Raw genomic sequence first — 70,620 nt, forward strand, 5'->3', positions numbered from 1 at the left:
GACTTTTAAAGGGCAAAGAGGGAAGGAGCAATTCGGTCCTTAATAATGGACGGTGATGGAAGATTTGAAAAAATCAGATCTTATTACCTCCTCTGCTGCCAGTTACAGCAATGTCTCCTCTGTACTTCCTCCAGACTCAACTCTCATCTAGAACGTTTCTATTTATCCTTGACATCACTTCCTGTCTGTACTTGACATCTCTTCCTGTCTTCAATAGAGACTTCCTGTCTGGGTAGAAGTGAGATCGCCACCTTGTGGAGCTCAGAGGAACTGCAGCCCCTTAAACCGTCTGGTAGTGTGACACCGGCCTTGTGCTGGGTGTGTATGGACTGTAGATCCTCATAGAGGGGTCACCTCCACTCCCACCAAGAGGGACAGAAATATATGACTGATTGGGGTAGGATATAAGGATATAGAGTCCATACACACCCAGCACAAGGCCGGGGTCACACTATCAGACGGTTTTCGGGCTGCAGTTCCTCTGAGCTCCACAAGGTGCTGATCTCACTTCTACCCAGACAGGAAGTCTCTATGGTAGACAGGAAGTGATGTCAGGTATAAACAAGAAGTTGCAGGTGAGAGGTGAGTCGGGAGGAAGTAGAGAGGAGACATTGCTGGAACTGGCAGCAGAGGAGGTAATAAGATCTTATTTTATATTTACACCCAGTAACCCCCCTGTCATGTCCATCCTCTTCCTCCATTGTCACGTCCATCCTCTTCCTCCATCGTCTTGCCCATCCTCTTCCTCCACCGTCAAGCTCGTCCTCTTCCTCCACCGTCAAGCTCGTGCTCTTCCTCCACCGTCAAGCTCGTGCTCTTCCTCCATCGTCACTTCCGTCCTCTTCCTCCATCGTCACGCCCGTCCTCTTCCTCCATCGTCACGCCCGTCCTCTTCCTCCATCGTCACGCCCGTTGTCAGGAATGGACTGGCCAGCAATGGTGGGACTCACCTGCCTTTTGATCTGCAGTACCAGGGCTGGCCAGCGGATGCTCCCAGCAATCAGAGACTCAACTTTGCAGCCAGCTAACACCTGGAACTGATTATGCTGGGGTATTTAAGGGATGGCCAGACCCAGAGACTCTGCCTTGGTGTTGTGTTTGTCCTGGGCCCTGTATCCTGTTTCTGTCCTGCATCCTGTTTCTGAACCGCTGCTGACTTCTCCTGCTCTGATCCCGGCTCGCTCCTGACCATCCCTCTGCCTGACCCTCTGTACCATGCTGCTTGCTACCTGTTCTGATCCCTGGCTTGTGACCCTGACCATCCCTCTGCCTGACCCTCTGTACTACGCTGCTTGCTACCTGCTGAACCTGTGACCCCGACCAATCTCCGCTTGCTCCCCCTGTACCTACCTGCCCTATTGATATTGACCCGGCCTGCCTGACGACGCTTGCTTGTATGTACTGTTATCTGTGGGTGGTTGGTTTGGTTTGGTTTGCACTGTATTATGTTTTAGTATTGCACTGCGTTTATGTTTGTATTGTTAGTGTTAATAAATTATATTGTTTATAACATATCTGAGGTCTGCGTTTCCCTGCGTCAGTCACACACCTCTGGTCTCACCTGGGAGCCCTGACATTACACCAAGGCCAATCCTGACCAGAAGTGGCTGCACAGGGAAGCCATCTTGGCTTGTTGCTGGGAAGGATGGATCTGGATGAGGTTGTGTATTTATATCTGCTAGTGTTTGATGACAGGGAGTATGCTTATCAAACTCTGAAGGAGTATCCCCGGGATGAACTGCTAGAATGTATACGGCTCGCTCATGTTCTAGTAGATCAGGGCACAGAGTTCTCTGAGGTGCAGCCTTTGATTGAGGTTTGTGCTGAGTTGGTTTCATCTGGTTCCCCCGAATGCAGGGATGAATTTTTGCCACCATTTAGTGCAGACCAGGTAGAGTCCCTGGTGTGGTTATTAGAGGATGATGTGGGTTACTTTCTGGAGCGTTATTCCACATGTTCACCACAGGTACTAAGAGATTGTATAAACGCAGTGCAGTCTTTGGTCAGACAGGCTTTGTGTAAGCTCAGCTTTGTTCAACCCATACTGCAGACATGGACAGATTTGTTGCACCCAGCCTCAGTCAGCTTACAAAAACCCAGTCCTGCTGCTAACTCTACTCCTGTATTCCCACCAGCTCCTCCAGTTACAGCCCAGTATACTTGGCTATCTACCGCATGTCAGTACCCTGTTCCCACTCGCTGCACCTATCCTGCCTTTAACCCTGTAAAAAAGCCCTCTGTAGCAACTGCTCCCTCTCCTGTTCCATCCTCCAGCTCTTCTCTGTCTCCAGCTGCTCCATTCGTTTGCAGACCTGCATTTACTTGCAGTGCTCCAGTAGTTAAAACCAGAAAAAAGCGAAAATTCTTTCCAACCAATACCATCCTGCCAGTATCCAAACCGGTGAACCCGCCTTCCGTGGTTCAGCCTGAAGCCTCTACTCGGCCTGAAGCCTCTACTCGGCCTGAAGCCTCTACTCGGCCTGATGCCTCTACTCGGCCTGATGCCTCTCTTCAGCCTGATGCCTCTCTTCAGCCTGATGCCTCTGCTCAGCCTGAAGCCTCTACTCAGCCTGAAGCCTCTACTCAGCCTGATGCCTGCATTCAGCCTGATGCCGCTACTCCGCATGATGAACTGATCCAGCCCGACGATCCTATTAGGCCAGTTGACTCGATGCCCGCTGTTGATCCAGATGATCCGGTACCTGATCCAGTGCCCGCTGTCGTGCCAATTGACTCAGAGCCCGCTGTCATACCTGGTGACCCGGTGCCCACTGCCTTGCCAGATGACGCGGTGCCCGCTGGCAAGCCAAATGACCTGATGCCTGGTGACCCAGTGCCCGCTGTCATACCTGGTGACCCGATGCCCGCTGTCGAGCCAGACAATCCGATACCTGATGACCCGGTGCCCACTGTCGTGCCTGTTGACTCGGAGCCCACTGTCTTGCCAGACGACTCGGTGCCCGCAGTCCCGCCAGTTGACTCGGTGCCCGCAGTCCCGCCAGTTGACTAGGTGCCCGCAGTCTTGCCAGACGACTCGGTGCCCGCAGTCCCGCCAGTTGACTCGGTGCCCGCAGTCCCGCCAGTTGACTCGGTGCCCGCAGTCTTGCCAGACGACTCGGTGCCCGCAGTCTTGCCAGACGACTCGGTGCCCGCTGTTCCGCCAGTTGACTCGATGCCCGCAGTCTTGCCAGACGACTCGGTGCCCACTGTCGTGCCTGGTGACTCGGTGCCCGCCGCTTCGCCTGGGGACTCGAGACCTGTTGCTCCGCCTGAGGGCCCGAGACCTGTCGCTCCATCTGGGGGTCCGGCGCCCGCCGCTCCGCCTGAGGGCCCGAGACCTGTCGCTCCATCTGGGGGTCCGGCGCCCGCCGCTCCGCCTGAGGGCCCGAGACCTGTCGCTCCATCTGGGGGTCCGGCGCCCGCCGCTCCGCCTGAGGGCCCGAGACCTGTAGCCCCGCCTGGGGGTCCGGCGCCCGCCGCCCTGCCTGGGGGCCCGAGGCCTGTCGCCCCGCCCGGGGGCCCGGTGCCTGTAGCCCCGCCCGAGGGCCCGAGACCTGTAGCCCCGCCCGAGGGCCCGAGACCTGTAGCCCCGCCTGGGGGTCCGGCGCCCGCCGCTCCGCCCGGGGGCCCGAGGCCCGTCGCCCCGCCCGGGGGCCCGAGGCTTGTCGCCCCGCCCGGGGGCCCGAGGCTTGTCGCCCCGCCCGGGGGCCCGAGGCCCGTCGCCCCGCCCGGGGGCCCGAGGCCCGTCGCCCCGCCCGGGGGCCCAAGGCCTGTCGCCCCGCCCGGGGGCCCGAGGCCCGTCGCCCCGCCCGGGGGCCCGGTGCCTGCCGCTCCGCCCGAGGGCCAGAGACCTGTAGCCCCGCCTGGGGGTCCGGCGCCCGCCGGTCCGCCCGGGGGCCCGAGGCCCGTCGCCCCACCCGGGGGCCCGAGGCCCGTTGCCCCGCCTCCTCTTCTTCCATCGTCACGCTCGTGCTCTTCCTCCATCGTCTCTCCTGTCCTCTTCCACCATCGTCTCGCCCGTCCTCTTCCTCCATCATCACGTCCGTCCTCTTCCTCCATCTTCATGTCTGTCCTCTTCCTCCATCGTCTCTCCCGTCCTCTTCCTCCATCGTCTCTCCCGTCCTCTTCCTCCATCGTCTCTCCCGTCCTCTTCCTCCATCGTCTCTCCCGTCCTCTTCCTCCATCGTCTCTCCCGTCCTCTTCCTCCATCGTCTCTCCCGTCCTCTTCCTCCATCGTCTCTCCCGTCCTCTTCCTCCATCGTCTCTCCCGTCCTCTTCCTCCATCGTCTCTCCCGTCCTCTTCCTCCATCGTCTCTCCGTCCTCTTCCTCCATCGTCTCTCCGTCCTCTTCCTCCATCGTCTCGCCCGTCCTCTTCCTCCATCGTCTCGCCCGTCCTCTTCCTCCATCGTCTCTCCCGTCCTCTTCCTCCATCGTCTCTCCCGTCCTCTTCCTCCATCGTCTCTCCCGTCCTCTTCCTCCATCGTCTCGCCTGTCCTCGCCTCCCAGCAATCAGAGACTCAACTTTGCAGCCAGCTAACACCTGGAACTGATTATGCTGGGGTATTTAAGGGATGGCCAGACCCAGAGACTCTGCCTTGGTGTTGTGTTTGTCCTGGGCCCTGTATCCTGTTTCTGTCCTGCATCCTGTTTCTGAACCGCTGCTGACTTCTCCTGCTCTGATCCCGGCTCGCTCCTGACCATCCCTCTGCCTGACCCTCTGTACCACGCTGCTTGCTACCTGTTCTGATCCCTGGCTTGTGACCCTGACCATCCCTCTGCCTGACCCTCTGTACTACGCTGCTTGCTACCTGCTGAACCTGGCCTGTGACCCCGACCAATCTCCGCTTGCTCCCCCTGTACCTACCTGCCCTATTGATATTGACCCGGCCTGCCTGACGACGCTTGCTTGTATGTACTGTTATCTGTGGGTGGTTGGTTTGGTTTGGTTTGCACTGTATTATGTTTTAGTATTGCACTGCGTTTATGTTTGTATTGTTAGTGTTAATAAATTATATTGTTTATAACATATCTGAGGTCTGCGTTTCCCTGCGTCAGTCACACACCTCTGGTCTCACCTGGGAGCCCTGACATTACACCAAGGCCAATCCTGACCAGAAGTGGCTGCACAGGGAAGCCATCTTGGCTTGTTGCTGGGAAGGATAGATCTGGATGAGGTTGTGTATTTATATCTGCTAGTGTTTGATGACAGGGAGTATGCTTATCAAACTCTGAAGGAGTATCCCCGGGATGAACTGCTAGAATGTATACGGCTCGCTCATGTTCTAGTAGATCAGGGCACAGAGTTCTCTGAGGTGCAGCCTTTGATTGAGGTTTGTGCTGAGTTGGTTTCATCTGGTTCCCCCGAATGCAGGGATGAATTTTTGCCACCATTTAGTGCAGACCAGGTAGAGTCCCTGGTGTGGTTATTAGAGGATGATGTGGGTTACTTTCTGGAGCGTTATTCCACATGTTCACCACAGACACTAAGAGATTGTATAAACGCAGTGCAGTCATTGACCAGACAGGCTTTGTGTAAGCTCAGCTTTGTTCAACCCATACTGCAGACATGGACAGATTTGTTGCACCCAGCCTCAGTCAGCTTACAAAAACCCAGTCCTGCTGCTAACTCTACTCCTGTATTCCCACCAGCTCCTCCAGTTACAGCCCAGTATACTTGGCTATCTACCGCATGTCAGTACCCTGTTCCCACTCGCTGCACCTATCCTGCCTTTAACCCTGTAAAAAAGCCCTCTGTAGCAACTGCTCCCTCTCCTGTTCCATCCTCCAGCTCTTCTCTGTCTCCAGCTGCTCCATTCGTTTGCAGACCTGCGTTTACTTGCAGTGCTCCAGTAGTTAAAACCAGAAAAAAGCGAAAATTCTTTCCAACCAATACCATCCTGCCAGTATCCAAACCGGTGAACCCGCCTTCCGTGGTTCAGCCTGAAGCCTCTACTCGGCCTGATGCCTCTACTCGGCCTGAAGCCTCTACTCGGCCTGATGCCTCTACTCGGCCTGATGCCTCTACTCGGCCTGAAGCCTCTACTCGGCCTGATGCCTCTACTCGGCCTGAAGCCTCTACTCGGCCTGATGCCTCTACTCGGCCTGATGCCTCTACTCGGCCTGAAGCCTCTACTCGGCCTGATGCCTGCATTCAGCCTGATGCCGCTACTCCGCATGATGAACTGATCCAGCCCGACGATCCTATTAGGCCAGTTGACTCGATGCCCGCTGTTGATCCAGATGATCCGGTACCTGATCCAGTGCCCGCTGTCGTGCCAATTGACTCAGAGCCCGCTGTCATACCTGGTGACCCGGTGCCCACTGCCTTGCCAGATGACGCGGTGCCCGCTGGCAAGCCAAATGACCTGATGCCTGGTGACCCAGTGCCCGCTGTCATACCTGGTGACCCGATGCCCGCTGTCGAGCCAGACAATCCGATACCTGATGACCCGGTGCCCACTGTCGTGCCTGTTGACTCGGAGCCCACTGTCTTGCCAGACGACTCGGTGCCCGCAGTCCCGCCAGTTGACTCGGTGCCCGCAGTCCCGCCAGTTGACTCGGTGCCCGCAGTCCCGCCAGTTGACTCGGTGCCCGCAGTCTTGCCAGACGACTCGGTGCCCGCAGTCTTGCCAGACGACTCGGTGCCCGCTGTTCCGCCAGTTGACTCGATGCCCGCAGTCTTGCCAGACGACTCGGTGCCCACTGTCGTGCCTGGTGACTCGGTGCCCGCCGCTTTGCCTGGGGGCTCGAGACCTGTTGCTCCGCCCGGGGGCCCGAGGCCCGTCGCCCCACCCGGGGGCCCGAGGCCCGTTGCCCCGCCTGGGGGCCCGGTGCCCGCCGCTCCGCCCGGGGGCCCGGTGCCTGCCGCTCCGCCCGGGGGCCCGGTGCCTGCCGCTCCGCCCAGTGGCCCGCTGTCTGCTGCTCCTCCTGGTAGCCCGATGTGCCTCTGCCCGGAGTCCTGCCCGATGTGCCTCTGCCCGGAGTCCTGCCCGATGTGCCTCTGCCCGGAGTCCTGCCCGATGTGCCTCTGCCCGGAGTCCTGCCCGATGTGCCTCTGCCCGGAGTCCTGCCCGATGTGCCTCTGCCCGATGTGCCTCTGCCCGGTGTGCCTCTGCCCGGAGTCCAGCCCGATGTGCCTCTGCCCGGAGTCCAGCCCGGTGTGCCTCTGCCCGGAGTCCAGCCCGGTGTGCCTCTGCCCGGTGTACCGCTGCCCGGAGTCCTGCCCGGTGTGCCAGTCTTTGATATCCCGCCAATTACCAGACCCGGGCGGTGGAACATTTTTCCCAGCTAGGACTGTTTGGAGCGTCCTGAGGCCGCTCCTTGAGGGGGGGGTACTGTCAGGAATGGACTGGCCAGCAATGGTGGGACTCACCTGCCTTTTGATCTGCAGTACCAGGGCTGGCCAGCGGATGCTCCCAGCAATCAGAGACTCAACTTTGCAGCCAGCTAACACCTGGAACTGATTATGCTGGGGTATTTAAGGGATGGCCAGACCCAGAGACTCTGCCTTGGTGTTGTGTTTGTCCTGGGCCCTGTATCCTGTTTCTGTCCTGCATCCTGTTTCTGAACCGCTGCTGACTTCTCCTGCTCTGATCCCGGCTCGCTCCTGACCATCCCTCTGCCTGACCCTCTGTACCATGCTGCTTGCTACCTGTTCTGATCCCTGGCTTGTGACCCTGACCATCCCTCTGCCTGACCCTCTGTACTACTCTGCTTGCTACCTGCTGAACCTGGCCTGTGACCCCGACCAATCTCCACTTGCTCCCCCTGTACCTACCTGCCCTATTGATATTGACCCGGCCTGCCTGACGACGCTTGCTTGTATGTACTGTTATCTGTGGGTGGTTGGTTTGGTTTGTTTGCACTGTATTATGTTTTAGTATTGCACTGCGTTTATGTTTGTATTGTTAGTGTTAATAAATTATATTGTTTATAACATATCTGAGGTCTGCGTTTCCATGCGTCAGCCACACACCTCTGGTCTCACCTGGGAGCCCTGACACCCGTCCTCTTCTTCCATCGTCACGCTCGTGCTCTTCCTCCATCGTCTCTCCTGTCCTCTTCCACCATCGTCTCGCCCGTCCTCTTCCTCCATCATCACGTCCGTCCTCTTCCTCCATCTTCATGTCTGTCCTCTTCCTCCATCGTCTCTCCCGTCCTCTTCCTCCATCGTCTCTCCCGTCCTCTTCCTCCATCGTCTCTCCCGTCCTCTTCCTCCATCGTCTCGCCCGTCCTCTTCCTCCATCGTCTCTCCCGTCCTCTTCCTCCATCGTCTCTCCCGTCCTCTTCCTCCATCGTCTCGCCCGTCCTCTTCCTCCATCGTCTCTCCCGTCCTCTTCCACCATCATCTAGCCCGTCCTCTTCCTCCATCGTCTCGCCCGTCCTCTTCCTCCATCGTCTCGCCCGTCCTCTTCCTCCATCGTCTCGCCCGTCCTCTGCCTCCATAGTCACTTCTGGGCTCTTCCTGCATCGTCTCACCCGTCCTCTTCCTGCATCGTCTCACCCGTCCTCTTCCTGCATCGTCTCGCCCGTCCTCTTCCTCCATCGTCACGCCCATCCTCTTCCTCCATAGTCACTGTGACATCTTTGATCTGCAGCAGATGATAATACACACATATATAGTGTGCAAAAGTTATTTTTTTCCATTTTATTTTAATCAAAGCTCATAAAATAAAGATATATGTATTCAAATCCACATCTAAATAACCCCACCCCCATCCCCCATCCTCCACACTCAATAAAAGTCGTATAATACATTAGGATAGAAAAATGAGCAGAGAAGGTCATTGGTGGATTAGGTGACACCTGATTAGGTTTCCAAAGTGAAGAAAACGCTTTGGCCATGTGATTAACCTTTACCCACCACCTGGGACAGCGAGAGGACTGTGATTGGCTGCAGCCAAGACTTTTTATCGCTGCTGTTGGTTAGTATTGTTTTACTGTTTTCAGAACAAACAACCCTTCATGAAGTGGCTCCTTTGGGGGTCAATCCGGAGCAGTGCATATTATGGCATCACGCTGACCTCACAGCAAACCATTTATGAAGGTAGAAGGGTCCTATTTATTGTTCCTTGTCTGAAGAAACGAGTCCACAAACAAAACACTCCCAACATAGAAAATGGAATTGTGATACTGGAGGCCAAAGAGTGAGAGGCTTCCGAACCCCAAGGATCCCCAACACTCCAGATATGTTCCAACTGGGAGCCATGGTTCTTACATTTAAATTGACTATATTACCTTCCAGCTATCCTCATCCAATTATTGTTCAACCAATCCAGATCATTCTCTGTTATCAATGTTATCTGTCTACAGGGAAACCTTCATAGATGGCGGCACCAATGAGGATGGAGGAGGACCGGAGTCACATGACTGAGAGGATACTAAACCTCACCCTGGAGATCATCTACCTACTGACCGGAGAGGTGAGGAGGATTCTGGGAGGTCACATGACATCACTCTTATCTCTATTAATAAAACACAGACCTGATCGGAAAGGTGAGGAGGATTCTGGGAGGTCACATGACATCACCCAGACCTGACCGGAGAGGTGAGGAGGATTCTGGGAGGTCACATGACATCACTCTCATCTCTATTAATAAAACACAGACTTGACCGGAGAGGTGAGGAGGATTCTGGGAGGTCACATGACATCACTCTCATCTCTATTAATAAAACACAGACCTGACCGGAGAGGTGAGGAGGATTCTGGGAGGTCACATGACATCACTCATCTCTATTAATAAAACACAGATCTGACCGGAGAGGTGAGGAGGATTCTGGGAGGTCACATGACATCACACAGACCTGACCGGAGAGGTGAGGAGGATTCTGGGACTCTAACATGATATTCCTATTGGTTCCCCAATACAGAGATTTCGTCTTCTGAAGTCAGGTGATCATATGACCATCACAGTGCCTCCATGTGACTCCCTAAACTTTGAGAGATACAACATGGAGAAGATTCTAGAAGTCACCAAGAAGATGATGGAGCTGCTGACAGGAGAGGTGAGCGGTGCCGGGAATTCTGGGACATTCTTCAGTAACAGACAAGGGATGTGTCTGGATGGTGACTGTATCATTGTGTGTGTCAGGTTCCTATAAGGTGTCAGGGTGTCACTGTCTATTTCTCCATGGAGGAGTGGGAGTATTTAGAAGGACACAAGGACCTCTACAAGGACGTCATGATGGACAATCAGCCGCCCCTCACATCACCGGGTAAGAGGAGACTTTATTGGAAAGGAGAGAGCAGTACGGAGGGTCCACCTAGATCCCCCATCATCTGATAAACACATAGAAACAATGGATTCAGTCAGTGTGTGTGTTTCCTACAGATGGATCCAGTCATGGGAACCCACCAGAGAGATGTCCCCGTCCTCTGTATTCCCGGGATTCCACACAGGAAGGTCACACCATCCCTCACCATCATCAGGTAGATGGATCCAGTCATGGGAACCCACCAGAGAGATGTCCCCATCCTCTGTATTCCCGGGATTCTACACAGGAAGGTCACACCATCCCTCACCATCATCAGGTAGATGGATCCAGTCATGGGAACCCACCAGAGAGATGTCCCCATCCTCTGTATCCCCGGGATTCCATACAGGAAGGTCACACCATCCCTCACCATCATCAGGTAGATGAGGAACAATTACTGGTAGTTATGATTTATATAGAAGCATGTTTGTTTCAATATTTTTTCTTATATATTTAGAGTGACAAGCTCAGGGATTATAATATTGTTGTAAAAAAAGAGTATAAAGAGGAGGAGGATGAGTATGGTGTGATGAAGAAGATTTCTGAAGGACACAAGGATCTCTACAAGTACATCATGATGGAGTCATCTAGAAAGAGAAACCCCCCAGAGAAATGTCCCCGTCCTCTGTATTCCCCGGATTCCACACAGGAAGGTCACACCATCCCTCACCATCATCAGGTAGGTGGAGTTGAGGGTCGGGAACATAAAGTGATGGAACACTCTGACATGTGGAGACGATGTGTGGACTCTACAAGATGAGATGTTCTATGTGATCTCACATCATAATTCCTTCTATGTTACAGATGTTATTTTCTGCCATTCTGTTGGTTTAGGGTGAAGATCTGATGAACATGAAAGTTGAGGGTGAAGTAGAAGAGACGTATGTGAGGGATGATCAGCAATATACGGAGGAGGCTGGAATGAGGAGGACATTCATAGAGGAGGACACTCCTACAGAGACCAGCACAGGTGACCAGAATATATTCTTCTCTTATCTCTGCTCTGTTACCGCCCCCCCCCCAGCCCCCATTGGTTCCTGCTCCTCTGACAAGGCAGTGTAAATGTAGAAGTGTTCTGGGAGGACCAAAGGCCCTTTGACTGAAGAGGGGAAGAGTACCAGCTGGTTGGGACATCCACAGAGAACATCTCCTCCCTCCTGTCTCCCTGATCCAGATGGAATCTTGATGGAAGTGAACTAACCCTCTCCTATCTATTGATGATGTTTTTCTATTTTTCCAGGACCCGCCATGGAGAAACCCTCAAAGGATCATCTCACTTTACCTTCAGGTTGTAAAATAGAAGATGAGGACATCCCAGGAGATTGTGCCGGAGAAAAGACAATGAGCTCCACTATGGATGGTGGACTTCCCAGTGTGGAGAGACCATGGAATCCCTCTGACTCTGAGCAACCTCGTACTGTGGGGGATGGGGCCGGGGTTCAGGGGGAGGAGACGTTTTCCTTTCCTGAAGGTGGGGAAAGATTTAGCTCACAGCTAGGTCTTCTTGTGCATCACAGTTCTCACATTGAGGAAAAGCCACATTCCTGCACTGAGTGCCAGAAATGTCTTTCAAGACATCAGAAATTACACACAGGCCTAAAGCCCTATCCCTGCCCTGTGTGTGAGAAATGTTATACAAATAAATCCGAACTCGTGATACATCAAAGATCTCACAGAGGGGAAAGGCCGTACTCTTGCCCTGAGTGCGGGAAATGTTGTCCAAGAAAATCTGATCTTGCTAGACATCAAAGATCTCACACAGGGGAAAGGCCATATCCCTGTCCTGAGTGCGGGAAATGTTTTCCATCAAAATCCGATCTTGCTAGGCATCAAAGGTCTCACACAGGAGAGAAGCCGTATTCTTGCCCTGAGTGTGGGAAATGTTTTTCACAAAAACCTGTACTTACCAGGCATCTTAGTTTGCACACAGGGGAGAAACCATATTCCTGCCCGGAGTGCGGGAAAATTTTTTCATGGAAGTCTTGTCTTACCAGACATCAAAGAACCCACACAACCCACGAGGTGTACTAATGTCCTGAGTGTGGGAAATGTCTTCTATAGGGATGATATTTTGCCATACATCAGAGAACTCACACTGTGAAGAAGCACACCTTGATATACACCTCAGAAAACACGTGGCTGAGCACTCCTCTGATCTTTATCATGGAAGAAACACTTTATAAGGAGATCAGAGATCACTAAAGACTTCAAAGTTGTGTCTGGCTTCCTCTGCTAGGAGAGAGAAGGAGGGTGGGTCACTGGTGGTTGGGTCCCTCTAGCAGTGTAGTCTGATCTCCCCTGACCTTCAGCAGGAGCTTCCACGGAGGACATCATGGTGAGAGAGAAGGGGGGGGTGTCACTACTGGTTGGTTCCCTCTAGCAGTGTAGTCTGATCTCCTCTGACCTTCAGCAGACGCTTCCATGGAGGACATCATGGTGAGAGAGAAGGAGGGGGGGGTCACTGCTGGTTGGGTCTCTCTAGCAGTGTAGTCTGATCTCCCCTGACCTTCAGCAGATGCTTCCATGGAGGACATCATGGTGAGAGAGAAGGAGGGGGGTCACTGCTGGTTGGGTCCCTCTAGCAGTGCAGTCTGATCTCCCATGAGCTTCAGCAGAAGCTTCCCTGGAGGACATCAAGGTGAGGGAGGAGCTAGATATTGCTTGTGGATGAAGAGAAGGGGAGATCAGACTACACCACAGGATTTACAATTTCAGTGCAGCAGTTATCAGCCTGACAATTTCAGATGTACCATTTTATATTTACCTGATAAAAATGAAAATATATTAACACATTAAAGCAGATGAAGAAGAAAAATCTGTCTTCGGAAATTATTTTTTTCTTCTCTTTTATTCCTTTCTCTAACACTACAAGTACGGCCCATCCTGTAGGTTTTAGTCTCCATCTTGTGTCTTAGTAGTTTGGTGTTCCCAGCTTGTCCTTGTTGGAACAGCCGACTCTCCCTCTTCTCATAGATCTCAGGACGTCTGTAGTATAGTCCAATGATAAGTCCATCAGTCCATAGACCCATCTATCATTCCTCCCGTAATTCCTCCTCCGCACCATCACCACCTCCAACCACAAGATCATCTTTCTTCCTCTCTTTCACCTCACATTGAACATAGTGTGACTGTGCGAGGCCCTGCCACTAAGTATAGTGTGAAAAAGGGACACAGGGTTTGTCCAAATGCTGAGTGTGATTTTCCAGAAAGTTGACTTTGAATGGAGAAAGGTGGTTTTTCAGATTTATTTGGGTTTCTGTATTTCCGGATTAGGTTCTGGAGTTTTGAGACCTCCAAGAGCTTTTTGAGGGACGAAGTCTCCAACCCAGTGTCCAGGTCTTACTGGAGACCAGGAGGCTGCGAGTACAGGTGCGCACAGTCCTTGTAATGAAGGACCTGGCCATAGTGCAGGGCAGGAGACAGGTGTACTCTGCCCAGGAGACAGTACTCAGTGCTGGAGTCAGGAGATTCCTAGTATGGAGGGCTGAGAGGAATGAGAAAGTTGAGTTTGATTGACTGATAGAGCCAAGACAACTAGGCGAGTCCAGAGAACTGAGGGTATCTAGAGGTCTTGGAGGACTGAGAAAGCCCAGCTGTCAGGGCCAGAATCTGAACCCACAGCCCTTTCTGCATCTGGCAGTGGCTGTTCTTGCTGATCCTCTTGATCACAACCTGCAACCACTTGTTACTGACCTTTTGGTATTTTTTCAACTACGCTTCCCATTGATCCCAACCTGCGACTACTTGTTATTGACCTGCGGCTTTTTCTTCAACTAAGCTTCCACTTGATCCCAACCTGCAACCACTTGTTACTGACTTTTGGCTTTTTCTTCGACTACGCTTCCGCTTCATTCCAACCTGCAACTACTTGTTAATGACCTTCGGCTTTTTCTTCGACTACGATTCCACTTGATCCCAACCTGCAACCATTTGTTAATGACCTTTGGCTTTTTCTTCGACTACGATTCCGCTTGATCCCAACCTGCAACCACTTGTTAATGATCTTTGGCTTTTTCTTCGACTACGCTTCCGCTTGATCCCAACCTGCAACCACTTGTTAATGACCTTTGGCTTTTTCTTCGACTACGCTTCCGCTTGATCCCAACCTGCAACCACTTGTTAATGACCTTTGGCTTTTTCTTCGACTACGCTTCCGCTTGATCCCAACCTGCAACCACTTCTTACTGACCTTTGGCTTTTTCTTCGACTACGATTCCGCTTGATCCCAACCTGCGACCACTTGTTAATGACCTTTGGCTTTTTCTTTGACTACATTTCCACTTGATCCCAACCCGCAACCACTTGTTAATGACTTTTGGTTTTTTCTTTGACTACGATTCCGCTTGATCCCAGCCTGCAACCACTTCTTTTTGACCTTTGGCTTTTTCTTTGACCACACTTCTGCTTGATCCCAACCTGCAACCTCCTAACCAAGCTTCTGCTTGGTCCCTACCTGCTATATTTTCTATTGGACCCCTGCTTGCTCACCTGGTGGAGCAATCCTGAGGATCGTGGTCTGCTACTAACATGCGGCAAAACCCACCTCCACCATTAGGAGCTCTGATGAAAACCGATTAGTGCTTAGACCCAGTGTCATCCACCGCAATGACCTGCTTATGTACTCACCTAGCTGGCTGGTGGGGGCCTCTCTACTGCTACAGCTACTGGTTTCTGAGCCTGACCTCTGACTGTGACACCAAGATGTCACTATGAGAGGCCAAGAAGTGGACCCGTACAGCAGGGAATTGCAAATAAAAAGGCAGAAAGAGGGGCACAAAAACACCAAGGTACTTTGAAACGATCTGAGGGACCAGTTAAAAGCCAAAAGGCCAAGGTCTAAGGCTTAAGCAATGGTTCTGAGAAAGTCAGGGGGCTTGATGTATTATTTTTGGGCCAGTTTCCTGTTTTGATGGTGAAAAAACCTTCCGTGGGCAACTGCTTTTCTGTAGAATTTTGATTTTGTTCAATAAAAGTGGACCAACAAGCCCTAAAACACAGTTTGCACTGGCATAGACTAACTAAAACGCTTCTGGAGTTAACAACCCCCCCAAATATCACAATAGAGAAACCCCCCTCCATCTTTTCTATGTCCCGTGTCCCTCTAAACAAGAGGATCAGCATGAATACAAACAGCACAGTCTTGGGAGGAGCCAAGCCGTGTTTCTGGAACACCAACTCCATTCCCATCACTGAAACCATCAAACATCTCCCATTCTGCTCGGCAGGTTGCTGGATTTTGTGTATTGAGTTACGTTATTATTTTGCCACAATGTTGCAAATGGTTTTCGATGGTTGACTACTCCAGCATGGCCACCCCCTCTTATTGGTTACATCATGATCATTTTAAATTCCGTCTTCACCTATATTTATTAATTAATTTATTTTCATCATCCATGGTGGAATTATATGACAACATAACAGTCCTTCACCATCTATGTCCCTTGCAGGAACTGTTTTTGGACTGGTAATCCAACCTTTTTCAAGAATTACTTGGCAACATATTAATCCTTCACCAATTATGACCCTTGCAGGAACTGTTTTTGGACAGGTAGTCCAACATCATGAGGATTACATGGCAAAATGGCAATCCTTCACCATCCATGACCCTTACAGGAACTGTTTTTGGATGGGTAATCCAACATTATGAGGATTACATGGCAACATAGCAGTCCTTCACCATCCATGACCATTGCAGGAACTGTTTTCGGATGGGTAATCCAACATTATAAGGATTACATGGCAACATAGCAATCCTTCACCATCCATGACCCTTGCAGGAACTGTTTTTGGACAAGCATTCCAACATTATGAAGATTACATGGCAACATAGCAATCCTTCACCATTCATGACCCTTGTAGGAACTGTTTTTCAACGGATAATCCAACATTATGAGGATTACATGGCAACATAGCAATCCTTTACTATCCATGACCCTTGTGGGAACTGTTTTTGGATGGGTAATCCAACATTATGAGGATTACATGGCAACATAGCAATCCTTCACCATCCATGACTCTTGCAGGAGCTGTTGTTGGACGGGTAATCCAACAATGTAGATTCCTCTGTCTAGACCCTGGCAGTCCCTTCTTGCTGAGGTCATGGCTGGAGACATTTCTTCTGGAGCATAAGAAGACCCCGACGCTGGACAGCCAATAGGAAATGATCATGTCAAGCTGTCAGTGAAGTGGACAGTTGAAGAAGTACCTTACATTATGCATAAAGAAGAAGAGAGAAGACTCGGAACCAGAATGTCATGTGACCATGGATTTAGGTGCGTAAACGGTGCAAACTAATGGGTGTGTTGTGGGTGGGTGGGTGGCAGTCCGGAGTTTCACACTAAAACTTTCATATTATTCCTTTTAGAAATATTTATGGGTATCAATCACACATCATTCAGTTAGCCGTAAAGGGACACCATCACCCTACCCATGCTGGGCAAAGCAACATTGTTTTTGTAAAGGACATTTTATTTATTGCAGGTACTTATATATCTCCACAAATTACAGTCTATTTATTTTAGGTACTTATATAGCACAGTCAATTTATGGGGCACTTCACACATATATTGTACATTCACATCAGTCCCCGCCCCCAAGGAGCGTACAATCTAAGGTCCCTAACCCTCAAGGAGCGTACAATCTAAGGTCCCTAACCCTCAAGGAGTGTACAATCTAAGGTCCCTAACCCTCAAGGAGCGTACAATCTAAGGTCCCTAACCCTCAACCCTCAAGGAGCGTACAATCTAAGGTCCCTAACCCTCAAGGAGTGTACAATCTAAGGTCCCTAACCCTCAAGGATTGTACAATCTAAGGTCCCTAACCCTCAACTCTCAAGGAGCGTACAATCTAAAGTCCCTAACTCACATTCATACATACGAGGGGCGACTGAAAAGTTCTCGGCCTACCTATGAAGCATTTGTCTTAGCCCAATTTAATTTTTGCTCCTCATCTTTTGCGAGGTTCCATACCAAATTTCTCACAAATAGCTATTTCTTTGTTTCAGTTATTGAAGACTGAAGCGCAGAAGGTCATCATTGTCTGAAAGATGGGAGAAAGTGAGCAAACGAGCAAACCAAATAAACCCGTCTAGCAGTATGCTAGGTTTATTTAGCACACATTTGCAAATACATGCGTAAGCCACAGAGTCCCTCCCCCTTGGTGGGAGTGGAGGTGACCCCTCTATGAGGACATGCAGTCCATACAAACCCTGCATAAGGCCGGGGTCACACTACCAGACGGTTCTCGGGACTGCAGTTCCTCTGAGCTCCACAAGGTGGGGATCTTACTTCTACCCAGACAGGAAGTCTCTATGGAAGACAGGAAGTGATGTCAAGGACACACAGGAAGTGATGTCAGGTATAAATAGGAAATTCCGTGTGAGAGGTGAGTCGGGAGGAAGTAGAGAGGAGACATTGCTGGAAGTGGCAGCAGAGGAGGTAATAAGATCTGATTTTATATTTACACTCAGTAATCCCTCGTCACGTCCATCCTCGTGTCCGTCCTCTTTCTCCACCGTCGCGTCTTTCCTTTTCCTCCACCGTTGCGTCTTTCCTCTTCCTCCATCGTCACGTCCATCCTCTTCCTCCATCGTCACGTCTGTCCTCTTCCTCCATCACGTCCTCTTCGTCATCGTATCCGTTCTCTTCACCGTCACGCCCGTCCTCTTCCTCCACCGCCTCGTTGGTCCTCTTCCTCCACCGCCACGTCGGTCCTCTTCCTCCATCATCACATCCTCTTTCTCCATCGTCACGTCCTCTTCCTCCATCGTCACATCCGTCCTCTTCCTCCATCGTATCTCTTCCTTTATCTCATCCTCTTCCTCCATCATCGTATCCGTTCTCTTCACCATCACGCCCGTCCTCTTCCTCCATCGCCACGTCGGTCCTCTTCCTCCATAGTCACTTCTGTGCTCTTCCTCCATCGTCACGCTCGTCCTCTTCCTCCATCGTCACTTCTGTGCCCTTCCTCCATCGTCACGCTCGTCCTCTTCCTCCATCGTCACTTCTGTGCCCTTCCTCCATCGTCACGCTCGTCCTCTTCCTCCATCGTCTCTCCTGTCCTCTTCCTCCATCGTCTCTCCTGTCCTCTTCCACCATCATCTCGCCCGTCCTCTTCCTCTATCGTCATGTCCGTCTTCCTCCATCATCGTATCCGTTCTCTTCACCATCACGCCCGTCCTCTTCCTCCATCGCCACGTCGGTCCTCTTCCTCCATTGCCACGTCTGTCCTCTTCCTCCATCGTCACGTCTTCCTCCATCGTCGCGTCTTCCTCCATCGTCGCGTCTTCCTCCATCGTCACGTCTTCCTCCATCGTCACGTCTTCCTCCATCGCGTCCTCTTCCTCCATCGTCACATCCATCCTCTTCCTCCATCGCGTCCTCTTCCTCCATCACCGTGTCCGTTCTCTTCACCGTCACACCCGCCCTCTTCCTCCACCGCCACGCCCGTCCTCTTCCTCCACCGCCACGCCCATCCTCTTCCTCCAACGCCACGCCCATCCTCTTCCTCCATCGCCGCGCCCGTCCTCTTCCTCCATCGCCACACCTGTCCTCTTCCTCCCTTGTCACTGTAACATCTAATAAAAGTGGTATAATCAGTTAGTATAGACTGATGAGGTGAGAAGGTGATTGGTGGGAAATGTGAGACGCCTCCACAATGAGGAGAATGTTCCGGACCCGGAAGTAGGGGAATGTTCTGCCCCTGAAGGCATTCATCTACATCTCCAGATGTTAATTTACATAACCGTTTGAATACCATGCCTGGGAGGTCCTAATCCTGCCTGTGATGGGGCGTCTATGTGATGTATGGAAAGTGCTGATATTTCCAAAGGAGAAAAGTGTTTTTAATTGCTGGCAAATGACATTTCCTTGGTTATAAAAAGTGTACGGCGGGGAATGTGGTTCCTTGGAACGGGCCCAAAATTAGAGGGAGACTGTGTGGGACTACAAGTCCTAAGAGAACTGTGCGGGAAAGGGGCAGAGACTGCAGAACCACAAGGCTGCGGGTGGAGAACAATGTCCCACGGTAGGAGAGAGACAATTTCCCTGTTTTGTAGCCTGTGTGGAGTCCAGCTGGAGTTGTAGTGTCCAGACATGGGATTGCGAGGCTCAGCATGCTGCAAGAGAGGGTATCTGTAGCTTCGTCCATGGTCACTGTTGTTGCATTCAGGACTGCTGCCATCACCCTCCAAGACTGTAGGAGTGTGTTCCAGACACTCGGGGGAAGGGGGAATCTTTATGATGGACTCCGGAGCACTGAGAGGCATTCGTCCACCATCTTGGTTACATTCTCGACCCTCGACAACTCCTACGACCCCACTTTATCTCCAGGTTGTAAATCCCCTATCCCCTCACAACTCCTACGACCTCCACTGACCTCACAGCTCCTCCTCCCAATCTCCCTCCATCCAGAGACAGAATCCTATGACATCACACTGACCTCACAGCTGCTCCTCCCAATGTCCCTCCATCCGGAGTCAGAGAATCCTATGACATCACACTGACCTCACAGCTCCTCCTCCCAGAGTTCCTTAAATCAGAGACAGAGAAGCCTATGACATCACACTGACCTCACAGCAATGCTTGAGGAAAAACCCATTCAAGAAGGCAGAAAACCCTATTAATTGTTCCTTGTCTGCAGATCGAATACTAAACAACATCCGAAACCAAACCTCACCCAACATAGAAAATGGAATATGTCCTCCAGGAGGTCAAAGAGTAAAAGGTTCCTAAAACCTAAGAATGAGAGCAAAAAACAAACACTCCGCATTAAATATGGTCCCAGTGGAGGTCATAGTTTGCAAATACAGACCTTCATATTACCTCCTGATATCCCCATCCTATTGTACAACCAATCCAGATCATTCTCTCATCAATGTTATCTGTCTACAGGGAAACCTTCATAGATGGCCACACCAATGAAGATGGAGGAGGACCCGAGTCACATGACTGAGAGGATACTAAACCTCACCCTGGAGATCATCTACCTGCTGACCGGAGAGGTGAGGAGGATTCTGGGAGGTCACATGACATCCCTCTTATTTCTATTAATAAAACACGGACCTGACCGGAGAGGTGAGGAGGATTCTGGGAGGTCACATGACATCACTCTCAGCTCTATTAATAACACACAGACCTGACCGGAGAGGTGAGGAGGATTCTGGGAGGTCTAATGACATCACTCTCATCTCTATTAATAACACACAGACCTGACCGGAGAGGTGAGGAGGATTCTGGGAGTCTAACATGATATTCCTATTGGTTCCTCAATACAGAGATTTCCTCTTCTGAAGTCAGGTGATTATATGACCATCACAGTGCCTCCATGTGACTCCCTAAACCCTGAGAGACACAACATGGAGAAGATTCTAGAAGTCACCAAGAAGATGATGGAGCTACTGACAGGAGAGGTGAGCGGTGCCGGGAATTCTGGGACATTCTCCAGTAACAGACAAGGGATGTGTCTGGATGGTGACTGTATCATTGTGTGTGTCAGGTTCCTATAAGGTGTCAGGGTGTCACTGTCTATTTCTCCATGGAGGAGTGGGAGTATTTAGAAGGACACAAGGACCTCTACAAGGACGTCATGATGGACAATCAGCCGCCCCTCACATCACCGGGTAAGAGGAGACTTTATTGGAAAGGAGAGAGCAGTACGGAGGCTCCACCTAGATCCCCCATCATCTGATAAACACATAGAAACAATGGATTCAGTCAGTGTGTGTCTTTCCTACAGATGGATCCAGTCATGGGAACCCACCAGAGAGATGTCCCCATCCACTGTATTCCCAAGATTCCACACAGGAAGGTCACACCATCCCTCACCATCATCAGGTAGATGGATCCAGTCATGGGAACCCACCAAAGAGATGTCCCCTTCCTCTGTATTCCTGGGATTCCTCACAGGAAGGTCACACCATCCCTCACCACCATCAGGTAGATGAGGAACAATCACTGATAGTTATGATTTATATACAGCTTCTTTGTTACAATGAATATCTTATTATATATTTAGAGTGGAAACCTTGGGGATTATAATATTGTTATTAAAGAAGAGTATGAAGAGGAGGATGAGGAGTATGGAGTGATGGAGGAGTTTTCTGATGGACACAAAGATCTCTACAGGGACATTATGATGGAGCCACCTAATACCAGGAACCTACCAGAGAGATGTCCCCATCCTCTGTATTCCCGGGATTCCACACAGGAAGGTCACACCATCCCTCACCATCATCAGGTAGGTGGAGTTGAGGGTCGGGAACATAAAGTGATGGAACACTCTGACATGTGGAGACGATGTGTGGACTCTACAAGATGAGATGTTCTATGTGATCTCACATCATAAATCCTTCTATGTTACAGATGTTATTTTCTGCCATTCTGTTGGTTTAGGGTGAAGATCTGATGAACATGAAAGTTGAGGGTGAAGTAGAAGAGACGTATGTGAGGGATGATCAGCAATATACGGAGGAGGCTGGAATGAGGAGGACATTCATAGAGGAGGACACTCCTACAGAGATCAGCACAGGTGACCAGAATATATTCTTCTCTTATCTCTGCTCTGTTACCGCCCCCCCCCCCCAGCCCCCCATCGGTTCCTGCTCCTCTGACAATGCGGTGTAAATGTAGAAGTGATCTGGGAGGACCAAAGGCTCTTTGAAGAGGGGAAGAGTCCCAGCTGGTTGGGACATCCACAGAGAACATCTGCTCCCTCCTGTCTCCCTGATCCAGATGGAATCTTGATGGAAGTGAACTAACCCTCTCCTATCTATTGATGATGTTTTTCTATTTTTCCAGGACCCGCCATGGAGAAACCCTCAAAGGATCGTCTCACTTTATCTCCAGGTTGTAAAATAGAAGATGAGGACATCCCAGGAGATTGTGCCGGAGAAAAGACAATGAGCTCCACTATGGATGGTGGACTTCCCAGTGTGGAGAGACCATGGAATCCTTCTGACTCTGAGCAACCTCGTACTGTGGGGGATGGTGGCGGGGTTCAGGCGGAGAAGAAGTTTTCCTGCTCTGAAAGTTTTAGCTCTGAATTTGGTCTTTCTGTATATCAGAGATCTCGCATGAAGGAAAAACCGTATTCCTGCCCTGAGTGCGGGAAATGTTTTCCATGGAAATCAGAACTGGTCAGACATCAGAAATCTCACACAGGGGAGAAGCCATACTCCTGCCCTGAGTGCGGGAAATGTTTTCCATGGAAATCAGAAGTTGCCAGACATCAAAAATCTCACACAGGGGAGAAGCCGTATTCCTGCCCTGAGTGCGAGAAGAGCTTTATTCGCAAATCAGATCTCACTGTACATATGCGATCTCACACGGGGGAGAAACCATTTTCCTGTTCTGAGTGCGGGAAATGTTTCTCACAGAATTCCCATCTTTTAAGACATCAGAGAGTGCACATGGGTGAGAAGCCATATTCCTGCCCTGAGTGTGGAAAATATTTTTCACGAAAGTCCCATGTTACTGCACATCAGATATGTCATACAGGCGAAAAACCATTTTCCTGTTCTGAGTGCGGGAAATGTTTTCCATGGAAATTAGAACTTGTTAAACATCAAAGATCTCACACCGGAGAGAAGCCTGTTTCCTGCCCCGAGTGCGGGAAATGTTTTCCATCAAAATCTGATCTTGTTAGACATCAGAGATCTCACACAGGGCAGAAGCCTTTTTCCTGCTCTGAATGTGGGAAATGTTTTTCAGATAAGACCAGTCTTTTGAGACATCAGAGATCACACACAGGAGAGAAGCTATATTCCTGTCCTGTTTGTGGGAAAAGTTTTTCACAGAAGGCTCATCTTTTAAGACATCAGAAATTGCACACAGGCCAAAAGCCATATCCCTGCCCCGAGTGCGGAAAATGTTTTTCACAAAAGTACCATCTTAATGTACATCAGGTATGTCACACAGGGGTAAAACCATTTTCCTGCCCAGAGTGCGGGAAATGTTATCCAGCGAAATCAGATCTTGTTAGACATCGAAGATCTCACACAGGAGAGAAGCCATTTTCCTGCTCCGAGTGCGGGAAATGCTTTCTGTCGAAATCAGATCTTGCTAGACATCAGAGATGTCACACGGGGGAGAAGCCGTTTCCCTGCCCTGAGTGCAGGAAATGCTTTCTATCGAAATCAGATCTCTCTAGACATCAGAGATGTCACACAGGAGAGAAGCCTTTTTGCTGCCCTACGTGCGGGAAATGTTTTTCACAGAAGTCTTATCTTACTGTACATCAGAAATCCCACACAATGCTTGAGGTGAATTAGTGTCCTGAGTGCGGGAAATGTCTTCTAGATGGATGATATGTTGCCGTACATCAGAGATCTCGCACTGGGAAGAAGCACACCTTGATATACACCTCAGAAAACACATGGCTGAGCGCTCCTCTGATCTTTATCATGGAAGAAACACTTTATAAGGAGATCAGAGATCACTAAAGACTTCAAAGTTGTGTCTCGCTTCCTCTGCTAAGAGAAAGGAGGGGGGGGGGTCACTGCTGGTTGGGTCCCTCTAGCAGTGTAGTCTGATCTCCCCTGACCTTCAGCAGAAGCTTCATAGGAAGACATTGTGGTGAGATAGAAGGAGGGGTTCACTGCTGGTTGGGCCCCTCTAGCAGTGGAGTCTGATCTCCCCTGACCTTCAGCAGAAGCTTCCATGGAGGACATCATGGTGAGAGAAAAGGAGGGGGTCACTGCTGGTTGGGCCCCTTGAGCAGTGTAGTCTGATCTCCCCTGACCTTCAGCAGAAGCTTCCATGGAGGACATCATGGTGAGAGAGAAGGAGGGGGGTCACTGCTGGTTGGGTCCCTCTAGCAGTGTAGTCTGATCACCCCTGACCTTCAGCAGAAGCTTCATAGGAAGACATCGTGGTGAGATAGAAGGAGGGGGTCACTGCTGGTTGGGCCCCTCTAGCAGTGGAGTCTGATCTCCCCTGACCTTCAGCAGAAGCTTCATAGGAAGACATCGTGGTGAGATAGAAGGAGGGGGTCACTGCTGGTTGGGCCCCTCTAGCAGTGGAGTCTGATCTCCCCTGACCTTCAGCAGAAGCTTCCATGGAGGACATCATGATGAGAGAGAAGGAGGGGTGGTCACTGCTGGTGGGTCCCTCTAGCAGAGGAGTCTGATCTCCCCTGACCTTCAGCAGAAGCTTCCATGGAGGACATCATGGTGAGGGAAGAGCTAGATAGTTCTTGTGGATAAAGTGAAGGGGGGATCAGACTACATGACAGGACATGCAGCAGTTTATCAGCCTTACAATTTCATATGTAACAACCACACCTCCATCTTTTCTATGTCCTGTGTCCCTCTAAACAAGAGGATCAGCATGAATACCAACAGCCCAGTGTTGGGAGGAGTCAAGCCGTGTTTCTGGAACACCAACTCCATTCTCATCACTGAGACCATCAACATCTCCCATTGGCTTTGGTCATTTTCTGGCTTTTGTGTATTGAGTTACCTTTTCATCGTGCAACATAATTTGTGCCGTATTGTTATGTTTATAGGTAACGCAGAGATGCTCCTTTTGACCACTAACGGAAGATTTTACCCCATTCATGACCAGGCCATTTTTTTTTTTTTGCTATTCCACACTACTCGACTTTAACTGGCAATTGCTCGGTCATGCAACACTGTACCCAAATGAAATTTATATCATTTTGTTTTCCTTTGGTGGTATTTAATCATCACAGGGTTTGTTTTGTAATCATGTTTATAATATAAATAAAAAAATACCAAAAATTTAGAAAAAAACCCAAAACAATATTTTTTTTTTACTTTTTGTTATGAAACATATCCAATAAAATTAAATTTCTTCATCAATTTAGGCCAAAATGTATTTTGCTACGCGTCTTTGGTAAAAACCAAACTGCATTTTTGAGGGCACTATACTATTGGGGACACTATACTATTGAGGACACTATACTATTGGGGGCACTATACTATTGAGGACACTATACTATTGGGGGCACTATACTATTGGGGACACTATACTATTGGGGACACTATACTATTGAGGACACTATACTATTGAGGACACTAGCATCGTGCAACATAATTTATGCCGTATTGTTATGTTTATAGGTAACACAGAGATCCTCCTTTTGACCACTTCCGGAAGATTTTACCCCATTCATGACCAGGCCATTTTTTTTCGCTATTCCACACTGGAAATTGCTCGGTCATGCAACACTGTACCCAAATGAAATTTATATGATTTTGTTTTCTTTTGGCGGTATATAATCACCACTGGGATTTTTTTCATAATTATTTTTATAATAAAAATAAAAAAATACCAAAACTTTTTAAAAAAAAACCCAAAACAATATTTTTTACTTTCTGTTATAAAACGTATCCAATAAAATTAAATTTCTTCATCAATTTAGGCCAAAATGTATTTTGCTACGAGTCTTTGGTAAAAACCAAACTGTGTTTTTTTGGGAGCACTATACTATTGGGGGCACTATACTATTGGGGACAATATACTATTGGGGGCACTATACTATTGGGGGCACTATACTATTGAGGACAATATACTATTGGGGGCACTATACTATTGGGGACAATATACTATTGGGGGCACTATACTATTGGGGACAATATTCTATTGGGGCACTATACTATTGGGGGCACTATACTATTGGGGACATTATACTATTGGGGGCACTATACTATTCGGGACACTAGTATAGTTCTGATTGATCAAGATACTGATCCATACAGGCAGTATGCTTGTAATGGCAGTGATCAGGAAATTATAGTGGGATTGTGATAGTGTAGCAGGCAATCTAGTGCTAACTGACATTGGCTGGGAGGGACGCTAACTGATGCTGATAGTGACACTAATACAGTGATCGGTGATAATACTGTATGCTGTACTAATGACACTGGCTGGGGAAAGGGGTTACCATCTAGGGGCAATCAAGGGGTTAACAGTGTGCCCTCTAGAGCAACAGCTAAGGCCACTCTACACACTTGACTCTCTGGGTTGGCACAAGTGGCCTCCATCCCTTCTGAACAATGATGTGATGTGACTGTTATGCCATTCCCTGAGTACCATCAATGAAGTGCAGCAACCCTATTCATGGGTGGACATTCCTTCCTGTGTCCTGCTGTATCCTGTGTGTATCCGGTTCTGACCCGGCTTGCCATTAACCTGCTCTTGGATTCTGCTTATGTTTCTGCTCATCGGTTTCTGATCCTGGCTTCCTCCTGACCTCGTCCCTGTTTGATGTTCCAGTGCCTCATCGCCTGCTCATTGCTGACCCTGGCTATTACTCTGACTACTCTTTGGCTCTACAGTCCTGCCGAGTGCTTGTCCTGGCTATCTATTATATCAGCTCCGGTTGTCACGGTGCGTTCCGGCCTTGTGCTTATCAGATGTTCTGGGAAGCCATGTACCCAGATCTTGCAGTTTCAGTGGAGTGCCTCCTTAACCTCAGCTGGCCGTTCCGGAATCTCTGTTCCTGACTGGATGCCCTGCTTGATTCACCGAGGCAACACCACCAGCTGAAAGTTCTACAATCAACACCCACAGGGTGACCTCGTCAATTCAAACTTCTATCAGGTACGTGACACTTACAGTTCTGTTCACACTCTTGCATTTGCTTCTATTAGCTTCGAAAATGATCCCCCGTGTCGCTTTCTTGGTGCTTCAAAGCCTCCATAGAAGTCTATCAACACCCACAGGCACTCGTGTTTCTCCTGTCCCTCACCACCATCTGTTCCACCTTCAGTGGGGCCTGGGTTGGAGATACAAGAGAGGGTGACCTCGTCAATTCAAACTTCTATCAGGTACGTGACACTTACAGTCCTGTTCACACTCTTGCATTTGCTTCTATTAGCTTCGAAAATGATCCCCCATGTCACTTTCTTGGTGCTTCAAAGCCTCTCCAAAGCCTCCATAGACGTCTATGACAATGCTCCCTAACAGCACCCGCAGCTTTTGAGAGGCTTTTATTCAGCTTCAGCTTTGCTTTGTTTTGGAGGTATTGCAGGAATGAGATATCCCAGGATGCAATGGGAAACCAACAAGAGAACCAGAAAGACGACATCAGCAGTTATGTCTGGTTCATGTGTATATATTGTGGGAAAGTCTAGTGTAGACCTCACATCTGGTGTGCAGCGAGGAGCAGCAAGAAGTTGTGGGGTCCGGACTGGACTGTAGCAACTAGCAGATGGCAATCATGGTGCAACATGGGAACACTATAGCAGAAGGTGAGCAGGGACCTGAGAGAGAGGACTGAGTGGCAGAGGCTCAGCAGAGCTGGGGGACTGGAGCAGGAGAAACTATCAATGTCACAAGTGGTGCACAGCATGAGAGGTGAGTGGGGACTAGAGAGAGAAAAAAATCTGAAAATCAGAGGATCAGCAAAGCTTGGGGTTACAACTAAGTGGGGGATTGACAGAGCTGGGGGTTACTACTGAATGGGGATCAGCAGAGCTAGGGTTTACTATGGAGTGGGGCTCAGCAGAGCTGGGCATTATTGAGCTGGGGATCAGCAGAGCTGGGGGTTACTACTGAGCGGGGGATCAGCAAAGCTGGGGGTTATTTCTGAACTGAGGATCAGCAGAGCTGGGGAGTATTACTCAGAGGGGGATCAGCAGAGCTGGGGTTTACTGCTGAGCTGGGGATCAGCAAAGCTGGTGGTTACTACTCAGCAGTAGATTAGCAGAGCTGGGGGCTACTATCAAACGGGGGAACAGTAGAGCTGGGGGTTACTACTGTGCTGGGGATCAGCAGGGCTGGTGGTTACTACTCTTTGGGGGAACAGTAGAGCTGGGGCTTACTACTCAGTGGGGGAACAGTAGAGCTGGGGGTTACTACTAAGCAGTTGATCAGCAGAGCTGGGGGTTACTACCCAGTGGGGGAACAGTAGAGCTGGGGGTATTACTGAGCTGGGGATTACTACTCAGTGGGGGAACAGTAGAGCTGGGGGTTACTACTAAGCAGGTGATCAGCAGAGCTGGGGGTTACTACCCAGTGGGGGAACAATAGAGCTGGGGGTTACTACTCCATGGGGGAACAGTAGAGCTGGGGATACTACTGAGTGGGGGATCAGCAGAGCTGGGGGGTTACTACTGAGCTGGGGATCAGCAGAGCTGGGGTTTACTACCCAGCAGGGGAAAAGTAGAGCTGGGGCTTACTACTCAGTGGGGGAACAGTAGAGCTGGGGGTTACTACTGAGCTGGGGATCAGCAGCGCTGGGGATTACTACTCTGTGGGGGAACAGTAGAGCTTGGGGTTACTACTCAGTAGGGGAACAGTAGAGCTGGGGGTTACTACTCAATGGGGGAACAGTAGAGCTGGGGGTTACAACTGAGCTGGGGATCAGTAGAGCTGGGGGTTGCTACTCAGTGGGGGAACAGTAGAGCTGGGGGTACTACTGAGTGGGGGATCAGCAGAGCTGGGGATTATTATTGAGCGGGGATCAGTAGAGCTGGGGGTACTACTGAGCAGGGTATCTGCTGAATGAAGGTACCAATGAGCTGGGGATCTGCTGAACAAGGCATTCTAATGAGCTGGGGATCTGCTCAGTGAGGGTACTGCTGAGATGGGGTTCTGGGCCCCTGTAAAACAAATCGAAAATCAACACTCATATGGGGCATTTTCTAAACTTCATTAAAGCTTTACTGAGGCATCAGAAACACATCAAAAGAGCATGCTGAAGTGGTAGGAGATTTGATGTGTGGTAAAGTCGAAGCAAGTGTCAATGAGTCCAAAGAGTCAGCCTGAGAAGTGCCGGCAGAAGTTTCGTGAGCAGAGAACACTGTGTCTGAAGCTTTCTCTAGATTTGGTAAGTCCGGATCGGGGCAAAGCTTGAAGGCTTCAGAGTATTGGGTCGGATGGAGTCTTCAGTCCTGTGTCCAAGCTTCGCTAGTTGCCTACAACCTGTGTGAGTGGCCAGGATCATCATAAGCCAGGCCTGGTCATAGCCCAGCAGTTGCACTTGTTACCATTTGGAGACAAAGTCCTGCCAGGAGAACTGGGTCTTCCCACCAGGGACTGCATCCCTTGTGAGGGAGGGATTCCTTGCCAAAGGACCGAGGAAAGTCTGGACAGCTACAAGAGTCTGGGAGACCAAGAGAGGGTCTGGAAGACTGAAGAGGTTAGCGTGTCCAGGGGGCTGGAGGGAGTCCAAACGTCTCTGGTGGACTGAGCAAGCTCAAGGGGGCTGGTGAACCCTATTGAGAGGCCAGGATTGGGTCTGTGCGGTAAGGGACTGCCTAGCCAGGTGCCTTGGTATTTTTTCATTTTCTGCTGAGTGAATTTGACAAAAACTTGCAAAACCCACCATTTTATTCTCTTGGGCACTTTTTACACGTGGGAGAGAAATGTCAGAGGGTTCTTCACGTCCATTTCCTAGAGGTGGGACATGCCGAAAGAGAGTGTCATTTGTTCTGGGATATGGGCCCTTGCCCCATTTTGAATGGCTGCTTTGCTGCTGGGTGCATCTGATGAGGACAGCGAGGAGGTGATCCATGACATCCATTAAACCACAGCCTGAGCCTTCTTTGGAGGATTGGGGGCATCACATGGGTTGGAAGGTATGGGGCTGCAAGCAAATTTCCCATAAGTAGCGCCCCAAAGTGAAACAATTAATGGCTAATTATCATTAAATCTGTAAGTAGTTTTGTTGCAAAATTAAGGTACCAAAATCCCTCCACCTGTCCCGATCAGTCATATATTTCTGTCCCCCTTGGTGGGAGTGGAGGTGACCCCTCTATGAGGACATACAGTCCATACAAACCCAGCACAAGGCCGGGGTCACACTACCAGATGGTTCTTGGGGCTGCAGTTCCTCTGAGCTCCACAAGGTGGGGATCTCACTTCTACCCAAACAGAAAGTCTCTATGGAAGACAGGAAGTGATGTCAGGGACAGACAGGAAGTGATGTCAGGTATAAAAGGAGTTCCGTGTGGGAAAACGTAGAGAAAATATTTCTGGCAGCAGAGGAGGTGATAAGATCTTATTTTCTATTTACACCCAGTAACCCCCCGTCATGCCCGTCCTCTTCCTCCGCCGTCTCGCCCGTCCTCTTCCTCCGCCGTCTCGCCCGTCCTCTTCACTCGCCGTCTCGCCCGTCCTCTTCCTCCGTTGTCGCGCCCGTCCTCTTCTTCCGCCGTCTGTCCCGTCCTCTTCTTCCGCCGTCTGTCCCGTCCTCTTCTTCCGCCATCTGTCCCGTCCTCTTCCTCCGCCGTCTCGCCCGTCCTCTTCCTCCGCCGTCTCGCCCGTCTTCTTCCTCCGCCGTCTCGCCCGTCCTCTTCCTCCGCCCTCTCGCCCGTCCTCTTCCCCCCGCCGTCTCGCCCGTCCTCTTCCCCCGCCGTCTTGTCCGTCCTCTTCCCCCGCCGTCTCGCTCGTCCTCTTCCCCCGCCGTCTCGTCCGTCCTCTTCCCCCGCCGTCTCGTCCGTCCTCTTCCCCCGCCGTCTCGCCCGTCCTCTTCCCCCACCGTCTCGCCCGTCCTCTTCCCCCGCCGTCTCGCCCGTCCTCTTCCCCCGCCGTCTCGCCCGTCCTCTTCCCCCGCCGTCTCGCCCGTCCTCTTCCTCCGCCGTCTCGCCCGTCCTCTTCTTCCGCCGTCTCTCCCGTCCTCTTCTTCCGCCGTCTCTCCCGGCCTCTTCTTCCGCCGTCTCTTCCGTCCTCTTCTTCCGCCGTCTGTCTCGTCCTCTTCTTCCGCCGTCTGTCTCGTCCTCTTCTTCCGCCGTCTGTCTCGTCCTCTTCTTCCGCCGTCTCTCCCGTCCTCTTCTTCCGCCGTCTCTCCCGTCCTCTTCTTCCGCCGTCTGTCCCGTCCTCTTCTTCCGCCGTCTGTCCCGTCCTCTTCCTCCGTCCTCACGCCCGTCCTCTTCCTTTGTCCTCACGCCCGTCCTCTTCCTCTATCCTCATGTCTGTCCTCTTCCTCCGCCATCTCGCCCGTCCTCTTCCTCCGCCGTCTCGTCCGTCCTCTAACTCCGCCGTCTCGCCCATCCTCTTCCTCCGCCATCTCTCCCTAGATGTTAACCTCTTCCCAGCCAGTGACATTAATCCAGTGACAACGTATACAGTATTATCACCAATCACAGTAGTGGTGTCACTGGTGATGTCAGTGGCAGTTAGTTCCACCCAGCATCAGTTAGTGTCAGATTTCCCACCGCACTATTGCTGTCCCACTATAAGTTGCTGATTATCACCATTACTAGTATAAAAAAAAAAGTTCCAATATATATCTCATAGTTTGTAGACACCACAACTTTCAAATGAGCCAATCCAGATGTTTCTCTTCGGGAGATCCCCCTTACCAAGTACTTGGTGGCTGGCTTAGGCTAGCCACAAGGAAAGGGGTCCGCCAGGCCTTTTGGCTAGGTGGACCATATGGGAACCTTAGTCCCTGTCAGGAGCTTCTTGCCCGGGGGATCAGGGTAGAGGTCCTACCCCTTCGGGGGGGTGGACAAAGCACACCGCTAAGTGCACTTTTTTGTGTTGGTTTTGCACTAGCACGTTTTTGTTCACTTATGGGTTTTTTGCACTTCCGCGGACTTAAAAAAAAAAAATCCATATGTACTTATTGGATTTTTTTTGTTTAACTGAAGGGGCGGTAACTAAAAAATAAATTCACACCACGCCTTGAATCAGAACATGCAGCCTAGCAGGCCAGGAGTGAAAGGGGGAAGCACCTTGTCCCCATGTCAATAAAGACAAGGGCTTCTTCCTCACAACCCTGGCTCGTGATTGTTGGGGGGAGGGGGGGACGACTTGCTGGAATCTGAATAAGGCACTGAACGACCCTCCCCCCACATGAATGAGTAGGAGGTACATAGAGCCCCTACTCATTCACAGAAAAAAAAATGTCACCTAGAAGTAAAGTACCCAAATGTTTTTCAAGTCCTTTTTTAATTAAAAAAAAAAGTAAAAATCCCAAAAATACCTTTGGTAGAAAATCCATCATCAATCACTATGCCCGACGACTTGTAGAAAAAAAAAAAACATCGACCTGGTGGACGCAACCAATCCTAATGGTACCAATAGCCAAACGACGGCTCCCCGAGCTGTCATCAAGTATATAAAGGCAGGGGGTGGGGATAGTGGTGACATCATTACCCAGATACACCCTATTGGCTGATGTGGCCGGAGTTCCTGATGACATCAATGGTTCCTAGGGATGCAGAGGGTGCAAGGACTTCTTCAGGAACCAGTAACAGTGGGAAGCCGTTCTATACAGAAACGGTAGAACTTCTATATGCGATGGCTCCCGGAAAACAGGACAGACGGGCAAAGGTTCAAGTGTGAGACTGAAGGCCAAACCGCAAGATCATTCCGAATTATCCCCGTCTCAGATATTCATCCTAACGTATTGTCATGTATTCACCCCAGACCAGAGACCTTCATCGATGGTGCCACACGTGAGGATGGAGAAGGACCCGAGTCACATGACTGAGAGGATACTAAACCTCACCCTGGAGATCATCTACCTGCTGACCGGAGAGGTGAGGAGGATTCTGGGAGGTCACATGACATCATTCATCTCTATTAATAAAACACAGACCTGACCGGAGAGGTGAGGAGGATTCTGGGAGGTCACATGACATCACTCTCATCTCTATTAATAAAACACAGACCTGACCGGAGAGGTGAGGAGGATTCTGGGAGGTCACATGACATCACACAGACCTGACCAGAGAGGTGAGGAGGATTCTGGGAGGTCACATGACATCACTCTCATCTCTATTAATAAAACAGACCTGACCGGAGAGGTGAGGAGGATTCTGGGAGGTCACATGACATCACTCTTATCTCTATTAATAAAACAGACCTGACCGGAGAGGTGAGGAGGATTCTGGGAGGTCACATGACATCACTCTCATCTCTATTAATAAAACACAGACCTGACCGGAGAGGTGAGCAGGATTCTGGGAGGTCACATGACATCACACAGACCTGACCAGAGAGGTGAGGAGGATTCTGGGAGGTCACACGACGTCACTCTTGTCTCTATTAATAAAACACAGACCTGACCGGAGAGGTGAGGAGGATTCTGGGAGGTCACATGACATCACTCTCATCTCTATTAATAAAACACAGACCTGACTGGAGAGGTGAGGAGGATTCTGGGATTCTAACATGATGTTCCTATTGGTTCCCCAATACAGAGATTCCCTCTTCTGAAGTCAGGTGATCATATGACCATCACAGTGCCTCCATGTGACTCCCTAAACCCTGAGAGACACAACATGGAGAAGATTCTAGAAGTCACCAAGAAGATGATGGAGCTGCTGACAGGAGAGGTGAGCGGTGCCGGGAATTCTGGGACATTCTCCAGTAACAGACAAGGGATGTGTCTGGATGGTGACTGTATCATTGTATGTGTCAGGTTCCTATAAGGTGTCAGGGTGTCACTGTCTATTTCTCCATGGAGGAGTGGGAGTATTTAGAAGAACACAAGGACCTCTACAAGGACGTCATGATGGACACACAGAAAGGTCACACCATCTCTCACCATCATCAGGTAGATGAGGAACAATTATCAGTAGTTATGATTTATACACAGCATGTTTGTTACAATGAATGGTTTAATACTTATTTAGCATGGAAACTTCGGGGATTATAATATTGTTCCGAAAGAAGAGTATAAAGAGGAGGATGAGGAGTATGGAGTGATGGAGGAACTTTCAGAAGGACACAAGGACATGATGATGGAGCCTCCTAATACCAGGAACCTACCAGAGAGATGTCCCCGTCCTCTGTATTCCCGGGATTCCTCACAGGAAGGTCACACCATCCCTCACCATCATCAGGTAGGTGGATCCAGTCTTGGGAACCTACCAGAGAGATGTCCCCGTCCTCTGTATTCCCCGGATTCCACACAGGAAGGTCACACCATCCCTCACCATCATCAGGTCGGTGGAGTTGAGGGTCGGGAACATAAAGTGATGGAACACTCTGACATGTGGAGACGATGTGTGGACTCTACAAGATGAGATGTTCTATGTGATCTCACATCATAGATCCTTCTATGTTACAGATGTTATTTTCTGCCATTCTGTTGGTTTAGGGTGAAGATCTGATGGACATGAAAGTTGAGGGTGAAGTAGAAGAGACGTATGTGAGGGATGATCAGCAATATACAGAGGAGGCTGGAATGAGGAGGATATTCATAGAGGAGGACACTCCTACAGAGATCAGCACAGGTGACCAGAATATATTCTTCTCTTATCTCTGCTCTGTTACCGCCCCCCCCCCCCAGCCCCCATTGGTTCCTGTTCCTCTGACAAGACGGTGTAAATGTAGAAGTGATCTGGGAGGACCAAAGGCCCTTTGACTGAAGAGGGGAGGAGTCCCAGCTGGTTGGGACATCCACAGAGAACATCTGCTCCCTCCTATCTCCCTGATCCAGATGGAATCTTGATGGAAGTGAACTAACCCCCTCCTATCTATTGATGATGTTTTTCTATTTTTCCAGGACCCGCCATGGAGAAACCCTCAAAGGATCGTCTCACTTTATCTCCAGGTTGTAAAATGGAAGATGAGGACATCCCAGGAGATTGTGCCGGAGAAAAGACAATGAGCTCCACTATGGATGGTGGACTTCCTAGTGTGGAGAGACCATGGAATCCCTCTGACTCTGAGCACCCTCGTACTGTGGGGGATGGGGCCGGGGTTCAAGGGGAGAAGACATTTCCCTGTCCTGAATGTGCAGAAAGTTTTAGCTCTGAATTAAATCTTTCTGTACATCAGCGATTCCACGTAGAGGAAAAGCTTTATTCCTGCCCTGAGTGTGGGAAACGCTTTATGCGCAAACCCGATCTCACTGCACATATAAGGTCTCACACGGGGGAGAAGCCCTATTCCTGCCCTAAATGCGGGAAATGTTTTTCACAGAGGTCCTATCTTAGTAGACATCAGAGATCACACACGGGTAAAAAGCCATATTCCTGCCCTGAGTGCGGGAAATGTTATACAAGGAAATCAGAACTTGTTTTACATAAAAGATCTCACACGGGGGAGAAGCCATTTTGCTGCCCTAAGTGCGGGAAATGTTTTTCACATACGTCCAATCTTTCCAGGCATCTAAGATTGCACAGAGGTGTGAAGGCATATTCCTGTGCTGAGTGTGGAAAGCGTTTTTCACAAAGGTCGCTTCTTAAGGAACATCAGATATGTCACATGCAGGAAAAGGTGTTTACCTGTCCTGAGTGCGGGAAATTTTTTCCACGGAAATCAGAACTTGTTAGACATCAAAAATCGCACACAGGCGAGAAGCCGTATCCCTGCCCTGAATGCGGGAAATGTTTTTCCCAGAAGTCCAATCTTACCAAACATCTAGTATTGCACACGGGGGAGAAGCCATTTTCCTGTCCCGAGTGCGGAAAATGTTTTTCACGCAAGTGTAATCTTAACAATCATCAGAGATTGCATACGGGTGAAAAGCCATATTCCTGCCTAGAGTGCGGAAAATGTTTTTCACGAAAGCCAAGTCTCACTGAACATCAGGTATCTCACAGAGAGGAAAAGGTGTTTTCTTGTCTTGAGTGCGGGAAATGCTTTTTGTTAAAATCAAAACTTATTATACATCAAAGAACTCACACGGGAGAGAAGCCATTTTGTTGCCCTGAGTGTGGGAAATGTTTTTCACAGCAGGCCAATCTTACCAAACATCAGATATTGCACACAGGCGAGAAGCCGTATTCCTGCCCAGAGTGCGGAAAATCTTTTTCTCAAAAGTCCCATCTCAATGAACATCGGGTATGTCACGCTGTGGAAAAGATGTTTTCCTGCCCTGAGTGCGGGAAATGTTATTCCCGGAAATCAGGCCTTGCTAAACATCAGAGATCTCACACAGGAGAGAAACCACATTCCTGCCCTGAGTGCGGGAAATGTTTTTCACAGAAACACATACTTACTATTCATCTTCGATTGCACACGGGGGAAAAACCGTATTCCTGCCCTGAGTGCGGGAAATGTTTTTCCCAGAAGTTCCATCTCACTAATCATCAGATGCGTCACACGCAGAAAAAAATGTTTTCTGGTCCTGTGTGAGGGAAATCTTATCCATTTAAATGTAAAAACCTCATAAACATAAAAAGATCCCACAGAGGGGAGAAGCCGTGTTGCTGCCCTGAGTGCGGGAAATGTTCTTCACAGAAATCTTGTCTTACCAAACATCAGAGAACCCACACCACCCTCGAGGTGTATTAGTGTCCTGAGTGCGGGAAATGTCTTCTCTATGGATAATATGTTGCCGTACATCAGAGATCTCACACTGGGAAGAAGCACACCTTGATATACACCTCAGAAAACACGTGGCTGAGCGCTCCTCTGATCTTTATCATGGAAGAAACACTTTAAAGGAGATCAGAGACCTGGTTGGGTCCCTCTAGCAGTGTAGTCTGATCTCCCCTGACCTTCAGCAGACGCTTCCATGGAGGACATCGTAGTGGGGTGGAGGGGGGGTCACTGCTGGTTGGGTCCCTCCTAGCAGTGTAGTCTGATCTCCCCTGACCTTCAGCAGAAACTTCCATGGAGGACATCATGATGAGAGAGAAGGAGGGGTGGTCACTGCTGGTTGGGTCCCTCTAGCAGAGGAGTCTAATCTCCCCTGCCCTTCAGCAGAAGCTTCCATGGAGGACATCATGGTGAGGGAGGAGCTAGATAGTTCTTGTGGATAAAGTGAAGGGGGGATCAGACTACATGACAGGACATGCAGCAGTTTATCAGCCTTACAATTTCATATGTAACAACCACACCTCCATCTTTTCTATGTCCCGTGTCCCTCTAAACAAGAGGATCAGCATGAATACCAACAGCCCAGTGTTGGGAGGAGTCAAGCCGTGTTTCTGGAACACCAACTCCATTCTCATCACTGAGACCATCAACATCTCCCATTGGCTTTGGTCATTTTCTGGCTTTTGTGTATTGAGTTACCTTTTCATCGTGCAACATAATTTGTGCCGTATTGTTATGTTTATAGGTAACGCAGAGATCCTCCTTTTGACCACTAACGGAAGATTTTACCCCATTCATGACCAGGCCATTTTTTTTTTTTTTTGCTATTCCACACTACTCGACTTTAACTGGCAATTGCTCGGTCATGCAACACTGTACCTAAATGAAATTTATATCATTTTGTTTTCTTTTGGTGGTATTTAATCACCACAGGGTTTGTTTTGTAATTATTTTTATAATATAAATAAAAAAAATACCAAAAATTTAGAAAAAAACCCAAAACAATATTTTTTTTTTACTTTTTGTTATGAAACATATCCAATAAAATTTAATTTCTTCATAAATTTAGGCCAAAATGTATTTTGCTACGCGTCTTTGGTAAAAACCAAACTGCATTTTTGGGGGCACTATACTATTGGGGGCACTATACTATTGGGGACACTATACTATTGGGGGCACTATACTATTGAGGACACTAGCATCGTGCAACATAATTTATGCCGTATTGTTATGTTTATAGGTAACACAGAGATCCTCCTTTTGACCACTTCCGGAAGATTTTACCCCATTCATGACCAGGCCATTTTTTTTTCGCTATTCCACACTACACGACCTTAACTGGAAATTGCTCGGTCATGCAACACTGTACCCAAATGAAATTTATATAATTTTGTTTTCTTTTGGCGGTATATAATCACCACTGGGGTTTTTTTCATAATTATTTTTATAATAAAATTTAAAAAATACCAAAACGTTTTTAAAAAAACCCCAAAACAATATTTTTTACTTTCTGTTATAAAATGTATCCAATAAAATTAAATTTCTTCATCAATTTAGGCCAAAATGTATTTTGCTATGAGTCTTTGGTTAAAAACCAAACTGTGTTTTTTTGGGGGCACTATACTATTGGGGACACTATACTATTGGGGGCACTATACTATTGGGGACAATATACTATTGGGGGCACTATACTATTGGGGGCACTATACTATTGGGGAAAATATACTATTGGGGGCACTATACTATTTGGGACACTATACTATTGGGGGCACTATACTATTGGGGAAAATATATTATTGGGGGCACTATACTATTTGGGACACTATACTATTGGGGACACTATACTATTGGGGGCACTATACTATTGGGGACACTATACTATTGGGGGCACTATACTATTGAGGACAATATACTATTGGGGGCACTATACTATTGAGGACAATATACTATTGGGGGCACTATACTATTGAGGACAATATACTATTGGGGGCACTATATGTGATACATATGTGACATGAGTGTACAGGATGTATGGATGAGAAGTGATTGACACTCAACTGTCATAATGCTAATGATTATAACCATTAGATGGGTAACTGGAGTTCAAAATAACATGTTGGAAGTGTACATTAAACCAGTTAAAACCAGTTGAAACCAGAGATGTGGCTGATATTCACCAGATGTGCATTCCATCAAAATAGGTAACTACGCGTGATGGCACAGCCGATCACTCGTTGACTCTAACTACTCCGCAGAATCATACATGACGTTATATAACCAGGAGATACTGTGCATGGCAGTAGATAAAGACATTCCAAACTATGTATATAAAAGGCGGGGGATTCTAGGGGAATTTGGGACTCATTGAAGATGCGGCAGACGTGCCTTGCGGTGATTTCCCGGATTCCCCTTTGCTGACTGTTGGAGTCCCCCAGTCACTGGGCAGTGGGTGATGCTACAATATCCGGTGATGTATTGATGCTTTATTCTTGCTATAATATGATCTAAATGTGATTTGCAATTCTGACAATTCTTATGTTATTATACTAACAGAACTTATTCAATAAATCATGTTTTGCTTTAATATTTATTAAGCCTAATCCGTGTATTAGTGAGCGATTTGTAGTAGTGTTAAAAACCCTTTGTTTTGAGGCAAAACACTATACTATTGGGGACAATATACTATTGGGGGCACTATACTATTGGGGACAATATTCTATTGGGGCACTATACTATTGGGGGCACTATACTATTGGGGACACTAGTATAGTTCTGATTGATCAAGATACTAATCCGTACAGGCAGTATGCTGGTAATGGCAGTGATCAGGGAATTATAGTGGGATTGTGATAGTGTAGCAGGCAATCTAGTGCTAACTGACATTGGCTGGGAGGGACGCTAACTGATGCTGATAGTGACACTAATACAGTGATCGGTGATAATACTGTATGCTGTACTAATGACACTGGCTGGGGAAAGGGGTTACCATCTAGGGGCAATCAAGGGGTTAACAGTGTGCCCTCTAGAGCAACAGCTAAGGCCACTCTACACACTTGACTCTCTGGGTTGGCACAAGTGGCCTCCATCCCTTCTGAACACTGATGTGATGTGACTGTTATGCCATTCCCTGAGTACCATCAATGAAGTGCAGCAACCCTATTCATGGGTGGACATTCCTTCCTGTGTCCTGCTGTATCCTGTGTGTATCCGGTTCTGACCCGGCTTGCCATTAACCTGCTCTTGGATTCTGCTTATGTTTCTGCTCATAGGTTTCTGATCCTGGCTTCCTCCTGACCTCGTCCCTGTTTGATGTTCCAGTAACTCATCGCCTGCTCATTGCTGACCCTGGCTATTACTCTGACTACTCTTTGGCTCTACAGTCCTGCCGAGTGCTTGTCCTGGCTATCTATTATATTAGCTCCGGTTGTCACGGTGCATTCCGGCCTTGTGCTTATCAGATGTTCTGGGAAGCCATGTACCCAGATCTTGCAGTTCCAGTGGAGTGCCTCCTTAACCTCAGCTGGCCGTTCCGGAATCTCTGTTCCTGACTGGATGCCCTGCTTGATTCACCAAGGCAACACCACCAGCTGAAAGTTCTACAATCAACACCCACAGGCACTCGTGTTTCTCCTGTCCCTCACCACCATCTGTTCCACCTTCAGTGGGGCCTGGGTTGGAGATACAAGAGAGGGTGACCTCGTCAATTCAAACTTCTATCAGGTACGTGACACTTACAGTCCTGTTCACACTCTTGCATTTGCTTCTATTAGCTTCGAAAATGATCCCCCATGTCGCTTTCTTGGTGCTTCAAAGCCTCTCCAAAGCCTCCATAGACGTCTATGACAATGCTCCCTAACAGCACCCGCAGCTTTTGAGAGGCTTTTATTCAGCTTCAGCTTTGCTTTGTTTTGGAGGTATTGCAGGAATGAGATATCCCAGGATGCAATGGGAAACCAACAAGAGAACCAGAAAGACGACACCAGCAGTTACGTCTGGTTCATGTGTATATATTGTGGGAAAGTCTAGTGCAGACCTCACATCTGGTGTGCAGCGAGGAGCAGCAAGAAGTTGTGGGGTCCGGACTGGACTGTAGCAACTAGCAGATAGCAATCATGGTGCAACATGGGAACACTATAGCAGAAGGTGAGCAGGGACCTGAGAGAGAGGACTGAGTGGCAGAGGCTCAGCAGAGCTGGGGGACTGGAGCAGGAGAAACTATCAATGTCACAAGTGGTGCACAGCATGGGAGGTGAGTGGGGACTAGAAAGAGAAAAAAATCTGAAAATCAGAGGATCAGCAAAGCTTGGGGTTACAACTAAGTGGGGGATTGGCAGAGCTGGGGGTTACTACTGAATGGGGATCAGCAGAGCTAGGGTTTACTATGGAGTGGGGCTCAGCAGAGCTGGGCATTATTGAGCTGGGGATCAGCAGAGCTGGGGGTTACTACTGAGCGGGGGATCAGCAAAGCTGGGGGTTATTACTGAACTGAGGATCAGCAGAGCTGGGGGGTATTACTCAGCGGGGGATCGGCAGAGCTGGGAGTTACTGCTGAGCTGGGGATCAGCAAAGCTGGTGGTTACTACTCAGCAGTGGATTAGCAGAGCTGGGGGTTACTATCAAACGGGGGAACAGTAGAGCTGGGGGTTACTACTGTGCTGGGGATCAGCAGGGCTGGTGGTTACTACTCCTTGGGGGAACAGTAGAGCTGGTGCTTACTACTCAGTGGGGGAACAGTAGAGCTGGGGGTTACTACTAAGCAGTTATTCAGCAGAGCTGGGGGTTACTACCCAATGGGTGAACAGTAGAGCTGGGGGTACTACTGAGCTGGGGATTACTACTCAGTGGGGGAACAGTAGAGCTGGGGGTTACTACTAAGCAGGTGATCAGCAGAGCTGGGGGTTACTACCCAGTGGGGGAACAATAGAGCTGTGGGTTACTACTCCATGGGGGAACAGTAGAGCTGGGGATACTACTGAGTGGGGATCAGCAGAGCTGGGGGGTTACTACTGAGCTGGGGATCAGCAGAGCTGGGGTTTACTACCCAGCAGGGGAAAAGTAGAGCTGGGGGTTACTACTCAGTGGGGGAACAGTAGAGCTGGGGGTTACTACTCAAAGGGGGAACAGTAGAGCTGGGGGTTACAACTGAGCTGGGGATCAGTAGAGCTGGGGGTTGCTACTCAGTGGGGGAACAGTAGAGCTGGGGGTACTACTGAGTGGGGGATCAGCAGAGCTGGGGATTATTATTGAGCGGGGATCAGTAGAGCTGGGGGTACTACTGAGCAGGGTATCTGCTGAATGAAGGTACCAATGAGCTGGGGATCTGCTGAACAAGGCATTCTAATGAGCTGGGGATCTGCTCAGTGAGGGTACTACTGAGCTGGGGTTCTGGGCCCCTGTAAAACAAATCGAAAATCAACACTCATATGGGGCATTTTCTAAACTTCATTAAAGCTTTACTGAGGCATCAAAAACACGTCAAAAGAGCATGCTGAAGTGGTAGGAGATTTGATGTGTGGTAAAGTCGAAGCAAGTGTCAATGAGTCCAAAGAGTCAGCCTGAGAAGTGCCGGCAGAAGTTTTGTGAGCAGAGAACACTGCGTCTGCAGCTTTCTCTAGATTTGGTAAGTCCGGATCGGGGCAAAGCTTGAAGGCTTCAGAGTATTGGGTGGAGTCTTCAATCCTGTGTCCAAGCTTCGCTAGTTGCCTACAACCTGTGTGAGTGGCCAGGATCATCATAAGCCAGGCCTGGTCATAGCCCAGCAGTTGCACTTGTTACCATTTGGAGACAAAGTCCTGCCAGGAGAACTGGGTCTTCCCACCAGGGACTGCATCCCTTGTGAGGGAGGGATTCCTTGCCAAAGGACCGAGGAAAGTCTGGACAGCTACAAGAGTCTGGGAGACCAAGAGAGGGTCTGGAAGACTGAAGAGGTTAGCGTGTCCAGGGGGCTGGAGGGAGTCCAAACGTCTCTGGTGGACTGAGCAAGCTCAAGGGGGCTGGTGAACCCTATTGAGAGGCCAGGATTGGGTCTGTGCGATAAGGGAGTGCCTAGCCAGGTGCCTTGGTATTTTTTCATTTTCTGCTGAGCGAAGTTGACAAAAACTTGCAAAACCCACCATTTTATTCTCTTGGGCACTTTTTACACGTGGGAGAGAAATGTCAGAGGGTTCTTCACGTCCATTTCCTAGAGGTGGGACATGCCGAAAGAGAGTGTCATTTGTTCTGGGATATGGGCCCTTGCCCCATTTTGAATGGCTGCTTTGCTGCTGGGTGCATGTGATGAGGACAGCGAGGAGGTGACCCATGACATCCATTAAACCACAGCCTGAGCCTTCTTTGGAGGATTGGGGGCATCACATGGGTTGGAAGGTATGGGGCTGCAAGCAAATTTCCCATAAGTAGCGCCCCAAAGTGAAACAATTAATGGCTAATTATCATTAAATCTGTAAATAGTTTTGTTGCAAAATTAAGGGACCAAAATCCCTCCACCTGTCCTGATCAGTCATATATTTCTGTCCCCCTTGGTGGGAGTGGAGGTGACCCCTCTATGAGGACATACAGTCCATACAAACCCAGCACAAGGCCGGGGTCACACTACCAGACGGTTCTCGGGGCTGCAGTTCCTGTGAGCTCCACAAGGTGGGGATCTCACTTCTACCCAGACAGAAAGTCTCTATGGAAGACAGGAAGTGATGTCAGGGACAGACAGGAAGTGATGTCAGGTATAAAAGGAGTTCCGTGTGGGAAAACGTAGAGAAAATATTTCTGGCAGCAGAGGAGGTAATAAGATCTTATTTTCTATTTACACCCAGTAACCCCCTGTCATGTCTGTCCTCTTCCTCCGTCGCCATGTCCGTCCTCTTCCTCCGCCGTCTCGCCCGTCCTCTTCCTCCGCCGTCTCGCCCGTACTCTTCCTCCGCCGTCTCGCCCGTCCTTTTCACTCGCCGTCGCGCCCGTCCTCTTCCTCCGTCGTCGCGCCCGTCCTCTTCCTCCGTCGTCGCGCCCGTCCTCTTCCTCCGTCGTCGCGCCCGTCCTCTTCCTCCGTCGTCGCGCCCGTCCTCTTCCTCCGTCGTCGTGTCCGTCCTCTTCCTCTGTTGTCTCACCCGTCCTCTTCTTCTGTCGTCTTGCCCATCCTCTTCCTCCGCTGTCTTGTCCGTCCTCTTCCTCCGTCCTCACGTCCGTCCTCTTCCTCCGCCGTCTCGCCTGTCCTCTTCCTCCGCCGTTTCGCCCTAGATGTTAACCTCTTCCCAGCCAGTGACATTAATCCAGTGAAAATGTATACAGTATTATCACCAACAGTCACTGTAGTGGTGTCACTGGTGATGTCGGTGGCAGTTAGTTCTGTGGCAAACTTGCTCATCAGAATTGGAGCGGAGTTCCCCCTCAACCCTCGTTTTCGTGTTCTGTCTGTGTATTTGAGGTCTTCCTGGAATCCTCACATCCCCCCTGCATTCCTGTGAGGCAGACTTTATCTCCTGGCAAATGGTGTGAAACAACCAGGAAGACATGAGAAGTGGAGCCAGCCAGTCGGCAGAGGTGTCATTTTTATCACCCAAAACTATGTAAGCCCACTCATTATCAAACGGACCAGAATAAGTGCCCAGTCCTCAGGTCAACTGTATGGTTCATATCACGGGATATGAAGCTAGTAATTTAGTGTAGAGTTCCCCAATGACCACTCCCAAGTCAGAGCCCCCCCTCCCCTTTTGGCTTTTAAGACTTTTAAGTGAGTTTGTGACACACACACACAGGGATCTCCCAGCAACATCGTAACAAGGGGAGATCAAAGAAGCTTTCTGCTCACAACTTGAATTTGCTAAAACCAGGCAAGGCAAGTAACTTATCCTGTATTTTCCCGCTATTCTATGTTTGCTGTGTCTTTGTATACATATATATATTTTTGTGATATCTCTTTGTACATATTTATTTTGCATCCAACGCTTTTAGTAATAAATCTTTCTTTCTGAAAGTGTTAAACTGTTTCTAAGCGCTTACTTGCAATTCACGAATCCCTGCCTTTGAAGAGACGCTACTGTTTGTATATCTCTGTATAGCAGGTCCGCGGGCCGTGCTATATAGACCAATATTTCAATCATTATAGTGTATATTTAGTAACGGGAGTTTCCCAGTCTCCGACAAAAGTGGTGGTGGCAGTATAGGGTTAGTTGCGTAACTAACTTGACCCAGTAACAAGCGCATCCAGGCTGCAGGCACCGATTGTAGTCCATTAGCTGGGCAATCGCTGTGTAGGGTGCAGCTGGGTGGGGCCTTGTTACGCGCGTCACACCACGGTTTTGGATCGGCCGGCCCTTCGGTCACGAGTTTGGTGAGAAGGTCTGGGGTCTGACGCCGTGGGCGTGACGTATTACTGTTAGTCGCGGCTGTGCGATTGTCGCCTGTTGGTGGCGGCGACCGCGGGTCGTGACATATTGGTGGCAGCGTATGTGGGATAATTGCAGTAAGAGCTTCAGTGCAGTGTTAAAAGTTGGCTCTGCACTGAAGGATTGTAACCTTTGTGGAAACAGTCCTTAGAAAACAAGCGGTGCATATTTTATTTTATATATATGTGTGTATAGAGAGACACATAGCAACAGCTCCTTCTTTTCCTACGTTTTCCTTCTATCTTTGCTTGCAATTATGCCTGGTGAAGCAGATTACGAGAAAATGAGCAAAGCTGATTTGAAAGTTGAATGTGCCTCACGAGGATTGGACGTCGGTCGCAAAACTCGTGAAGATTTGATTAGTGATCTAGTGGAGTATGATATCCGAGCAAATCAGAACTCGGGGGAACTTGAACATGGAGAGGTTCCCATTACCCACATTGCCAGTGGTTCAGAGACAGCCTCACAGGATGGGCATACAGAGACTGACACTGGAGGATCACCAAAGGTTAACGTCACACCACCGCCTGAGTGCGCTAGCAACGTGGTGCCGGTAACCAGCAGAGACTCTTCTCAGATGCAGGAGGCCCTAAAACGCCTCCTGGAGACAGATTTGGAGGCATACCTGCGGTTCATGGAACGCCAAGCAGCGGCTGACAGAGAAACTGCAGAGCGCCAAGCAGCGGCTGACAGATAAGCTGCGGAACGCCGGGCTGACAGAGAAACTGCGGAACGCCAAGCTGAGAGAGAGGCGGTGCAGAGGGAAGCTGATCGTCGGCACGAGATGGAGATGGCAAGGCTCCAGCAGCGACCGGGTCAGAACCTCGGGTCCCTAGATCACAGGGACGCCACTCTTTCCATGGGCGCAGCCAAGTTTCCCGCAATGGAAAAGGACAGTGACATTGACACGTACTTACTGTCCTTTGAAAAAACGTGCCGTCAGTACCATGTGCCCCAAGCTCAATGGGTTCGGTACCTGACACCAGGGCTACAAGGCAAGGCCCTGGAAGCATTTGTTGAATTGCCAGAGGGGCAAGATGATGACTATGAACGTTTAAAAAATGCCATTATCCGGAAGTACCAGATGACCCCGGAAGTGTACCGCAAGCGGTTCAGGTCCATGCAGAAAGGACCTGGGGACTCTTACACGGATGTGGCAAGTCGCTTACGCACCACATTCCGACAGTGGACTAAGGGACTGAAAGTTGATTCTTATGAATCTTTGGAGGATCTCATGATCCGAGATCAACTCCTGCACATTTGCCCAGCAGACGTCAGACAGTTCGTCTTGGAGAGGGGGCCAGCATCTACTACAGCTGCAGCAGATCTGGCCGATACCTTCGTCCACACGCGAGTGCCTGAACCTCGCAAGGCTCCTCCAAACAGCTGGAAAGGGGGGAAATCGTCCCTAGCAACCTCTCCCACTTCGGTGAGTCAAGCTTCACCTCCGCCCAACCCTGCAGCGCTTGGAGCCAAGCCATTCCTGACTGACACCCGCAGATGTTTCGCCTGTGGGAAAGCCGGACATCTCAGGACCCAGTGTCCTGAGCAGAAGAAGATGACATCATCGGGCCAGCCAGCCCGCAACTCTTCCTCCGTGCTGCTGGTCAGTAGAAAACCTCGGGGACCCAGCATCAACCTACAGCCGGTCATCGTCGGCAACCGGACCGTAACAGGCTTACGTGACACTGGAGCTGAAGTCACCTTAGTCCGACCCGAGGTGATAGAGGACACAGACATCATCCCCGAGAAGTTCCTGACCCTCACCGGAGTGGGGGGAACCCGTTCCCGCATACCCCAGGCATATGTGTTCATCGACTGGGGTGCAGGGAGGGGGATGAGGCAGGTAGGAGTCTCTGATGATATTCCCACAGCTGTCCTATTGGGGGCCGATCTGGGCACCCTTATCGCCTATTATGCCCCTGCTAAGGACTCTCCGGATGCCCCCCTGGAACTCTCGGGACCTACCAAGGTACAGTGTGCAGATATTGAACTAATGTCTGGGCAGCCTGTGGATGGACAGAGGGAGGGGGCTGGGAAGGGAGCGGGGTGGCAAGATTCTCCATTAGCTGGAGAGGGAGAAGAAATCCCCTTGTTGGGGAAGGTAACGAACTCAGGTGACATGGACAGTAGACAAGTACCTGTTGATAATGATGAGGACAATGATGTTGCAAATGCCTGTAATGTTGATGTTAATGTCGGTAATATCATTAGTAATGTCATTAATAAGGTCAGTAATGTTGATGGTTCTGATGATACTAATGAGGCATCCCTCACCTTAGTGGTCACCCGCAGTGCAGCTCGGGTAGCTGAGGCACAGACTCTGGTCTCAGAACAGCAGGAGGATGTCCCTGACCCCTCCCCTTGTTCTGACCCAGTGGACTCTGCCTCCAGGGAGCCTCAGCAGCTGTCATTGTTTGCTACAGGACCGCTGGCTGGGACCTGTAGTTCCACATTTGAGGCTGCCTTACTGACAGACCAGACCCTGGAGCAGCTCAGGAATCTGGCTAATGGCCCCCCTGCGGAGAATGCTAAACAAAAGGTCTACTGGGAGCAAGGCAGACTATATAGGGAGGGGCTGCCCACTGAGGGAAGGGGGACTGACATTGGTAGACGACAGCTTGTCGTGCCTCATCCCTGTCGGGGACAGCTGCTGAAGGTGGCTCATGGGATTCCTCTGGCCGGGCACCTGGGCATCACGAGGACGCGAGCCCGATTGATCCATAAATTCTTTTGGCCCACTATGTTTGCGGACATAGCGGATTACTGTCGGTCCTGTGGTACCTGTCAGCGAGTTGGCAAGGCAGGAGAGGTGCACAGGGCCCCATTACAACCTTTGCCTGTGATTGACGAACCTTTTAAGAGGGTGGCAGTAGACATCGTGGGGCCTCTAGCCATTCCTAGCAGCTCAGGCAAACGTTATATCTTGACAGTGGTCGACTATGCCACCCGGTATCCGGAAGCTGTGGCTCTCTCCTCCCTCCGGTCGGACAAGGTTGCGGATGCTCTGCTGGGAATCTTCACCAGAGTGGGGTTTCCGGCCGAGCTTATTAGTGATCAGGGGCCCCAGTTTGTGTCCGACCTGATGCAAGCTCTCTGTCAGAAGATACAGATGACGCATATCATGGCCAGTCCTTACCATCCACAAACGAATGGCTTGTGCGAACGTTTCAATGGCACATTGAAACAAATGTTGCGCACCTTTGTGGAGTCCCAGGGCAAGGACTGGGAACGATATTTGCCTCATCTGTTATTCGCTTACAGAGAGGTGCCTCAGGAGTCCACCGGGTTTTCGCCCTTTGAACTTCTGTACGGGCGGAGGGTGAGAGGGCCTCGGGACCTAATCCGGGAGACCTGGGAGGGCAAGATTGCGGACCCAGAGGTCTCCGTGGTGGATTACGTGCTCAGGTTCCGGGATAAAATGGAGATGCTGGTGGGGTTGGTACGAGAAAACATGGCCCAGGCCCAGACCAGGCAGAAACGTTGGTATGACCGTAATGCCAGGGAGCGGACATACAACGTTGGGCAGCAGGTGTATGTTCTGCTACCCTTGCGGCAGAACAAACTGCAGGCTGCCTGGGAAGGCCCGTACCCTATCACCCAGCGCCTGAACAATGTGACCTATCTGGTTAGGTTAGGCGAAGGAAGCAGACGGCAGAAGGCCTTCCATGTTAATATGATCAAGGCTCACCACGAACGTACGGCCTACGTCATGCCAGTCTGCAGCCAACAGGAGACCGAGGAGTCTGACCCCCTCCTGGACCTACTCGCAGACACTAGGGAAGGGGAGTCAGCCCTCCCGATCAACCCGCTCCTTACCCCCACTCAGGTACCTGGGCTGGAGAGAGTGCTGGCAGTACATGGGGGTAGGTTTACTGGGAAGCCTGGGAGAACCCATCTTGCTACCCACAAAGTAGACACAGGGGCCCATCCTCCTATTAGACAATCCGCCTATCGCGTCTCGTTAGAGGTGCTGGCAGATATTAAGAGGGAGGTGGAGGAAATGCTGCAGTTGGGGGTGATTCAGAAGTCTCACAGCGCCTGGGCGTCCCCTGTAGTCCTGGTCCCCAAAAAGGACCGGACGACCAGGTTCTGTGTGGACTATCAGAAGCTGAACGCCATCACCGCTGCAGATGCCTACCCCATGCCCCGGATCGATGAATTGTTGGATAGGCTGGCGGCGGCCCGCTATCTCACGATCATGGATCTGAGCAGGGGGTACTGGCAAATTCCTCTAGCGCCCGAGGCCCGGGAAAAGTCGGCCTTCATCACCCCATTCGGCTTGTTTGAATTCACGGTCATGCCCTTTGGGATGAAGAATGCCCCAGCCACCTTCCAGAGGGTCATGAACGACCTATTGGAGGGGCTGGAACAGTGCGCAGTAGCCTACCTGGACGACATCGCCGTGTTCAGTCCCACCTGGGAAGAACATCTGGGGCATCTGTCACAAGTTCTGGACAGACTGACAGCCGCCAATCTGACAGTCAAACCCAGCAAGTGTCAGATAGGCATGACAGATGTCCAGTATTTGGGACACCAGGTAGGAGGAGGCACCCTGAGGCCTGAAACAGGGAAGGTGGAGGCCATCCTGGCCTGGCCTACCCCACAAACCAAGAAGCAGGTCATGTCATTCCTGGGGACAGCTGGCTACTATCGGAAGTTTGTAGGTAACTATAGTAGCCTGGCGAAACCCTTGACTGACCTGACCAAGAAGAAACTGCCCAAGGAGGTGTCGTGGACACCCGAGTGTGAGAAGGCCTTCCAGGCCTTGAAGGAGGCGCTGGCCAGCGCCCCTGTGCTACAGGCTCCAGACTTCACCCGTCGTTTCCTAGTGCAGACGGATGCCTCTGCATATGGATTGGGTGCCGTCCTGAGCCAGGTTGATGGTTCAGGAGAGGAACATCCCATCCTCTACCTGAGCCGGAAGCTGCTCCCGAGGGAGGTAGCATACGCCACGATCGAGAAAGAGTGCCTGGCGATCGTGTGGGCTCTCCAGAAACTACAAATGTACCTGTATGGGCGGCACTTCACCGTGATCACTGATCACAATCCCCTGAGCTGGCTAAATCGTGTGGCTGGGGAGAATGGCAAACTACTCCGGTGGAGCCTAACTCTCCAGCAATACGATTTCACCATACAGCATAAGAAGGGCAGCACCCATGGCAACGCGGATGGGTTATCACGGCAGGTCGAGCCAGCAGAAGTCGGTTGCGTCAGGAGGGAACTTGTAGCTCACTCCTTGGCAACCACTTAAGGGGGAGGTGTGGCAAACTTGCTCATCAGAATTGGAGCGGAGTTCCCCCTCAACCCTCGTTTTCGTGTTCTGTCTGTGTATTTGAGGTCTTCCTGGAATCCTCACATCCCCCCTGCATTCCTGTGAGGCAGACTTTATCTCCTGGCAAATGGTGTGAAACAACCAGGAAGACATGAGAAGTGGAGCCAGCCAGTCGGCAGAGGTGTCATTTTTATCACCCAAAACTATGTAAGCCCACTCATTATCAAACGGACCAGAATAAGTGCCCAGTCCTCAGGTCAACTGTATGGTTCATATCACGGGATATGAAGCTAGTAATTTAGTGTAGAGTTCCCCAATGACCACTCCCAAGTCAGAGCCCCCCCTCCCCTTTTGGCTTTTAAGACTTTTAAGTGAGTTTGTGACACACACACACAGGGATCTCCCAGCAACATCGTAACAAGGGGAGATCAAAGAAGCTTTCTGCTCACAACTTGAATTTGCTAAAACCAGGCAAGGCAAGTAACTTATCCTGTATTTTCCCGCTATTCTATGTTTGCTGTGTCTTTGTATACATATATATATTTTTGTGATATCTCTTTGTACATATTTATTTTGCATCCAACGCTTTTAGTAATAAATCTTTCTTTCTGAAAGTGTTAAACTGTTTCTAAGCGCTTACTTGCAATTCATGAATCCCTGCCTTTGAAGAGACGCTACTGTTTGTATATCTCTGTATAGCAGGTCCGTGGGCCGTGCTATATAGACCAATATTTCAATCATTATAGTGTATATTTAGTAACGGGAGTTTCCCAGTCTCCGACAAAAGTGGTGGTGGCAGTATAGGGTTAGTTGCGTAACTAACCTGACCCAGTAACAAGCGCATCCAGGCTGCAGGCACCGATTGTAGTCCATTAGCTGAGCAATCGCTGTGTAGGGTGCAGCTGGGTGGGGCCTTGTTACGTGCGTCACACCGCGGTTTTGGATCGGCCGGCCCTTCGGTCACGAGTTTGGTGAGAAGGTCTGACGCCGTGGGCGTGACGTATTACTGTTAGTCGCGGCTGTGCGATTGTCGCCTGTTGGTGGCGGCGACCGCGGGTCGTGACAAGTTCCACCCAGCATCAGTTAGTGTCAGATTTCCTGCCGCACTATTGCTGTCCCACTATAGGTCGCTGATTATCACCATTACTAGTATATCCCATAGTTTGTAGACACCACAACTTTCAAATGAGCCAATCCATATGTTTCCCTTCGGGAGAGCCCCCTTACCAAGTACTTGGTGGCTGGCTTAGGCTAGCCACAAGCAAAAGAGTCTGCCAGGCCTTTTGGCTAGGTGGACCAGATGAGAACCTTAGTCTCTGTCAGGAGCTTCTTGCCCCGGGGGATCAGGGTAGAGGTCCTACCCCTTCGGAGGGTGGACAAAGCACACCGCTAAGTGCACTTTTTTGTGTTGGTTTTGCACTAGCACGTTTTTGTTCACTTACGGGTTTTCGTTTTTCGAACTTCCGCGGACTTCAAAAAAAAAAATCCATATGTACTTATTGGATTTTTTTTGTTTAACTGAAGGGGTGGTACCTAAAAAATAAATTCACACCACGCCTTGAATCAGAACATGCAGCCTGGCAGGCCAGGAGCGAAAGGGGGAAGCACCTTGTCCCCATGTCGATAAAGACAAGGGCTTCTTCCTCACAACCCTGGCTCGTGATTGTTGAGGGGAGGGGGGGACGACTTGCTGGAATCTGAATAAGGCACTGAACGACCCTCCCCCCACATGAATGAGTAGGAGGTACATAGAGCCCCTACTCATTCACAGAAAAAAAAATGTCACCTAGAATAAAGCTACCCAAATGTTTTTCAAGTCCTTTTTTAATTAAAAAAAAAAAAGTAAAAATCCCAAAAATACCTTTGGTAGAAAATCCATCATCAATCACTATGCCCGACAACTTGTAGAAAAAAAAAACATCGACCTGGTGGACGCAACCAATCCTAATGGTACCAATAGCCAAACGACGGCTCCCCGAGCTGTCATCAAGTATATAAAGGCAGGGGGTGGGGATAGTGGTGACATCATTGCCCAGATACACCCTATTGGCTGATGTGGCCGGAGTTCCTGATGACATCAATGGTTCCTAGGGATGCAGAGGGTGCAAGGACTTCTTCAGGAACCAGTAACAGTGGGAAGCCGTTCTATACAGAAACGGTAGAACTTCTATATGCGATGGCTCCCGGAAAACAGGACAGACGGGCAAAGGTTCAAGTGTGAGACTGAAGGCCAAACCGCAAGATCATTCCGAATTATCCCCGTCTCAGATATTCATCCTAACGTATTGTCATGTATTCACCCCAGACCAGAGACCTTCATCGATGGTGCCACACGTGAGGATGGAGAAGGACCCGAGTCACATGACTGAGAGGATACTAAACCTCACCCTGGAGATCATCTACCTGCTGACCGGAGAGGTGAGGAGGATTCTGGGAGGTCACATGACATCACTCTTATCTCTATTAATAAAACAGACCTGACCGGAGAGGTGAGGAGGATTCTGGGAGGTCACATGACGTCACTCTTGTCTCTATTAATAAAAAAGACCTGACCAGAGAGGCGAGGAGGATTCTGGGAGGTCACATGACGTCACTCTCGTCTCTATTAATAAAACACAGACCTGAGCGGAGAGGTGAGGAGGATTCTGGGAGGTCACATGACATCACACAGACCTGACCAGAGAGGTGAGGAGGATTCTGGGAGGTCACATGGCATCACTCTTATCTCTATTAATAAAACAGACCTGACCGGAGAGGTGAGGAGGATTCTGGGAGGTCACATGACGTCACTCTTGTCTCTATTAATAAAACACAGACCTGACCGAAGAGGTGAGGAGGATTCTGGGAGGTCACATGACGTCACTCTTGTCTCTATTAATAAAACACAGACCTGACCGGAGAGGTGAGGAGGATTCTGGGAGGTCACATGACATCACACAGACCTGACCGGAGAGGTGAGGAGGATTCTGGGAGTCTAACATGATGTTCCTATTGGTTCCCCAATACAGAGATTCCCTCTTCTGAAGTCAGGTGATCATATGACCATCACAGTGCCTCCATGTGACTCCCTAAACCCTGAGAGACACAACATGCAGAAGATTCTAGAAGTCACCAAGAAGATGATGGAGCTGCTGACAGGAGAGGTGAGCGGTGCCGGGAATTCTGGGACATTCTCCAGTAACAGACAAGGGATGTGTCTGGATGGTGACTGTATCATTGTGTGTGTCAGGTTCCTATAAGGTGTCAGGGTGTCACTGTCTATTTCTCCATGGAGGAGTGGGAGTATTTAGAAGGACACAAGGACCTCTACAAGGACGTCATGATGGACACACAGGAAGGTCACACCATCTCTCACCATCATCAGGTAGATGAGGAACAATTATCAGTAGTTATGATTTATACACAGCATGTTTGTTACAATGAATGGTTTAATACTTATTTAGCATGGAAACCTCGGGGATTATAATATTGTTCCGAAAGAAGAGTATAAAGAGGAGGATGAGGAGTATGGAGTGATGGAGGAACTTTCAGAAGGACACAAGGGCATGATGATGGAGCCTCCTAATACCAGGAACCTACCAGAGAGATGTCCCCGTCCTCTGTATTCCCGGGATTCCTCACAGGAAGGTCACACCATTCCTCACCATCAGGTAGATGGATCCAGTCATCGGAACCTACCAAAGAGATGTCCCCGTCCTCTGTATTCCCGGGATTCCACACAGGAAGGTCACACCATCCCTCACCATCATCAGGTAGGTGGAGTTGAGGGTCGGGAACATAAAGTGATAGAACACTCTGACATGTGGAGACGATGTGTGGACTCTACAAGATGAGATGTTCTATGTGATCTCACATCATAGATCCTTCTATGTTACAGATGTTATTTTCTGCCATTCTGTTGGTTTAGGGTGAAGATCTGATGAACATGAAAGTTGAGGGTGAAGTAGAAGAGACGTATGTGAGGGATGATCAGCAATATACGGAGGAGGCTGGAATGAGGAGGACATTCATAGAGGAGGACACTCCTACAGAGATCAGCACAGGTGACCAGAATATATTCTTCTCTTATCTCTGCTCTTTTACCGCCCCCCCCCCCCCCAGCCCCCATTGGTTCCTGCTCCTCTGACAAGGCGGTGTAAATGTAGAAGTGATCTGGGAGGACCAAAGGCCCTTTGACTGAAGAGGGGAAGAGTCCCAGCTGGTTGGGACATGCACAGAGAACATCTGCTCCCTCCTATCTCCCTGAACCAGATGGAATCTTGATGGAAGTGAACTAACCCTCTCCTATCTATTGATGTTTTTCTATTTTTCCAGGACCCGCCATGGAGAAACCCTCAAAGGATCGTCTCACTTTATCTCCAGGTTGTAAAATGGAAGATGAGGACATCCCAGGTGATTGTGCCGGAGAAAAGACAATGAGCTCCACTATGGATGGTGGACTTCCCAGTGTGGAGAGACCATGGAATCCCTCTGACTCTGAGCAACCTCGTACTGTGGGGGATGGGGCCGTGGTTCAGGGGGAGAAGACATTTCCCTGTCCTGAATGTGCGGAAAGTTTTAGCTCTGAATTAAATCTTTCTGTACATCAGCGATTCCACGTAGAGGAAAAGCTTTATTCCTGCCCTGAGTGTGGGAAACGCTTTATGCGCAAACCCGATCTCACTGCACATATCAGGTCTCACACAGGGGAGAAGCCCTATTCCTGCCATAAATGCGGGAAATGTTTTTCACAGAGGTCCTATCTTAGTAGACATCAGAGTTCACACACGGGTAAAAAGCCATATTCCTGCCCTGAGTGCGGGAAATGTTATACAAGGAAATCAGAACTTGTTTTATATAAAAGATCTCACACGGGGGAGAAGCCATTTTGCTGCCCTAAGTGCGGGAAATGTTTTTCACATACGTCCAATCTTTCCAGGCATATGAGATTGCACAGAGGTGTGAAGGCATATTCCTGTGCTGAGTGTGGAAAACGTTTTTCACAAAGGTCGCTTCTTAAGGAACATCAGATATGGCACATGCGGGAAAAGGTGTTTACCTGTCCTGAGTGCGGGAAATTTTTTCCACGGAAATCAGAACTTGTTAGACATCAAACATCGCACACAGGCGAGAAGCCGTATCCCTGCCCTGAGTGCGGGAAATGTTTTTCCCAGAAGTCCAATCTTACTAAACATCTAGTATTGCACACGGGGGAGAAGCCATTTTCCTGTCCTGAGTGCGGAAAATGTTTTTCACGCAAGTGTAATCTTAACAATCATCAGAGATTGCATACGGGTGAAAAGCCATATTCCTGCCTAGAGTGCGGAAAATGTTTTTCACGCAAGTGTAATCTTAACAATCATCAGAGATTGCATACGGGTGAAAAGCCATATTCCTGCCAAGAGTGCGGAAAATGTTTTTCACGAAAGCCAAGTCTCACAGAACATCAGGTATCTCACAGAGTGGAAAAGGTGTTTTCCTGTCTTGAGTGCGGGAAATGCTTTTTGTTAAAATCAAAACTTATTATACATCAAAGATCTCACACGGGGGAGAAGCCATTTTGCTGCCCTAAGTGCGGGAAATGTTTTTCACATACGTCCAATCTTTCCAGGCATCTGAGATTGCACAGAGATGTGAAGGCATATTCCTGTGCTGAGTGTGGAAAACGTTTTTCACAAAGGTCGCTTCTTAAGGAACATCAGATATGGCACATGCGGGAAAAGGTGTTTACCTGTCCTGAGTGCGGGAAATTTTTTCCACGGAAATCAGAACTTGTTAGACATCAAAAATCGCACACAGGCGAGAAGCCGTATCCCTGCCCTGAGTGCGGGAAATGTTTTTCCCAGAAGTCCAATCTTACCAAACATCTAGTATTGCACACGGGGGAGAAGCCATTTTGCTGTCCTGAGTGCGGAAAATGTTTTTCACGCAAGTGTAATCTTAACAATCATCAGAGATTGCATACGGGTGAAAAGCCATATTCCTGCCTAGAGTGCGGAAAATGTTTTTCACGAAAGCCAAGTCTCACTGAACATCAGGTATCTCACAGAGGAAAAGGTGTTTTCCTGTCTTGAGTGCGGGAAATGCTTTTTGTTAAAATCAAAACTTATTATACATCAAAGAACTCACACGGGAGAGAAGCCATTTTGTTGCCCTGAGTGTGGGAAATGTTTTTCACAGCAGGCCAATCTTACCAAACATCAGATATTGCACACAGGCGAGAAGCCGTATTCCTGCCCAGAGTGCGGAAAATCTTTTTCTCAAAAGTCCCATCTCAATGAACATCGGGTATGTCACGCTGTGGAAAAGATGTTTTCCTGCTATGAGTGCGGGAAATGTTATTCCCGGAAATCAGGCCTTGCTAAACATCAGAGATCTCACACAGGAGAGAAACCACATTCCTGCCCTGAGTGCGGGAAATGTTTTTCACAGAAACACATACTATTCATCTTCGATTGCACACGGGGGAAAAACCGTATTCCTGCCCTGAGTGCGGGAAATGTTTTTCCCAGAAGTTCCATCTCACTAATCATCAGATGTGTCACACGCAGAAAAAAATGTTTTCCGGTCCTGTGTGAGGGAAATCTTATCCATTTAAATGTAAAAACCTCTTAAACATAAAAAGATCCCACAGAGGGGAGAAGCCGTGTTGCTGCCCTAAGTGCGGGAAATGTTCTTCACAGAAATCTTGTCTTACCAAACATCAGAGAACCCACACCACCCTCGAAGTGTATTAGTGTCCTGAGTGCGGGAAATGTCTTCTCTATGGATGATATGTTGCCATACATCAGAGATCTCACACTGGGAAGAAGCACACCTTGATATACACCTCAGAAAACACGTGGCTGAGCGCTCCTCTGATCTTTATCATGGAAGAAACACTTTATAAGGAGATCAGAGACCTGGTTGGGTCCCTCTAGCAGTGTAGTCTGATCTCCCCTGACCTTCAGCAGAAGCTTCCATGGAGGACATCATAGAGGGGGGGGGTCACTGCTGGTTGGGTCCCTCTAGCAGTGTAGTCTGATCTCCCCTGACCTTCAGCAGAAGCTTCCATGGAGGACATCATAGTGGGGGGAGGGGGGGTCATTGCTGGTTGGGTCCCTCTAGCAGTGTAGTCTGATCTCCCCGGACCTTCAGCAGAAGTTTCTATGGAGGACATCATGATGAGAGAGAAGGGGGGAGGGTCACTGCCTGCTGGTTGGGTCCCTCTAGCAGTGTAGTCTGATCTCCCCTGACCTTCAGCAGAAGCTTTCATGGAGGACATCATGGTGAGAGAGGAGCTAGATATTGCTTGTGGATGAAGAGAAGGGGAGATCAGACTACACGACAATTGTAGAGCTGCAGTTATCAGCCTGGCATTTTCAGTTGTAACATTTCAATTACCTGATTATATCGCATGTATATTAAAGCAGATGAAGAAGAAGAATCTGTCTTCAGAAAATCTTGTTTTTCCTTTCACTTTATTCCTTTCTCTAACACTACAAGTACGGCCCATCCTGTAGGTTTTAGTCTCCATCTTATGTCTTAGTAGTTTGGTGTTCCCAGCTTGTCCTTGTTGGAACAAGATCTATATAGAGGAATCGGGACCTCCTTCCTCCTGCCAGTGATCCCTCTAGTGATATAAAGGTCTATATAGAGGAATTGGGACCTCCTTCCTCCTGCCGGTGACCCCTCTAGTGATATAAAGGTTTATATAGAGGAATCGGCCTCCTGCTGGTGATCCCTCTAGTGATATAAAGATCTGTATAGAGGAATCAGGACCTCCTTCCTCCTGCCGGTGACCCCTCTAGTGATATAAAGGTCTATATAGAGGAATTGGGACCTCCTGCCGGTGACCCCTCTAGTGATATAAAGGTCTATATAGAGGAATCAGGACCTCCTTCCTCCTGCCAGTGATCCCTCTAGTGATATAAAGGTCTATATAGAGGAATTGGGACCTCCTTCCTCCTGCCGGTGACCCCTCTAGTGATATAAAGGTTTATATAGAGGAATCGGCCTCCTGCTGGTGATCCCTCTAGTGATATAAAGGTCTATATGGAGGAATCATGACCTCTTTCCTCCTGCTGGTGACCCCTCTAGTGATATAAAGATCTGTATAGAGGAATCAGGACCTCCTTCCTCCTGCCGGTGACCCCTCTAGTGATATAAAGGTCTATATAGAGGAATCAGGACCTCCTGTCGGTAACCCCTCTAGTGATATAAAGATCTATATAGAGGAATCAGGACCTCTTTCCTCCTGCTGGTGACCCCTCTAGTGATATAAAGATTTATATAGAGGAATCGGGACCTCCTGCTGCTGACCCCTCTAGTGATATAAAGATCTATATAGAGGAATCGGGACCTCCTTCCTCCTGGTGATCCTTCTAGTGATATAAAGATCTATATAGAGGAATCGGGACCTCCTTCCTCCCGCCGGTGACCCCTCTAGTGATATAAAGGTCTATATAGAGGAATCGGGACCTCCTTCCTCCCGCCGGTGACCCCTCTAGTGATATAAAGATCTATATAGAGGAATCAGGACCTCCTGCCGGTGACCCCTCTAGTGATATAAAGGTCTATATAGAGGAATCGGGACCTCCTTCCTCCTGCCGGTGACCCCTCTAGTGATATAAAGATCTATATAGAGGAATCAGGACCTCCTGCCGGTGACCCCTCTAGTGATATAAAGGTCTATATAGAGGAATCGGGGCCTCCTGCCGGTGACCCCTCTAGTGATATAAAGGTCTATATAGAGGAATCGGGGCCTCCTTCTTCCTGCCGGTGACCCTTCTAGCTGGGTTCCCAGAATGAGTAAGTAGCCCCAAGCTGGATCTGAAGGACGTTGGCCATGAACCATTATGTGGGAGCAGGCCATATATACCCCCCCATCCCCTGGAAGTGGTGAGTATTCTCATTGGCTGTGGAGTAAGAAGGAGCTCTGAGGGAGTGCAGTTAAGGTGAGCCTAAGTGGGTTTGTCAATACCCTTTGCAAAGGAAATGTTGCTTTGCCCTGCACGGGCAAGGTGAATGTGTATCTCAAGGTTGAAGGATGTGCCATTGATACTCATAAATCTCTGGCGAGGAAAAAATGTGAAAATGTAAAAATTAAACTCCAGGTATCCACACGGCCACCAGCATTGGCTTAACATATGAAAAAAACCCAACTCAGAGCCCCTTTTATGCATCTAAATCAGGGGTGTCAAACTGCCGGCCTACAAGTCCCATCATGCCTCTGCCTTTGGGAATCACACTTGTAGCTTTCAGCCTTGCAATGCCTCATTGGACTTGTAGTTTGGCAACAGCTGGAGGGCCACCAGTTTGACACCCCTGATCTAAATGGTCACCTCATTCCATTCTTCTATGTAAGGATGGTATGTGCTTCTTCCAGTGTCCACCACACCACAGACTGCTTGACATAATCATTCCCTATTGGCTGTCCAGCATCGGGGTCCTTTTATGCTGCAGAAGATTAGTCTGCAGTGATGATTTCAGCAAGAGGAGGCCGCCAGGGTCGGCACAGCACAGGCACATTTATGTTGTTGGATTACCAGTCCTACAAGGGTCATGGTGGGTCATGTATACAATGGATGGCATGGCAGGAAGCCATCCATTGTATACAATTGACATGTGATCTGCTGTGATTGGTCACAGCGGTCACATGATACTGGCAACGGACTGGTGTAGTGATATGTCAATGGCGAATGTCCCGCCCGGCCGTCAATCTGCTATAGACCGGGCGGGAAGGTGTTAAAAAAAAAAAATGGGGTTATAGCTGATAGCTTCAGTCATAACCCTGGTATACCACTTTAAAACCGCAACTTGAGGTCGGCAAGTGGTTATGGTCATGCCACGGCACCTCAATCAGATTTAAGTCCGGACTTTGACTAGGCCACGCCAAAACCCTAATTTTTTTTTTTTAACCATTCAGAGGTGGACTTGCTGGTGTGTTTTGGATCATTGTCCTGCTGCAGAACCCAAGTGCGCTTGAGCTTGAGGTCAGGAACTGATGGCCGGACGTTCTCCTTCAGGATTTTCTGGTAGAGCTCAGAATTCACGGCTCCATTAATTATGGCAAGCCGTCCAGGTCCTGAAGCTGCAAAACAGCCCCAGACCTTCACACTACCACCACCAGGTTTCACTGTTGGTTTGATGTTCTTTTTTATGAAATGCCCTTTTAGTTTTACGCCAGAGGTAACGGGACACACACCTTCTGAAATATTCAAGTCCACCGAATATTCGCCCAAATGTCTTGGGGATAGTCAAGATGTTTTTTGGCAAATGTGATATGAGCCTTTGTGTCGTTTTTGGTCAGCAGCAGCTTTGACCTTGGAACTCGTCCATGTTTGCCTGGTCTCTCTTATTGTTGAATCATGAACACCGACCTTATCTGAGCCAAGTGAGGCCTATAGTTCTGTAGATGTTGTTTTGGCTTCTTTTCTGACCTCCTGGATGAGCCATCGTTGTGCTCTTGGAGTCATTTTGGTCTGCAGGACACTCCTGGGAAGGTTCACCACTGTTCCAAGTTTTCTCAATTTGTGGATAATGGCTCTCACTGTAGTCTGTTGGACCCCCAAAGCCTTAGAAATGGCTTTGTAACCCTTCCCAGACTGATATATGTCAATGACTTGGTTTCCCATCTGTTCTTGAATTTCTGTAGATCGCGGTATGATGTGTTGCTTTTTGAGGACAGAAGTTGCAAACAAGAATGAATTTGCACAGACATACCATCAAGGAACATAAAGAAGATGACCTCTGCACACCTGTAGGACACCATTTCACACAACCAGGCCACACAATGGGAGACCTCAATGTTTTAATTCTGAAAGGAAAATTCAAATCCATTCAGGAAAGAAAAACATTTGAACTAAGAATGATAATTCTATTTGACACAAGAGATAACGGCCTTAATTTGGACATGGGATTCCTCAATCATTATCCTACAGTTTTATGACTATTAGCTAAAGCTTGACTCCCTCTGTGTGAATGTAGTATCCCCCCCCTCCCCCCTCACTTTTGCTGTATCTTATTTGTAGCCTTTTGTGTTTTTTTTTTTCATCCCTTCTAACATTCTGCTTAAACTTTGTGATTTGTAATAGTTCTGCTTGGACTTTGAAGAAGGGGACATACCTCGAAAGCTTGTCCTCCAAATTGTATGTTAGTGCAAATAAAAAAAGTATCACGGACAGTACTGAATTGTTTCTGTCGCAAATGCACTAATACGGCTACAATCACCTCAAGCAAAATGGAAGATACTGCATATAGCTGCATAAAGAAGCAGTTAACTAACCTAATCACAAAGGAAACACAGATCAACAGTGATATTTTCTTTCTCTCAAGATGCAAAAAGAGGAATCTCATACCACAAGGCCTCCGGATTAAAAATCCTTGCGTAAATACAATCAACTCTCCTTATGCAGAAGGACTTTGCAGACGCACCAGTGAGAGATTAAGGAATCACCTCATTCACAAACTGTATGGAAAAAGGGTAACTATCCAGATACAAAAGCAGTCTTTGTTTGAAACCCTAACATCGTTGGACCTACCAACATTAACCAAATCAAGAATGAATTGGAAACTTTACAAAGACAAACACAAAAACTTGCCAAGAATGGGAAGCAAAAAAAACAGAAGCTGCACCAAGAGCAGACCTTTTGGATACAACCTAAACATAAAAGCAACCCAACATCTATACCTCCTACTATCAATGACTTGCAATCTAATCCGGAATCCCAAGGTATCCCTTGTGTAAATGCTGACCTGACTGAAAATGTGGATATACAGAGGAACTTGGAATCATCAACTTGTCAAAGCATAAACTGTCCAAACCAGAATTAACCATCCTCTCCAAAGGCCTTACATTCTGCCCAACCACCAAATTGGATCATTTACAAGTATTGTCAGATATGGAGGATTTCTTCAGGAGACTAAGGCTCAAAGAATATTTCCACAATAATGAAAGGAATCCTAGGACAATGGAGTGCTACACAAAGAAAAAGAACAGCTCACACCTCCACAAGGATGCAACCCCAAACTGGACACCTATATTGATAGCTTCAGATTGCGAGCTACATCCCTGATATCCACCCAGCAAAAGAAAATTCTGTACAATCTTTCACAACTAGAGCAAAGGGCTATACACGATTTGTGCAATAATCAGGCCATCACCATCAAACCAGCGGATAAAGGGGGGAGTAGTTGTTGTGATGGATACAAACAAATACATACAAGAAGGCCAGAGGCAGCTGGAAAATGCCATTTACTATAAAAAACTGGATTATGATCCGACCCAGGACTTTACAAAGCAATTAAAAGGTCTCATTAAAACACTTCCAGCCCACCTACATTCAGAACTTATAAATGCGATTCCGGATCATCCAGAAATCAGGGACTTCTACATGCTGCTTAAAGTCCACAAGCCAGGAAATCCAGGCAGACCCATCATAACAGGTATGAATACACTCACCGAACAAATCTCAGGCTTTGTAGAAAAAATGTTAAAACCGTTAGTCATGAATATTGCTAGTTTCCTGCAAAACACAACTGACTTTCTGAACAAGATCAACAACATCCAGCAATTACCATCTAATACACTTCTAGTGACTATGGATGTAGTATCCCTGTATAGTAATATCCCTCACAAGGATGGATTAGCTGCATGCCACAGATCCTTATCATCCTCACCAAACCACAAATACACTGCTGAGGATGTTACACAGCTCATTGAATTCATACTTACACACAACTACTTTGCCTTCAATAAAGACATCTATCTTCAATGTATGGGTACTGCGATGGGAAGTAAAATGGCACCCCAATATGCCAATTTATTTATGGCTGATCTGGAGGAACAATTCCTGAACAGCATGGAACAAAAACCATACAGATACTATCGCTATATTGATGATATTTTCATCATATGGACAGAAGGTGAAGAAAACCTAAAATAATTTTAATCATTGATCAACACTTTTCATCCATCAATCAAAATAAAAATGGAATACTCAAACACACATGTCAACTTCCTAGACACCACAGTATACATCAGGGATGATACGCTTCACACCTCAATATACAGGAAACCCACTGACAGATGCAACTACCTCCACAGTTCCAGCTTCCACCCCCAACACATGAAACGTGCCATCATACACAGTCAGGCCATCAGATACCACCGAATATGTTCTGACCCAAGAGACAGAGATAAACATCTCGGGACACTAGCAGACTCCTTCCATAAGAAAGGTTACAAGGACAAAACTATCAACACCAGCATAAACACAGCCTTGAGAACACGAAGAGAAAACCTACTTCAGTACAAGGAGAAAAAAACAAACAACCGTGTACCTCTAGTAACCACATACAACCCGGCACTAGAAGGAAGAAGAAAAATAATCAAAGATTTACAACCCATCATAACAGAGGATGGAACTCTGAAAGAAATATTCCAGCAACCCTCAATACTGGCCTTCAGACAACCCCCCCAACCTCAGAAATAAACTAATCAGTAGGAAACTTCCTTCTGATCAAGATGTCACAAATAATGGAATCAAACCCTGCAATAAAAAACGCTGCAAACTGTGCAACCAAATCAATCCACCAAAAAGTGTCAGACACTCAAAAGGGATCTTCAATATCTCCGGATCATAGAGCTGCACCTCCAGTAATGTGTACCTTATCCAGTGCAGAAAATGTAACAAAGGATCTTATGTTGGCGAAACAGGACAGAAGTTGCAAACAAGGATGAATTTGCACAGACATACCATCAAGGAACATAAAGAAGATGATCTCTGCATACCTGTAGGACACCATTTCGCACAACCAGGCCACACAATGGGAGACCTCAATGTTTTAGTTCTGAAAGGAAGATTCAAATCCATTCAGGAAAGAAAAACGTTTGAACTAAGAATGATAATTCTGTGTGAGTGTAGTATCCCCCCCCCCCCTCGCTTTTGCTGTATCTTATCTCTAGCCTCTCTTTTTTTTTTTTCATCCCTTCTAACATTCTGCTTAAACTTTGTGATTTGTAATAGTTCTGCTTGGACTTTGAAGAAGGGGACATACCCCGAAAGCTTGTCCTCAAAACTGTATGTTATTGCAAATAAAAAAAGTATCACGGACAGTACTCAACTGGTAGAGCTCAGAATTCACGGTTCCATTAATTATGGCTAGCCATCCACGTCTTGAAGCTGCAAAGAAGCCCCAGACCATCACATGGACACAGCCGGTGACAGATCACGCTGCTGAGCAGCCCCTCGGCCGCGTGAGCTGCTCATTTTGACAGGACGTCATATGACGCCCAGTCACAACGGCGAGTGTAAAGCCTGGCAGTCAATCTGCTATAGGCCGGGCAGGAAGGTGTTAATAAGGACATCTCTACATCCTTTTGAAACATAATAGTTCAGTACAAATTATGTTGCAATATAACCAATTAATTTGCTCTACAAAAATCAGAAACCTGCAAGCATCTTCCCGACTATAGAAGTAAAACTAAGTGGTCTGTAGTTACTTGGTAAAGACTTTGATCCCTTGCGTAGTGGTACCAAGCCAATCATTAAAGAATCTCTAAAAATTAGAAACAGGAAGTTTTAAAAAAAAACAGAACTCAACTCTTTGAGGACACATGGGTTTAAGTCATGTGGTCAAAGACACACACATAATCTCAGGATAGGGAGACACACCGTGTCAAGAATCAGCTAGTAACCGAGCAAGCAACCCGTTGAGCAGAATGGGTGATGTTAGTGGTTTAAGTGATGAGAATGGAGTTGGTCACGGGACATAGAAAGATGGAGGGGGGGTTTCTCTGTTAGATGTGATCTGAAAGTGAGGAAATAATGAGTTTGAAATAAGGGGGGGGGGAGGAATGATAGATGGGTCTGTGGACTGATGGCCTTATCATTGGAGTATACTACAGACGTCCTGAGGTCTTTTATTAAACTCTTCAGTATCTTCCCACCTATAGAAGTTATACTAACCGGCTTGTAGTTACTTGGTAAAGAATTTGATCCCTTTTTGAATATAGGCACCACATTGGCCTTGTGTATGGGTACTGAGCCAGTAATGAAAGAGTCTTGAAAAATTAGAAATAATGAGTTTGAAACAACAGAACTCAGCTCTTTGAGGACACATGGGTGCAACTCATATGTGAAGACACACACACAACGTCTGGTCAGACACACACCCACACTGCTAGGTCAGAGGCAAATCCTTAAAATCAGGACAGAGACATACAAATTCGAGTCAGAGTCAACTAGTAACCGAGTGAGCAACCTGCCGAGCAGAATGGAAGATGGTGATGTTCTCAGTGATGAGAATGGAGTTGGGGTTCCAGAAACACGGCTTGGTTCCTCCCAAGACTGGGCTGTTTGTATTCCTACTGATCCTCTTCTTTAGAGGGACCCAAGACATAGAAAAGATGGAGGGAGGTTTCTCTATGTTAGATGTGATGTGAAAGTGAGGAAGAAAGATGACCTTGTGGTTGGAGGTGGTGATAGTGCAGAGGAATTACGGGAGGAATGATAGATGGGTCTATGGACTGATGGACTTATCATTGGAGTATACTACAGACGTCCTGAGGTCTATGAGAAGGGGGAGAGTCAGATGTTCCAACAAGGTGATGGTGAGGAGGAGGAATTACGGGTGGAATGATAGATGGGTCTATGGACTGATGGACTTATCATTGGAGTATACTACAGACGTCCTGAGGTCTATGAGAAGGGGGAGAGTCGGATGTTCCAACAAGGTGATGGTGAGGAGGAGGAATTACGGGTGGAATGGTAGATGGGTCTACGGACTGATCATTGGAGTATACTACAGACATCATGAGATCTTTTATTAAACTCTCCAGTATCTTCCCAACTATAGATGTTATACTAACTGGCTTGTAGTTACTGGGTAAAGAATTTGATCCCTTTTTAATTATAAGCACCACATTGGCCTTCTGTAGTGGTACCGAAACAGTATTTAAAGTGTCTGTAAAAATTTGAAATAACAGAACTCAGCTCTTTGAGGGCACATGGGTGCAACTCATATGTGAAGATACACACACAACGTCAAAATCAGGACAGAGACACACAAAGTTGAGGAAAAGTCAACTAGTAACCGAGTGAGCAACCTGCCGAGCAGAATGGGAGATGTTGATGGCTTTAGTGATGAGAATGGAGTTGGTGTTCCAGGAACACAGCTTGGCTCCTCCCAAGACTGGGCTGTTGGTATTCATGCTGATCTTCTTGTTTAGAGGGACATGGGACATAGAAAAGATGGGGGGGGGTTTCTCTCTCTTAGATGTGATGTGAAAGTGAAGAAGAAAGATGATCTTGTGGTTGGAGGTGGTGATGGTGCAGAGGAGGAATTATGGGTGGAATGATAGATGGGTCTATGGACTGATGGACTTATCATTGGAGTATACTATAGACGTCCTGAGGTTTATGAGAAGGGGAAGAGTCCGCTGTTCCAACAAGGACAAGCTGGGAACACCAAACTACTAAGACACAAGATGGAGACTAAAACCTACAGGATGAGCCGTACTTGTAGTGTTAGAGAAAGGAATAAAGGAGAAGAACATTTCTGAAAGCAGATTTTTAATTTTCATTTGTTTGACACTAAAAAATGTGTTAATATATTTGCATTTTGACCATGTAAATATAAAATTGTAAGTCCATGTCATATAGTCTGATCTTCTCTTCATCTACAAGCAAGATCTAGCTCCTCTCTCACCATGATGTCCTCCATGGAAGCTTCTGCTGAACGTCAGGGGAGATCAGACTACTCAGCTAGAGGGTCCCAATCAGCAGTACCCCCCCCCCCCCCTTCTCTCTCACCATCATGTCCTCCATGGAAGATTCTGCTGAAGGTCAGGGGAGATCAGACTTCACTGCTAGAGGGACCCAACCAGCAGTGACACCCCCCCCCCCTTTCTCTCTCCTAGCAGAGGAAGCCAGACACAACTTTGAAGTCTTTAGTGATCTCTGATCTCCTTATAAAGTGTTTCTTCCATGATAAAGATCAGAGGAGCGCTCAGCCACGTGTTTTCTGAGGTGTATATCAAGGTGTGCTTCTTCCCAGTGTGAGATCTCTGATGTACGGCAACATATCATCCATATAGAAGACATTTCCCACACTCAGGACACTAATACACCTCGAGGGTTGTGTGGGATCTCTGATGTTTGGTAAGATAACACTTTTGTGAGAAACCTTTTCCACAATCAGGGCAGGAAAACGGCTTCTCCCCTGTGTGCAATCTAAGATGTCTGGTAAGAATGGGGCTCTGTGAAAAACATTTTCCACACTCGGGGCAGGAATACGGCTTCTCTCCTGTGTGACATCTTTGATGTCTACCAAGATCTGATTTTGATGTAAAACATTTTCCGCACTCGGGGCAGGAATATGGCTTTTCTCCTGAGTGAGATCTCTGATGCCTAACAAGATCGGATTTGTAAGGAAAACATTTCCCGCACTCAGGACAGGAATGAGGCTTCTCTCCTGTGTGAGATCTCTGATGTCTAACAAGATCTGTTTTCCGTGAATAACATTTCCCACACTTAAGGCAGGAATACGGCCTTTCCCCTGTGTGAGATCTTTCATGTATAACAAGTTCTGATTTCTGTTGATAACATTTCCCGCACTCAGGGCAGAGATATGGCTTTTCGTCCATGTGAGATGTCTGATGTCTTGAAAGATGGGCCTGTGAAAAATATATCTTGCACTGAGGAAAAGAAAATGGTTTCTCCTCCATGTGGGATCTCTGATACACAAGGAGACTTTGCTGTGAGCTAAAACTTTTCCCACACTCAGAAGAGGAAAATATCTTCTCCCCCTGAATTCCGGCACCATCCCACAGAACATGAGGTTGCTCAGAGTCAGAGGGATCCCATGGTCTCTCCACACTGGGAAGTCCACCATCCATAGTGGAGCTCATTGTCTTTTCTCCGGCACAATCTCCTGGGATGTCCTCATCTTCCATTTTACAACCTGGAGATAAAGTGAGACGATCCTTTGAGGGTTTCTCCATGGCAGGTCCTGGAAAAATAGAAAAACATCATCAATAGATAGGAGAGGGTTAGTTCACTTCCATCAAGATTCCATCTGGATCAGGGAGATAGGAGGGAGCAGATGTTCTCTGTGGATGTCCCAACCAGCTGGGACTCTTCCCCTCTTCAAAGAGCCTTTGGTCCTCCCAGATCACTTCTACATTTACATCGCCTTGTCAGAGGATCAGGAATCAATGGAGGCTGGGGGGGGGGGGGGCGGTAACAGAGCAGAGATAAGAGAAGAATATATTCTGGTCACCTCTGCTGATCTCTGTAGGAGTGTCCTCCTCTATGAAAGTCCTCCTCATTCCAGCCTCCTCCGTATATTGCTGATCATCCCTCACATACGTCTCTTCTACTTCACCCTCAACTTTCATCTTCATCAGATCTTCACCCTAAACCAACAGAATGGCAGAAAATCTCATCTTGTAGAGTCCACACATCGTCTCCACATATCAGAGTGTTCCATCACTTTATGCTTCCGACCCTCAACTCCACCTACCTGATGATGATGAGGGATGATGATTCCCTCCTGTTTGGAATCCCGGGAATACAGAGGACGAGGACATCTCTCTGGTGGGTTCCTGGTATTAGGTGGCTCCATAATATCCTTGCGTACATCTGAAAACTCCTTCATCACACCATACTCCCCATCCTCCTCTTTATAATCTTCGATAATAACAATATTATAATCCCCTAGAATTCCACTCTGAATATAGAAAAATAATTAATTATTGCAACAAACATGTTTATGTATCAAATCATAACTACCAGAGATTGTTCAGTTTCTACCTGATCATGGTGAGGGATGGTGTGACCTTCCTGTGTGGAATCCCAGGAATACAGAGGATGGTGACATCTCTCTGGTGGGTTTCTCTTATTAGGTGGTTCCATCATAATGTCCTTGAAGAGATTCTTGTGTCCTTCAGAAAGCTCCTTCATCACACTATACTCATTGTTCTCCTCTTTATACTCTTTTTTTACAACAAAATTATAATCTCTGAGGTTTCCACTCTAAATATATAAGAAAAAAATACTGAAACAAACATCCTCACGTATAAATCAGAACTACCAATAATTGTTCCTCATCTACCTGATGGTGGGGGATGGTGTGACCTTCCTGTGTAGAATCCCGGGAATACAGAGGATGGGGACATCTCTCTGGTGGGTTCCCATGACTAGATTCATCTACCTGATGAAGGTGTGGGATGGTGTGACTTTCCTGTGTGGAATCCCGGGAATACAGAGGATGGGGACATCTCTCTGGTGGGTTCCCATGACTGGATCCATCTGTAGGAAACACACACACTGACTGAATCCATTGCTTCTATGTGTTTATCAGATGATGGGGGATCTAGGTGGAACCTCCGTACTGCTCTCTCCTTTCCAATAAAGTCTCCTCTTACCCGGTGATGTGAGGGGCGGCTGATTGTCCATCATGACGTCCTTGTAGAGGTCCTTGTGTCCTTCTAAATACTCCCACTCCTCCATGGAGAAATAGACAGCGACACCCTGACACCTTATAGGAACCTGACACACACAATGATACAGTCACCATCCAGACACATCCCTTGTCTGTTACTGGAGAATGTCCCAGAATTCCCGGCACCGCTCACCTCTCCTGTCAGCAGCTCCATCATCTTCTTGGTGACTTCTAGAATCTTCTTGTTGATGTGTTTCTCAGGTGTCAAGGAGTGAGGTGGAGGCACTGTGATGGTTACATGGTCACCAGATTTTGTGTGAGTACAACTCTGTAAGAAAACACTAACAGTAAGGTTGTATCCTATTCCCAGAATCCTCCTCACCTCTCCGGTCAGGTCTGTGTTTTATTACTAGAGATGAGAGTGATGTCATGTGACCTCCCAGAATCCTCCTCACCTCTCCGGTCAGGTCTGTTTTATTACTAGAGATGAGAGTGATGTCATGTGACCTCCCAAAATCCTCCTCACCTCTCCGGTCAGGTCTGTTTTATTAATAGAGATGAGAGTGATGTCATGTGACCTCCCAGAATCCTCCTCACCTCTCCGGTCAGGTCTGTGTTTTATTAATAGAGATGAGAGTGATGTTATGTGACCTCCCAGAATCCTCCTCAACTCTCCGGTCAGGTCTGTGTTTTATTAATAAAGATGAGAGTGACGTCATGTGACCTCCCAGAATCCTCCTCACCTCTCCGGTCAGGTCTGTGTTTTATTAATATAGATGAGAGTGATGTTATGTGACCTCCCAGAATCCTCCTCACCTCTCCGGTCAGGTCTGTTTTTTATTAATAGAGATGAGAGTGACGTCATGTGACCTCCCAGAGTCCGTGTTTTATTAATAGAGATGAGAGTGACGTCATGTGACCTCCCAGAATCCTCCTCACCTCTCCGGTCAGGTCCGTGTTTTATTAATAGAGATGAGAGTGACATCATGTGACCTCCCAGAATCCTCCTCACCTCTCCGGACAGGTGTGTGTTTTATTAATAGAGATGAGAGTGATGTCATATGACCTCCCAGAATCCTCCTCACCTCTCCGGTCAGCAGGTAGATGATCTCTAGG

The 70,620-nt window shown here is 48.5% G+C and overlaps 4 protein-coding genes across 6 annotated transcripts in view; 3 read left to right on the forward strand and 1 right to left on the reverse strand.

The window, feature by feature from the left end:
• Positions 1 to 293: 293 nt before the first annotated feature.
• Positions 294 to 25,073, forward strand: LOC149465021 (uncharacterized). 3 transcript variants are annotated; one of them, XM_089673666.1, is made up of 10 exons: positions 294 to 635; positions 9,314 to 9,423; positions 9,872 to 10,006; positions 10,093 to 10,216; positions 10,333 to 10,634; positions 10,713 to 10,934; positions 11,090 to 11,225; positions 11,496 to 12,210; position 12,505; positions 22,356 to 25,073. In XM_089673666.1, exons 2-10 carry the CDS (start codon positions 9,328 to 9,330, stop codon positions 23,520 to 23,522), a joined length of 2,898 nt encoding a protein of 965 aa, XP_089529792.1. In that variant the 5' UTR covers positions 294 to 635; positions 9,314 to 9,327; the 3' UTR covers positions 23,523 to 25,073. The 3 variants fall into 3 exon arrangements, with proteins under 3 accessions (XP_089529792.1, XP_089529791.1, XP_089529790.1); XM_089673665.1 differs by lacking the exons at positions 294 to 635; positions 9,314 to 9,423; positions 9,872 to 10,006; ... (4 more) ...; positions 11,496 to 12,210; position 12,505 and adding exons at positions 20,125 to 20,255; positions 20,529 to 20,663; positions 21,269 to 21,490; positions 21,646 to 21,781 and having other exon boundaries at positions 22,051 to 25,073; XM_089673664.1 differs by lacking the exons at positions 294 to 635; positions 9,314 to 9,423; positions 9,872 to 10,006; ... (4 more) ...; positions 11,496 to 12,210; position 12,505 and adding exons at positions 20,676 to 20,873; positions 20,990 to 21,189; positions 21,269 to 21,490; positions 21,646 to 21,781 and having other exon boundaries at positions 22,051 to 25,073.
• Positions 25,074 to 31,955: 6,882 nt separating this feature from the next.
• LOC149465022 (uncharacterized) lies at positions 31,956 to 39,034 on the forward strand. The gene is made up of 6 exons (XM_089673647.1): positions 31,956 to 32,708; positions 33,372 to 33,506; positions 33,593 to 33,727; positions 33,807 to 34,016; positions 34,274 to 34,409; positions 34,682 to 39,034. The coding sequence occupies exons 1-6, from the start codon at positions 32,613 to 32,615 to the stop codon at positions 36,256 to 36,258; spliced, it is 2,289 nt and encodes a 762-aa protein (XP_089529773.1). The 5' UTR covers positions 31,956 to 32,612; the 3' UTR covers positions 36,259 to 39,034.
• An 11,845-nt stretch (positions 39,035 to 50,879) lies between these two features.
• Positions 50,880 to 57,502, forward strand: LOC149465023 (uncharacterized). The gene is given in 6 exon segments (XM_089673772.1): positions 50,880 to 52,515; positions 53,106 to 53,461; positions 53,541 to 53,849; positions 54,005 to 54,140; positions 54,460 to 56,128; positions 56,130 to 57,502. Coding segments are annotated over 5 exon segments (2,772 nt in total). The 5' UTR covers positions 50,880 to 52,515; positions 53,106 to 53,365; the 3' UTR covers positions 56,692 to 57,502.
• Positions 57,503 to 66,615: 9,113 nt separating this feature from the next.
• LOC149465024 (uncharacterized) overlaps positions 66,616 to 70,620 on the reverse strand; it is an 8,235-nt gene continuing 4,230 nt past the window's right edge. Inside the window, exons 2-9 of the mRNA XM_089673678.1 lie at positions 70,590 to 70,620; positions 69,698 to 69,832; positions 69,488 to 69,611; positions 69,175 to 69,371; positions 68,874 to 69,095; positions 68,584 to 68,790; positions 68,341 to 68,476; positions 66,616 to 68,070 (exon numbers count right to left, since the gene is read on the reverse strand). The exon at positions 70,590 to 70,620 is cut by the window's right edge and continues 79 nt beyond it. Of these exons, the coding sequence (XP_089529804.1) occupies positions 67,181 to 68,070; positions 68,341 to 68,476; positions 68,584 to 68,790; positions 68,874 to 69,095; positions 69,175 to 69,371; positions 69,488 to 69,611; positions 69,698 to 69,832; positions 70,590 to 70,620 (1,942 nt within the window). The 3' untranslated portion in view covers positions 66,616 to 67,180. The remainder of the gene's footprint in view (positions 68,071 to 68,340; positions 68,477 to 68,583; positions 68,791 to 68,873; positions 69,096 to 69,174; positions 69,372 to 69,487; positions 69,612 to 69,697; positions 69,833 to 70,589) is intronic.

Source organism: Staurois parvus, unplaced genomic scaffold (genome assembly GCF_062004578.1).
Source record: "Staurois parvus isolate SC_StPar_1 unplaced genomic scaffold, SC_StPar_1.0 ptg000144l, whole genome shotgun sequence".
Classification (NCBI taxonomy): domain Eukaryota; kingdom Metazoa; phylum Chordata; class Amphibia; order Anura; family Ranidae; genus Staurois; species Staurois parvus.

Coding starts and splice junctions, on each gene's coding strand:
- LOC149465021 (XM_089673666.1), top strand. CDS start 9,328: ATGGCGGCACCAATGAGGATGGAGGAGGACCGGAGTCACATGACTGAG. Junction 10,217..10,332: donor GCCGCCCCTCACATCACCGG/GTAAGAGGAGAC, acceptor TGTTTCCTACAG/ATGGATCCAGTCATGGGAAC. Junction 10,635..10,712: donor CCATCCCTCACCATCATCAG/GTAGATGAGGAA, acceptor TTATATATTTAG/AGTGACAAGCTCAGGGATTA.
- LOC149465022 (XM_089673647.1), top strand. CDS start 32,613: ATGGTGCCACACGTGAGGATGGAGAAGGACCCGAGTCACATGACTGAG. Junction 33,507..33,592: donor TGGAGCTGCTGACAGGAGAG/GTGAGCGGTGCC, acceptor TGTATGTGTCAG/GTTCCTATAAGGTGTCAGGG. Junction 33,728..33,806: donor CCATCTCTCACCATCATCAG/GTAGATGAGGAA, acceptor ATACTTATTTAG/CATGGAAACTTCGGGGATTA.